At 39.5% G+C, this 72,089-nt stretch overlaps 2 protein-coding genes across 2 annotated transcripts; both read left to right on the top strand.

The window, feature by feature from the left end:
- The first annotated feature begins 13,760 nt into the window (after positions 1 to 13,760).
- LOC134496953 (vomeronasal type-2 receptor 26-like) lies at positions 13,761 to 24,691 on the top strand. Its single transcript, XM_063302667.1, has 6 exons — positions 13,761 to 13,960; positions 15,227 to 15,404; positions 17,747 to 18,604; positions 19,279 to 19,509; positions 23,279 to 23,405; positions 23,796 to 24,691. The coding sequence occupies exons 1-6, from the start codon at positions 13,761 to 13,763 to the stop codon at positions 24,689 to 24,691; spliced, it is 2,490 nt and encodes an 829-aa protein (XP_063158737.1).
- Positions 24,692 to 33,003: 8,312 nt separating this feature from the next.
- On the top strand, positions 33,004 to 41,969 carry LOC134496954 (vomeronasal type-2 receptor 26-like). Its single transcript, XM_063302668.1, has 6 exons — positions 33,004 to 33,224; positions 34,361 to 34,538; positions 36,237 to 37,097; positions 37,613 to 37,840; positions 39,056 to 39,182; positions 41,050 to 41,969. Exons 1-6 carry the CDS (start codon positions 33,004 to 33,006, stop codon positions 41,967 to 41,969), a joined length of 2,535 nt encoding a protein of 844 aa, XP_063158738.1.
- Positions 41,970 to 72,089: the final 30,120 nt, after the last annotated feature.

A 72,089-nucleotide genomic window follows, 5' to 3' on the forward strand; every position in this document is an offset into this window, starting at 1 on the left:
GTTTAATGAATATCCCCAGCACCACAGCTGAGATGACAGAAAAGGAGATTGCGATCATTAACAAATAAATCCCCAAAGGTTCTTGATAAGTCAAATAAGTTATGCTTTTTTGAAGGCAACTATCTCAATCCTTGTTTGGATATTGATCTTCTGGACATGGGAAACAGTCATCTAAGTCTAGGAAAGCATAAAACAAAGCAAAACTAAATGGTCATAGAAACACTAATTATGTTAAGCATCAAGGTAAATTAATATATTGTGATTTATATTTATTTTAATGATTGGTGAAATTTATATAGCTGCCTATCTCACAAGAAAATGACTCTGGGAAGCATACAACACTCAATCAAAAAAATACATATAAAGCAATCATTAAAACTATAAATACTATTTAAAAAACCCACAGAAAACAGGAGAGGATGATGTGAACCATAGTAAGGGAGCAATTGCAAATTCTCTTTGGTCCTCAGGGTCCCCCAGGCCTCATCACGTAGCCAGGTTTTGCAGGACTTTCAGAATGTTAAAAGCAATGGGGTTAACCTCTCTTCCAGGAGAAGAAGATTCCACAAGGCAGGTGCCACAGAAGAGAAGGCCCACCTCCTGTGACTCATCTTAAAGTAATTCCCTGACAGGCAGGAGCATCAGCATGCTTTCTCTGCCTGACCTGATGGGATGGGCAGATGTAATCAGGGACAGGAAGTCCATCAAATAACCCAGCTCCAGGCCATGGATGACTTTAACATTAAAAGCAGCACCTTCAATTGGACCCAGAAACAAACTAATGCAGTTTGCTGAGCAGAAGTGTAATGTGTACCCTTGTAGGGGCACACATAACTACCTGTGCTGCTGTACTTTGCACCATCTGAACCTTCTGGATATTGTTCAAGGCAGTCCCACATAGAGTGCATTGCAGAAGTCCAACTAGGAGGTGACTTGGGCATGAGTGTCAGTGAGCAGAGCATATACTGTATAAAAATGCAAATTATTCTATTATTTTGTTAATTATGTTTAAGGTTTTCTTAAAAATGGAAGAAAAAATCATGGTTCTGTCATTTTCAAGTTTCCACATTATTTTACAAAAAAATATATTTTTTTTTAAGTATTTGCTGGTTCTCCAATAGCTTATGAAATAATTTGTAGTTAAGATATGGATGTTGACAATTTCTTTCCATTAATATCCATGGTAGCCTTCTTTTTCACCCTACCCATGACTTGGCAACATCTCAGAACTTGTTTTGGAACGACTTCAAATGTAAGTTGGTTTTCATTCTGCATTTCACTTTTGTTTGTTTGTATTATTATCATGATTGTAAAATAAGTACTGAAAGTTGCAATCATAAACCTTCATCACACTTTGGAGATATCCTTTCCTTCTAGAAAACAATCAGGATTGATTATTTTTTGAAGAAAATGTAATTGATAATGAGCTTTGTTGTTGTTTATTCGTTTAGTCGCTTCCGACTCTTCGTGACTTCATGGACCAGCCCACGGCAGAGCTTCCTGTTGGTCGTCAACAGTTGCTACTTGGTCGTTATCCAGATTCTTCAGGAGGCAGACAAGATGACTTGGTATCCCCATACCGCTAAGAACTTGCCACAATTTGTTATGGTCCACACAGTCAAAGGCTTTAGAATAGTCAATAAAACAGAAATAGATGTTTTTCTGAAACTCCCTGGCTCTTTCCATTATCCAGCGGATATTGGCAATTTGGTCTCTAGTTCCTCTGCCTTTTCTAAACCCAGCTTGTACATCTGGTAATTCTCGCTCCATGAACTGCTGAAGTCTACCTTGCAGGATCTTGAGCATTACCTTACTGGCATGTGAAATGAGTGCCACTGTTCGATAGTTTGAACATTCTTTAGTGTTTCCCTTTTTTGGTATGGGGATATAAGTTGATTTTTTCCAATCTGATGGCCATTCTTGTGTTTTCCAAATTTGCTGGCATATAGCATGCATTACCTGAATATGATACTTCTACTCTCTCCCTCTCCACCAAACAAGGGGAACTGGGCAGAGTAGGAGACAAAAACCAGCAGAAACCCATGGCAAAACTTTCCTTTAACTCTGCAAAGAAAACAAGATAGATAGTACTATGTGGGATGGGAAGGGATGGGATGGATATATTATACAGTATAATTCTGTATTATAGATAGACTTATCAGGGGTTTAGTATCATTCCAAGTTACTAAGTATATCAACAAAGGATGCTTTCTTGCAGAATAGTTTCTTTTTCTTTCAGGAAAACAAAACAAAACAAATATGATAAGACTACTGATCCATAACAAAATTTACACTGTATAGAATGAACCTATTGGTTTTATCCTCAAGTATCTTGAACAATGGACTATGAAAAATTAGTTCAGGTTTGTCATTCCTGAACTATTTAACCTGATGCAAAGCTCACAATCCCCATAATATTTGTTCAATAATCAATGTACTCTATATTTTCATTTGCTTACATATTTGGTCAGTGATCTTCCCTTCTGGACACAGTGCACAGTCATAGCAGCAAGACAATTTCCCTTCACGTTTTAACTTTCTATAGCCTAAACGCCATGGGTCATTGCACATGGAAAGAGGTAATGTCTGTTAATACATAACATAAGAATTATCTCTTAGTACAATCTCATTAGGATATGAGAGGAATTAATCCAATTTCCTCCCCCCCCCCCCAAGGATATGTCCAAAAGATAAATTAATTCACAAAACATGAAAAATGAGGCACACCTGGTTGAAGAATCTGGGCCAAATGTTATCCTTTGCAGAAATCATTGAGAAGGTTGTCTGGGGAACCCATAGGGTCAATCTTTCCAATTGGATTCTCAGAAAGGACTTGTTTGGGAATGTGATCCAATTGAGAATATCAAATCCAGTTAGTAATTCCCACTTTGGTCCAAAAGAGATCTCTTCCCCAGCACTGTTGTTAAAGGAGACCTGCTGCAAAAAAATGGTGGAATATTGAAATATTTCTGTCTGTTCATCCATTCCATCATTTTTGACCTTCCATACATTTCACAAGAATCAGTATTCAGGTTCTGTCCAGGACTGTGATGAACATTTGAATGAGCATTAGAAAAGGATAGTAAGGATTGTTATGGTTGTTATTATTATTATATTTTATCCTGCCAAATACTCCCTGATGACACTGAAAATTATATGCAAAGAATATATGATCTCTGAGACATGATTGAGAATGCTTCAGCTATATTAAGGAAGCAATCTCTCTCTCTGATATATCCTCTGGGACTGAGCACATGTTATGATGAGCTTCCTGAATTTTGCATTAGCCAACGTTACCTGCCATGGTGACTGAAGGAAGAGCTTCCATCTGTTCTCATCAAATATCTGACCCTCTTTGGGTTAGGAGGAGCGCATGGCCCTCAGAGCATGTGCCACAGCATAGACTGCATTGCAGATGCTGTAACTCTGTCCACTTGTGGTGGTCTCAAACACAGAATTAGGAAGAGACTCCAGCTTCTCTTCTCCAGTGCAGATCCCTTCAGCATTGCCATCTATCATCTCATTAGAGAATGAACATTCAAAAGCATCTTTCCAGAAATCCCTGATAAAGCCATCTTCTTTTTCAAAGTTTGGATTTCTCCTCTGCATAAATGATTGGAATCCTGTCAGCTGCTTAGAGTGAATTGCAAAGGAAAGAGCACCATGGAGAAAATCAATGGGCAACTCCCTTTGGATCAGAATGGAGGTGAATTCCATCCGGGTAGTCATGATCCAAACTTTGGCTTTTCTCTCTTTTGGAATATCATCAGAATCTAAAACATAGATCATTACTCTCAAAGGCACCATGCTTGTAATTTCAGCATTCAAGATCACTGCAGTGACTGTACTCCCCATGATCACGTTATAGAATTTATCTGCCTTTTCCATCATTTCAGCAGCTTCATTACCATACATCATTTTGAGGAGATATTCTTTAAATTCAAAGCAGATGCCTCTTTCAGAAAACTTGGAAAGCCTATTTTGTATGAATCTCCCTTTATCTTCCTCATCAAAGTAAACTATCCCAACCCAGGTCCATCCAAAATACAACAGTAACTGTAATATACCATTAAATTGGTGGATCTCATCTGGGAACATCCATTTGAAGAAAATTGTTTCCAATAATATGTGTTGATTGACACACATCTTGAATTTATGAAAGTAGTCCCTAAGAACTAATATAAACAGATTTCTTCAACATTAGTAGGACCTAAACAATATTGGAGACATAATTAATTTTAAAAAATAAGCAGAAAGAGGACCAAGTACTGAGGACCCAATGAAAAAAGTAGGAGTACTATTCCATCCTAAGGTAAATAATGGATATTTCCTTTCCTATATCAAGAGATTTCATAACACAGAATAAAATGAAATATCAAAATAATTTTATCATTGCTGTCTGAAGCAACTTCTGAATAAAGAAGTATTTAATATCTGCTACCTTGAGCTACTTCTATGTCTCACCTGTGGAAACTTGTAGTTGTAGAGTATGGTTCCCATGTTGAGACAGGTCTTAGTATGGGGTCCTCCAATGACATCTATTGCATTGTTCTGGATATCACACTTGAAGTTAGGGACAAATCTGTCTCTGGTAGATAGAAATTCCATTACTAAAAGATAGGTGGAACTTTCCTCAAAATGGTCAGTAACAATATGGAAGCCAAGGGTAACATTTTGCAGGACCTGGGAATACTCATTTATCTCCTTTACAGCAAATGCCAGAGCCAAAGTGTGTTAGTAATTATGAGTGAGGAACCTTCAGTAGGATTATAAATTAGGACAATATTTTATATGATATGATATGATATGATATGATATGATATTTATTAAATTTGTCCCTACCCACCTCCTCCCATCAGAGGAACTCTATAGATTCTTTGCTATAGAATCCAACGGCTACCACTATTTAATGTTATATATATTTATGCACAGAAAAAGGAAGTGGTGCTAAATTCAGCATTTCTCTGGATACCTGGAAGTTTGTCCTTATAAAACAATAGCCAAGCACTGTATGGGGGTGGAAACCCTGATTGAGAGATATCACCAACTTTTGGGTTATGTCATGATCACTGTTGCGATGCTTGTGACATCGCAACGGCTCGCATGACAATACATGAAAATGGGTCCCTGGCGGATTAAGGCAAAAGGCAACCTTGAAACAAAAAGGAAGCAACAGGTGCTGGAAACTAAGTAACAACCAAAGACAAAGATACAAAGTTGCCAAAAGATAATTGACAAGACAACAGGAGAGGCGTGCCCGAGCTGTCAAAAGGGATTAAGAGCCTGATGGCCCGGCAATGAATCATTACCGTTCAAGAAGGCGATCGAGGTGACGCCCGGGGCACAGGGGGGCTGAACGACCTCTCACCTGACAAGGACAAAACCGGTGGGACTCGTGGGACACACCTGGAATAAGGTGGGGTGGAGCGCTGACCGGCGCGGGCTATTTAAATCCCATTCCGGTGCACTCCCCTCACTCTCAGCTTTTTAAAGGCATGCACTCTGTTTTCTCAATGAAGCCAGAACCTAAGCCTACACTAGCATCTGTATCTTTTCTGGTTACCAGGCAGAGCCTGACAGGTTAGGACAGCAGCTGTAGCCCAGTCTCTTCTCTCTTTGGGATTTCTAAATGCATTGAGATTGCTTTCTTGGGATTGCTTTCAGATCCAATAATATTCCAATTCAGTGTGGATGGAAGGGGGAGCAGTTGCATGCAATATCAATGTTATGAGCAGAACATTAAGTATTTCTCTGTATTTTGTTATGGTTGGTAAGTCAGTTTCAATATGCCATCATTGACTTGTGTCATGAGTGCCGTTGAGCTGAAGACATCAGCGCAATGGCACACATGACAATAACGAGGAAGCAGGGGAAGGGGCTCAAGATAAGCAGCCATCAGCTCACAAAGAAGAAGGAAGAAGATACAAAGGCTAAGCGGATCGCGAGGCACACCCAAGCTGTTAGCACTAGTGCAACGGAGATCGCCCAGCTGACAGCAATCACCGGATGAATAAGGAAACCGATGATGGGCGATCCCGGAGCACCAGCGGGGCCTCACAACCCCTCACCTACCGGCAAGACAGCATGTTGGACAAAGGGGGGATGACGTAACCCTGAGTGAGGGGGCGCTGACCGGCGCGGGGTATTTAAACCCCGCACCGGCGCGCTCCTGTCACTCTCAGCTTTTTTCTACAACTGGCACTACGCGATGAATAAAACAGAGCCTGCTTCAACTGAACCAGTGTCTGTGCTTTACTCGGCGGTAGGCAGTGCATGACAACTTGTAAGACTGTAGTCTGAAATAATTTCTCAAGGGTACTTGAGGTTTTCTTAATTTCCTGGGTGAGAAGAAGAAAAGGAAGCTCAGGATGAATCAGAACACCCATAATCTATTTTGATGGTATTTACATGTCCTAGATTGGTCATGTTATTCACCTCATGGAAAAAATGGTGGGGATGGAAGGCAGAGCCCATGAAATTTCCATTAAATTGTGTGGATAACCTATACATGCAAGCACAAAAAGTGAAAGAAACTAAACAACTTTGGAGAATAGCATGTAGGAGTGGGGGTGATAGTGGCAGTGATTAAAATCCTATACTTACAGGTACTGATCAAGCACTTCATGAGAAGGAAGGCTTTGAAAAGTGATCTCATTTGCAAGAAAGAAGAGTTGAAAAATAATGGAAGCAATGATGAGGTGTCCAGACTGATAATATTTGCGAACCATTGGAAGAGGACCACTGGCATTGCAGTTAAGAGCTGGAGAAATTCACATCACTGTATCTTTGTCTGCCTCTATGTAGAAGATAGTAATGTAATCTGGTATCTTAGTTTTGTCAGTGGCTACTGGGATTCCGTTGCAACATGGAGGAGAAGAACTTTGATGATGTTTAATTACTGGGGACATAGTTACTTAAGTGAATAATTTATTTGGAAAATATCAAAAGAAAACATGTTTATCACATTCAGATAGACACTGCTGGAGTTCTGTGAACACTAAGACATGGAGTTAAAATTGTGGAGGATGCTATATGCACAAATGAAGAAAATCATTCAATATTTCTGTTATGAAGATGCTTCAGGTTTGGGCAGATAGATAGAGTGAGAGATAGAGAGATAGAGAGCAGAATTAGATAGTGAACAAATATAGAATGGAAATGCAGCTATTGAGATTCTTCTACTCCCTTCCTTGTTCACAAGAAATTCTAATATCAGTAATATCTAATATCTAATCCCATCTAATATCCTGCATCCTATCTACATACCAATCTGTCACATTTGCCTACCTATCTAGCAGGATACCCTGAGAATAAGGGAACTGTTTATAAGAGAAGAACACTTCCAGGACATTGAAACAGATTTTGTAAAACCAAAAATTGTCCCTGAGTTGACTTTCTCAAGGCTCCAACTTTGTGATTTGCCTCTGCTTTATATGCAGCTTCCAAAAGGATAGGACAGCAAGATACATTGTCTATGTGATGATATCACTGAGCAACTGTCATGAATTATTACTGTTGACATCACAACATTACTGAAAGAGGAAAAAATGTGTAATTTTTAGCATTTGTATGACAAATGATGTCAGGACACACGGAATGCCCATTTGATATCAGAATGACCTACACTGGATACCTAAGTTGGCTTCTATCCAAGAATCAGTTTGTTTAGGACCAAAGGACTGACCACAGCCTGTTCCAGCATGACCTTTACCCCAACTGGCCCTACAGGTCTCCCAATGGTGCACTCATCAGAGCTGAAATCGAGTCCATCCATCACTGAGCTCATCTTTTTTTCTTCCCTTCCATCTTTCCCAGCAGTAGGGAAATCTCAAGGGAGTTGAGTCTTCCAATAAGGTGTCTAAAATATTTTAATTTGGGCTTGATCATTTATGTCGTGAGTGAGAAGTCTGGATCTACTTGTTTGTGGGTTTTGGGCTATGTGTGCTATTTTTAGAGGTCTTCCGAAACACCAGATACGTCAATATACTCTCTATTCTGCTTTTTTGGGGGGCTGAGGAAATATTACACTTTGGACCACTGTGGAATAGTTGGTCATAAATCGAGCATCTTCTGAGGCCCAAATGCTTTCTGTGGGAATCCAGTCTGAAAATTTGCTGCAAAAAAATCTGGCATGGAGTTTGCTAACTGAGAATAGCAGGTTAAATGGCCCATCATTGGCAGGGTCACTGTTTTCATAGTTTAGAAAATAATGATTGAATTTAGCCAGTCTTTTAGGATCTTCAAGGAGTTATTTATATGGACAATACTGGGATAGATTTTTAAAATTCTGGCATAAGAGCTGAGTGCCTTTCCATTTCTTAATTAACCAATTTAGTTTTGAACTTTTGAAGAGGAAACTGGGGGCCAGTCAGGAAAGGAGTCACCTAGTGACAAGGAACATAGATTGTCACTTGGGGGAACATAAAAATGTGTCCAGTTCAGACTATTAGGCAGCTAGACAGGGTTAATATCAAAACAACTCTTTATTAAGACAACTATTTACAAATATAAGTTCTTGTGATTAATGAGGTAGCCTGATTCTGATCAAGACCATCCAGGCAACAATGGAAGACTAGGTAAGGGTGCAGGATCACAGTGTGGCAGAACCGCAGGGCAGGAATTGCTGACCGGAACTGTGGAACTGGATGAATCTAGGGTGTGTGGCAAGACTGGAACTGGAGACTCTGCAATATGAAAACCCACCCGAACTGGAACAACACGTGGAGGCTAGGTGAGACCGAACTGGATTCACTGGGCAAGGCTTGGCTCTGGAGGCAAGGCTGGATGGAACTGGATATTCCAGGCAAGGCTGGGTACTGGGAGCAAGACCACACTGGGCTGGAGACTCAAAATACGGCTGAGAACTAGAAACAGGACTGGACTGGACTGGACGGGAGATCCTGGGCTAGGCTGGAAGCTTGGTGCACAACGAGCTGAGGGAGCACCCTTTGGTGGATATGCGGTAACCCAGGTAAGTTGGTCCTTATGGAACTCACACTTGGATAGTTTTGCATACAGTTGGGCATCCCTCAATTTTTGGAGGACTTGTCTGACTAATTTAATGTGGTCCTTCTCTGTTTCTGAATGTATTAGGATGTCATCTAAGTAGACCAGTATCCCTTTATATAAATGTTCATGAAGAACTTTGTTGATATATTGCATGAAGACTCCAGAGGCCCCCACTAACCTGAAGGGGGAGACTTTGTATTGGTAGGACCCCAGAGGACAGTTGAAAGTGCTTTTCTACACATGACCCTCTTTTATGCGAATTCTGAAGTATGCTTCCCTGAGATCAAGTTTAGTCAAGATTTTGCCCTTGGCTAGGTGTGACAGCATGTCTTTCATTAAGGGCAGAGGGTATTGATTTGTGATTGGGATTGTGTTGATCCCATCATAATCTGTGCAGAGCCTTGGGGTCCCATGCTTTTTTGCTCTAAAGAGCACTGTGGCTGCCAACGGGAAGTTAGCTGGCTCTAGGAATCCCCCAGCTAGATTCTTGTCAATGAACTCCCTCAGCACCTTTTTCTCACTCTCTGACATAGCCTACATCTTTGATTTGGGTAGTTTGGTGTTGGTGTCTATTTCAATGGAACAATCAGTTTTCCTGGGGGGGGGGGGTAGCTGATCTGATTCTTTTTCATCAAAGACATCAGCAAAATCTGCATACTGGCTAGGTATGGCTGGATCATCAGTCTTTACTTTTACTGGGATCTGTTTGATCATTATGCTGGCCATTTGGGTTGACATCTTCCTAGTTGGTCAGGTAATAGCTCCCCCCCCCCGACTTTTGAAAATCAGGGTCCCCGTCTCCTGCTCAACCTGTGATTTTCTGCTTCTTAACCATGGAAGTCCCAATATGATCAAGTAGTTGGCTATGGGAGCTACAATGAACTGCAAAGTCTGTTTGTGAGTCAGGACCCACATTGCCACTGTTTCTGTCTGGAATTCTACTGGAACCCCATGTGCAATAGACCCGTCCATTTGGGTAAAGACTATGGGCTGTTTGACTCTTTTTAGTCTGAGGTCAAGCAGATTGATCAATGCGGGGTGGATTAAACATTTTTTGTACCCTGAGTCTATCATTGCTGTCAGGTTGATTTTGTGTCACATCCTCAAGCTTTCCAATTCTACGCTGGCAAGTAAGGTGTGACAATCATCACTCACCAACGGGTGTCCCTCCTCCTCCTCCTTGGAGACCGGGGTTTTGCACCCGGAAATTTCCACCTGCTCGTGGGCACAATTCAGAACAGGTGAATCCCATTTCCTGCCGGTTGTTGGTCTTCCCCCTCTGATTCCTCACTGACGTCCACCAGCAGTTTGGCTGCTTTCTCCCAGCAAGTGACTGCTGTTGCTGCAGCTCCCTTGCATTTGGTGGTGGTGGGGGGTCTTGGTGGGTTTTCCTCCTGGCTTGGCTGTCTCTGCTCCTCCACATGGACACTCTGCTGCCTGATAGGAGTCTTTTCTGCACTTGAAGCAACCGCTTCTCTTCCAGGTTTGGTCTCTCACCTCCTCTGTATCTCAGAACAGCTTCCATTGAGCAAATGGGAACTGGCCAGGAGCTCCTGTGTTTCTCCCCATTGCCTGTGCTCTCAGCTGTCTGCGGAATTGGTATTGGGCATTTTCGACTTGTGAGGCTAATTTCAATGGTGAGGCTAATCCATTGCCTCAGAGTGGAAGGATCTCCTCTGCAAAACTCCTATCTCTGGATTTCTGGCTGGAGTCCAACTTTGAAATAATCTATTTTGGTGGTTTTGGACCAGTCTAAGACTTTTCCGGCCAGGGCTTTGAATTCCACAGAATACTCCACTACGCTCTTCCCCACTAGTCTAAGATCCTGTATTACCGTTTTCACCTGCATCTTGTCCAAGGGGTCCTCAAATCTCTCTCAGGGCTCTCATGTATTCCTTCAAGCTATTAAGCTCAGGTGCCATGGCATCAAACCAGTCAGCTGCTGCCCCCCAGAGTCTCACCCCCACCTGGCTCACCTTCTTGTATTCAGTTGGGAAGCAATTTCCATACTCTTGCATGTAAATAGACACATTTGTCATGAAGAAGGCTAGTTGCTGAGGGTCACTGTTGAATTTGACTTGTATCTTCTTGGGGGTTCCCTTCAGTGCTGCTTCCTCTGCCGGAGCCACCATCGATCCATCTCGGCTCACCTTGTGGCCTCTGCTCCTCCACCTTTGGACCTTGGAGCAGGACCTCTTGACAGGTGTCACAGGTCAGTGGCCTCCGTGCCAGTTGGGCGAAGCCCTCCTGTAGGCTGGGGTCAAACCCTCATCTGGGTGGTATGCCAGGGAATCAATAGCTTTCAACATGTGCTGCATCATCACCTCCATGGCAGACATCCTCACTTCCAACCCTCTAACTTCTTGCGGGGTGCCCCCACCTTGGTCATGGTTCCTTGGGACCCTGGGCTTAGTATCCTCACTTGCGCCTCCACCAGCTGGGGAGCCCTTTTGCCCAGTACGAGTACGTCTCCTTTGTACTCAAAGTCGATGGTCCCATTTCTGGGTTGATCACTCTCACATCTGGGGTTTGGGGGTCTGCCACAAAGCCAATGGTTAGGAGTGTGCTCTCCATTGTGTTCAACCTTGCTTCAGCTTCCCTGTCACTCTCGCTGCTTTCAGAGCCCTCTGCTGACTCAATCTGCTCCTCCCCAACCTTGGCATACAGCATAGTCTGGTCAGTTCCTGTTGAAGGCAAGGGCTCCTTTGCATTGGGTTTCAGGTTTTTAGGCATTCTCAGTAACTCTTAGCTGGACTTCAATAGCCAGGAAGAGTTGCTGATGTACAAAGATTTGCAGCTTAATATAAGCACTGGCACATTCAAGCATTCATTCAATGACAGTCAGGAGACCAGGCTCTTTCTACTGTTTTAATGAAGTGAAATGACCAGCACAAGAAGAAAGCTGTAAAGGCCCAATTCCCACTCAAACTAACATTTAAAACTACATTCTCTAGATTGCCCTCTACCCCTCTTACCCCTAAAGCATGCCACCCCCCTTTCCATGCTAGATGGTTCTTCTGATAATCCCTGTTTGCATGGCCTTGGGGTGGCCAAGGCAATAAGCCCCTTTCCATAACAATTCTGTTCACACTCCGATCTGGCACTCCATCCCATCTGGTGACACAAAGTCTGTTCACACCAGGGAGAGAAAGATGGAAGAGGGGGTTCTTTGAACCTTTGATCAGAGAGTCTGACTTGACTGGGCTGGACTGAAGACTCTGGATTAGACTGAGAGCTTGGAACATGACTGGACTGGACTGGAGATCCTGGGCAAGGCTGGACGCTGGGAACAAGGTTGGGAACATTCCTGGAACTCACAGAATGGTGGCAGTGAAGTCCGAAGCTGGATGCGAGGCTGAGGTTGCTGGATTTGGCAGAAAGAAGATCCTCTGTGGCAGCAAGTGCAGGGTACAGGTCCTCAATGATAGGACACACAGTCGCTGATTCCCCTCTGGCTACAGACAAGGTTTCCGGTGCAGGTAAGGACTCTTCCTCTAGGGCTGCAAGCTCAAAGGATCGGTTGTCTCCAGCAGATTGCTCTTCGTGTGTCTGCCTTTTATGCTGATCCCCTGCATGCCTATTCCCTTCTGCAGCCAATCGGGCTGCATTCTCCTTTGCACACTTTTCTGCACACCTTTCATGTGCACTGATTGGAAGATTCAGTTCCTCCTCCGAAGACTGGCCAATCAGCATCTATAATTTCTCCAGCAACGCAGAGTCATGTCTTTGTTTTGCCTTCCCAGTTTCTGCCTGGTAAGTTTCTGTTTCCCCTTCGGACTCGGGAGGAGTTTCATTTTCTGAGTCAGAAGCCAGCTGAAACCTCACAAAATGGCACTAAAATATCTGGCCCAGGTTTGTAAGAGCACTGAGTAGCTACTGCTGGATTTATTTGCACTGGCTGGGGGACAGGTATGTCAATGTAGCCCGATTAAAAACTTGTCTCTGATGATATTTCCTTTTTATTTGCTTATTCACTAGGCACTACACACTTCTCCAATCCCAAAGGACTCTGAACAGCTTACCAAACCTGGTCCCATTAAGGATGGTTAAAAGCAAATGTCAGGATAGAATTAAATGACAAATGCAATAACCCAAGTGCTGAAAGAGCTCTAAAAAACAACAAATAAAGGGGGTGGGGGGGTGGGAGCGTATAGCATGATGGGTCCACTTCTCTTTGGCTCTTTGAAAAGTCATGTTTGAATGTACTTCCTAGAATCCAGCAGGGTGGGCGGTAGTGTAAGTTGGGTAGTTTTCTTGTTGCAGAGAATTCCATCTTTACAGCTACAGAATGAGCAAAATGTTTCTTGTTTGGCATTTGTTCATTAGAATTTTCTTTTCTTTTTTTTCTTTTTTTCCCTCTAGCTTCTACATTGTTTTTAGATATGAGCCCTTTTTTTCCTAGCCCATCAATATCGTCATTCTATTTTCTACTCAATGTCTCTAAGGCGTTTTGCTGAACATCCATCAATTTCCCCTATAATTACCCAAGGAGTCTTAGTAATGTAGCTTCTTCTCAAATCCTTGAGGAATTCCAAGGGACAATTTAGAAGAACAGCTCCAGATTGAAAGGTGCTATTAATTGTGGGACCAGAGAGCCAGAGATGCAACAGTCTGCTTTTTGAGAAAAAATATACATATATGGGCTGTTCTAATTACTGAGAGTTTTTTCATGTTTCATTGTTGCGGATGGAACTTGTTCCTATGTGGTGATATACATTTTCTTGAAGAAGATGTTATTTTTCATGGCAATTATGGCAGTGTTACTGCCAGGGATTACATGCCTTATTCCTGCTCCTACAGCATGTGCTGTGGGGAAGCCTCACTTTATTAAGCACAAGTATTTTCTCTCAGGGGATTTCATAATGGCCGGCATCCTATCTCAGCTCTACATGATATCTGATCCAATGAGTTTCACAAGGCATCCATCTGAAGAACTGGTTGACGAGCTCATGTAAAGACTTTCTCTTCTTAACTGTAGCATATCTCAAGCCAGATATCTTTCTCTAATGTGGTGCCTGGACCGAGTTAATTACTGTCATTACTTGTAGCACAAGCTATTTCTCCTCTTTCTTGCCGGTTAGTTCCTTAATTATTAAGTAATATTGATTGATCCCTACTGATATTTCTTACCTGGAAAATAAATAATAACCCCCCCCACACACACACACACACAGTTATGACAGATCTCACCCCAGTGTTTTATTCAATTTCCATATTGGGCTTTTCTCATTTACTTAGTGTGGAATGAATTATCAGTGCTGTACTATCGAATCACCCTTTGTAGCTAATTAAATGTCAACTTTTAGAGGTTTAATTGTTTCTCTGAATATTAAGGAACAATGGTGCTGTGTAGCACTTTGAATTTGTTTCCAGACAGCTGCTTCAGCAGGCAGGGAGCAGAAATGTAGGGCCTCTCTGCCCTAATGAAACAGCTCCCTCTTTTCCCAGGATTAAGGAGCCCTCTGGAGGTCTTTCATGATCCCAGAAAAACAGTGACACACAATGTTTGCCCTCAAGCATGCTTCAAAACTCATCCCCCCCCCAAAAAAAAAACACCCAAGGGGAAGAGGAAAGAGCTAAAGGTACAAGACTAGAAATAGGCCTACTGTAAGAATTACAAAAGACCATAATATCGTTATTATTAATGCTCCTTCAAGCAATTCATCTGTTTCCTGCTGGACACTGTTTATAATGAATGAAAGGAATTGTAACAGCCAGCCTCGATCCACTGAAAAAATATATATATTTTTTTATGTTTTGCCCAAGAGCATTTTCCCTTTCATCAAAAATCATGTTTTAGGACACTCTGAAATATCTTTGCAGAATATTTCAATTATTATACAAGTATCTCATTAGATTTCATCCTCTTCTATTAGAACATTCTACATTTGCTGGTCAGGTAATTTAAAAATGACTCAAATGATTCAGGGCATTTGGAGAAATGGAAAAAGTTTCTGGGTGCTAATGCATTTTCATGATTCCCTGCACAGTACTATAAGGTCTATTTTTCTGTATACTGTTTAGCTGAATTATCACTAAAGTATATGAAATGTCATATTCTTTAAGAGAAGAAATGTGATCTGGAATGTATCTCTCATTGCAGATTTTTCCTGCAGAACTACCAACATATCCTGGCCTTGGTTTTTGCTGTAAAGGAGATCAAGGAGAACAACCTCATATTATCCAACACGACTCTGGGTATTCACATCTCTAACAGTTATTTCATGGCCAGATGGACCTACTTTGCTTCAATGGAGCTTCTCTCAACACGGGGCAGGTTCATCCCCAATTATAAGTGTGATGCCAAGGACCGGGCAGTATCTGTTATTGCAGGACCTACCTCTCACATCTGTCCCTTCATGGCAAACATTTTGAACGTCTACAAGATGCCCCAGGTAAGATTTGCTTTTGGAATAAGTGTAATGGGCTGTGAAAATCACCTTGAGGAAAAGAAGGACGAGCCGCAGCCTAGACAATGGTCTGATAAATGAAACCAAACCAGAAATGTAATTTGAGAAAGCATCTCAGAATTGGCCCTCCCTAGTTCTCTGGAATGGAAAGGCAGGGGAGGGGGGAATCACTTTCTGACTTATAAGATTGATGTCAACCCTTGCAGGTAGTCCTGGCCAGGAAACCAAAATCATGAACACTACTACAACTGTTATTGTAAGGTTACAGTAAGAGAATCTCGCAGGTCTGAAAGCACTTTCCCCCTCCCTTGTTACATGTACAAAGTTATGTCTACAAAATAACAACAAATAACCAATAAGTAATTCTTCTTTTATATTCCATTTTGTGATTTGGAAATAAAGTGTCAATCCAAAAAGGGATGAGCAAAGTATGTGGTGGCCGGATGACATGGATATTTTTTGGTACTGAACCAGGTTTATTCCTCATTCTGGATCCAAACCTATTAATATACTATGATTCCTTGAGTTATTGAAAAATACACTGTATAATAATGTCAATACATTTTCATCAATACATCTTCTCAACCGTGTATTTATATTCAAATCAATTCCCAATTATTATTTGGGAATAGTTATCTTGACATTTGTACTGCAGAATGACCTTCCTTCCTTCCTTCCTTCCTTCCTTCCTTCCTTCCTTCCTTCCTTCCTTCCTTCCTTCCTTCCTTCCTTCCTTCCTTCCTCTCCATGAACATTCCATAGTAGTTCAAATAATAATAAAAAAATGTAGTACAAATGGAAGAAAACCGCATAGAAAGTTAAATAAAATGCTCAATGGATGAGTTATCATTAATTCCCTTACACCATATCCAAACACAGCTGTTTTAGAGGACTGTGAAAAGCTTGAAGGGAACTTGGGAAAAGAGGAGAACTGAAAGATTAATAGAGTAACTGGCTGACTCACCACACTATATTATTTATTTATTTATTTAATTAATTAAATTTCTCTGCTGCCCATCTCATACACAATGACTCTGGGCAGCCTACAAATACTAAAAATAGTGAGTCACCAAAACAATTCAATATAAATACATAAAAAAAATACAAGTACAAAGTCTAACATAAAAAATATAGCATATAAAATATGCAATTCAGGATGGGAAGCTCTTAATCTTGTTTTTACTCCCTTGCAAAAGTCCAGGAGAGTGGGGCCTGTCTTACCCCCGGGGGTAGTTTATTCCAAAGGGTGGGTGCCTTGGCAGAGAAGGCCCTCTTCCTGGACCCTGCCAATTGGGTCGTTTCTTACATTATTACATATTCTTGCTAATATTTGCTACTAATTGGTAAACACAATCAGAGTATTGAGATATTTCAAGAATTTCTTCTCCTTCTCCATCTCCTGAAATCAGAATAATCAATGAATTAATAAATCCTAAGTGAACATGGGCAATTCCATCAGATGGAATGTGATATCAGGATTTCCATGGCACATTCCATGGAATGTAGCAGCATTGTGGGGCATTTTATCCCTGAATTTAGTGACTTAAGTCTCTTTAAAGCATAAGGCACCATTTTTACCTCTCCCAAATTCTGATCATGGGAAAAGTGATCCAAAGATTTGGCACCAGTTGTATTTCAGGTCACAAAACATTTGTTACCAGTTAGCTGCATATTTTCTACTCAGGTTTGAAAGTGGGGAAGAAAACTGTTTGATTTGTACGATACTTGCTCCTGAAATTCAGATAAGATAATACAGAATGTAAGAGGCAGATGCATTACCAAAATGTGAAATAATTTAAATGAAAAGGAAGAAATTCATTCATGTGCCCTTCTAGTACTTGTGGGATTGCAATGCATATCCATATTTGCATGCAAATTGGTATGCATACAGATTATGAGATGAGAACTAAGCAAAACTGGAAGAGGTGTAGGGTCATATTGAACACCAAACAAGGTTCTTGCATTGCTCATCCTATCTCATCTGCATCCCACCATGACTTCATTGTTTCAGTTATTCTGCTGTTTCCTGTCAGGAGAAGACTAGCTAAATGCTTGGACGGGTTTGCTTCAGGACCAAGAAGCTTTCGCCCTTAAAATTTGGGGTCCATTTTTAGTATAACATTTCCTGAATTAATGCATTTCTGAGGCCTCCAGCTTTGTACTTATACTACAATTACAGCTATTGAGTGAAAATTCTGCACATCAATTCTTTTTGAGTATGATTAGGTTAATGATTGCAAGGAAGACCATACATTAAGAACAGAATTTTCAAACATAATGAATATTTCATTTTGGAAAACCACGTTCCCTCTGTTTTCCACATTTAGCTCGTATATGGATCTTCTCCAATGACAGATGACAAGATACAGGCAGCTTTCTATCATCGTTTTTTCCCAAATGGTGACCAACAGATCATGGGTATTCTCCAGTTGCTTTTGTACTTAAGGTGGACTTGGATTGGGCTAATTTTCCAACGTAATGAGAGTGGAGAGAGGTTCATACAAAATGCTGTTACTTTGTTTTCCCAGAAAGGTATCTGCTTTGACTTCATTCAAGAGATGGCCAAGGAAACATTTGCTAATGATCTTGCAGGTGCATATAAAGAGTTTAGTAAAATGTATGTGATTATCATGAAGAGCACTGCGAATGTTATTATCCTATATTGTGAAAACCAGGCCACTGTCATTTTTAGAATGGTGCCCTATTTAATAGAATATGAAGAGATGCCAATAAAGAGAAAAGATAAAGTCTGGATAATGCCAGCCCAGATGGAGTTTGCATCAGTTCCCTTTCAAAGAATGCTGGTTATGGACTCCTTCCATGGTGTTATAAATTTTGCAGTTTCTTCCAAGGAGATCTCTGGATTCAATAAATTCCTTCAGATGAGAAACCCAACTTCAGAAGAAGAAGACCATTTAATGAGAGTGTTTTGGGAAAAGGGTTTTGAATGTTCTTTTCCTCAAGATAAGTTAGATGAAGATAATGGACAGCTGTGCACTGGAGAAGAGAATCTTGAGAATCTTCCTAAGTCTGTCTTTGACACCACCATGACTGGGCAGAGCTACAGCATCTATAATGCAGTCTATGCTGTGGCACATGCTTTGACAGCCATGTTTTCATCCAAATCGAAATACAGAGCAAGGGCAAACAGTGGGAGACTGATGATTCTCAATCAAGAAACATGGCAGCTAATAATAGAATGAATGAACACTTCCCTTTGCTCTTATCTATAATGCAATGGGCTGTGGCACTTTGGGTATGACACTGAGAACACTGGAGTGATGATTTTGTTTCTCTTGCCACTCCATTTTCCTCACAGTTTCAGGACTGAGTGAAACTTTTGTAATTGGGAATATCTGGCTCTTTGTACGCTGCCCAGAGTCGCTGGTTTGTGAGGTGGGTAGCAATATAAATTTGAAAAATGAATAAATAAATATTGCTACAATATTATAGAAGAAATGATTAAGATGCAGCAGCAGCTGCGTGGTTGGCAGAGGTTCAAAATATCTGTGGAAGGGAAGAAACAGAGATGAGGAGTGGAGGAACACTAATTCTATTATTGTGCCCAGTCATATTAAATGGATGACCCATAACCTAATACCACTGCAAATTCCTCCTCCTCCTCCTCCTCCTCCTCCTCCTCCTCCTCCTCCTCCTCCTCCTCCTCCTCCTCTTCTTCTTCTCCTTCTCCTTCTCCTTCTCCTTCTCCTTCTCCTTCTCCTTCTCCTCCTCCTCCTCCTCCCCTCTCTCTCTCCTCTCTCTCTCTCTCTCTCTCTCTCTCTCTCTCTCTCTCTCTCTCTCTCTCTCTCTTTCTCTCTCTTTCTCTCTTTCGTATTAATTGTCTTCCTTTGTTTCTGTTCAGCTCCATCACTATTTGAGAACCATCTCATTTAATAACACTGCAGGAGAGAAAGTTTCCTTTAATGAAAATGGGGACTTAGAGACTGGATTTGATATTTTCAACTGGGTCACACTCCCAAACCAGACCTTTGTTAAAGTCAAAGTTGGAAGGATAGTCCCAGTAGCTTCACCAGATAAGCTTCTCACCATTTCTGCACAGGACATCATCTGGCCCACCATGTTTAACCAGGTATTTCCTACTCATATTTCAAACTGCACATTAATCCTTTCTTGTTTTCAGAATTATAGATTTGAATAGATCCTGTCCTTCAAGTTGTCAGGTTTAAAACTGTGAAGATGAAGAAATAATGACGAGAGGTTTTGAAATACAAAGACTTAAACCTCTGAAAAAAATATTTTAAGGGTTAAAATAATTTCCTTAGATCTCCTCATTAAATCTTTAAGTTTTTTAGCAGAACTTAATCCAATGCTTAGAGCCTATTTCTGCTGGCATTTCGAGGTTCCCTAGTTTAAACACACACACACACACACACACAAACACACTTAAAAGGGCATTAAAGTAATTAAAGCTCTATATAATTCACAAGGCTTTAACAGTGAGTGCTGAAATTTTAATGCCTACTATATATGCTGGGAGATTTCCATACTAAAAAGAGGGTATGTTTGGGAAATCCAGGATTTATTTCCCAAAAATGACACTGATTTTATTCAAGCTGGATTTCCAGATTGTATGCAATTGGAAGTTACCTTTCAATTTTAAAGGGGGGATAACTTTACAGAACATTAGTGTTGTGAAAAATGCAGTATGAACCAAGCTGGCATCTCTTTTCTTGAGGACTTACTCTAGTTGATGGCTGTTAGGTGCCTCTGATCATATTCTACTTCCTTAAGTACCTGAACATCGACTAGCTGTTTTTTCTACAGTCCAGGAATTGATGGATTACCAATTAAGATATTTCAACAATCAGATGCAGCAGTGGAAGCACTTACTTTTCTATGTCAAGAAGTCTGGAAGACAACAACCTGGCCAACTAACTGGAAGAGATCTGTATTCAAACAGAATGTGGAAATTATCAAATAATTTCATTAATTTCACATGCTAGCAAATTTTTGCTGAAACTAATTCAACAACGTTTGCAGCCTTACATCGACAGAGAACTACCAGAAGTCCAAGCTGGATTTCGAAGATGATGCGGTATGAGAGATATTGCTGACGTCAGATGGATCTTGGCTGAATGTAAAGAATACCAGAAAGATGTTTACCTGTTTCATTGATTATGCAAAGGTGTTTGACAGTGTGGACCATAACAAGTTATGGTTAATATTACGAAGAATGGGAATTCCAGAGCACTTAATTGTACTCATGTGGAACCTGTACCTGGATTAAGAGGCAGTAGTTAGAACAGAAAACGGTGATAACGAGTGGTTCAAAATTGGAAAAGGTGTGTGGCAAGGATGTATACTTTCACTGTACTTATTCAATGTGTATGCTGAACAAATAATTCCAGAAGCAGGAATGTATGTAAAAGAATGAGGTATGAGAATAGGTGGAAGACTCATTTAACAACCTGCAATATGTAGATGATACAACTTTGCTTGCCGCAAGTGAAGAAGACTTGAAGTACTTGCTGATGAAGATCAAAGATTGTGGTCAGCAATACAGACTATACCTGAATGTGAAGAAGATGAAGATGCTCACAAGTGGACCAATAAACAACATCACAAGAAATAGACAAGAAATTGAAGTCATCAATGATTTCATTTTACTCGGATCAACACTCAATGCCAAGGGAAGTAGTAATCATGAAATCAAATGATGCTGGGAAAATCTGCCATCAAAGACTAAAGTTTTCAGAAGTAAAGATGTCAGTTTAAAAACAAAGGTGTGTGTGATTCACGCCATGCTCTTCTCAATTGCCACATATGCCTGTGAAAGTTGGACATTAAAAAAGGAAGATAGAAGAAGAATTGATGCATTCAAATTGTGGTGTTGGCGAAGATTATTGAAAATACCATGGACTGCCAGAAGAACAAACCAATCAGATTTAGAAGAAATACAGCCAGAATGTTCCCTAGAGGTGAAGATAACTCGGCTTAGGCTATCATACTTTGGGCAAATCGTCAGGAAAGACCGATCACTTGAAAAGGACATAATGTTTGGTAAAGTTGAGGGCCAGCGGAAAAAAGGAAGACCTTCAATATGATGGATTGATACAATTACAGCAACAATGGATGCAAACATTGGAACAGTCAGGCTTATGGCGCAAACCAAACAGCATTTCATTCTGTTATACAGAGGGTCTCCATGAGTCGTAAACGACTCGACGGCAACTAACAAAAACAACAACCAGGTGCCTCTGAAATGGGTTCTCCGCCTAGGAACTATATGAATAAATGTTCACCATCTTGACATTATAACTCATCACTGTTTCACAGATATTCAAGCCATTGTTTTTATCCCATCCTTTCAGCTACTCCATTGTCTTCCTATTCTCCTTCAACCTTGTTGAACATTGTATTTATCCCCCTAATCTTCCCTTTCCTGCATGTCCAGATTTTCAGAGTTTCCATCTGCTAATCATTATACAGTAGTTGGGGAGCAGTCAGCCCCGGTTTGGTCGAGGAGTGATGGTTTAGTTCTTCTTACAATGGATGGTGTTCTAGGTAATAATCTGGAAATTTATAATTTGCAGCTTTTTTTTTTCTTGCTCATCTTCAGTGTCTACATTTCCACAGCTGGCAGGACCATCACTTTTACTGACTGGCTTATCATAATTGTCACTGAAATATCCCCACCTTTCAACTTCTTTTTAAAGTTGTCATTGGTTTCTTTCCTAGAGTTAATCTCTTCTATATGTCTTCTGCATACTGTCCATCTTTATCTGTTCTTGAGTCCTTGGAGAAAAACTTCTCAGCAACCTTTCCTTTGTTGCTGTCTGTTGTATGTGCAAACAAGCATGCAGGTAGATGTTACCTTCTTTCTCTTAAATTTTTAACCCAGAATTTTCATTTTCATTTTTACGTTCATACTGAGGGCTGAACCACCCTTTTTCCTTGCTCCACCAACAGGATGGGCCAACTAACATTCTGGGTACAGAGAAATTAATAAGATTTTCTCAGCCTGTCCCTAGGGTTCTGGGAAGGCTCTTTCTAGTCACATTTTCTTTCCCTGCATCAAAAGCAATGTTTCCTCCCATCTGCTTTATCTCATATAAATACTGGTTTGCTCTGGCAAGTCTCCCCCCACATCATCCTCAGGCTCTGCTTTCTTTCTTCACTGGTCTTTCATACCAGGATTCTGGGCTGCCTGATTGTATTTTTTATTATATGGTGGGTTGTGTTCAGCAGTGGAATGGAGAAATAATGGTTTAAAAAAAATGAATTAGCAGAGGAATAGTGAATGCTGGATACAGAGATAAATACTGTGGGTGGGTGGGTGGATGGATGTTCTGCCAAGTTCCCCTTCATGCCCCAAATGACAGGAAGAATGAAAAAACTGCTGCTCTTAGTTTGCTTGTTCTTCCACCCGTCCTTGAAAGACATTGGTGCTTACTTTCCTGGCATGGATGAGAAGGAAAAAAGAAACGGGGTGATCCCATGTCAGGGACCATGTTAACCTTGGTCCACACAAAATGCCTGACCATTGCTGTGGCCAAAGTAGAGAAAGGAAATGAAACTCAGGGGATAAAATATAATTCATCTCTATTTCCAGCTAATTTATGCATGGGAAGCAAGTTGTTCTGGACCTCTACTTTCACATAGCCAAATGATGGTACCTTTGTGACTCCAATTCTTTCTGTTCCTAGCTTCAGTTTTGATTCTAGTTCTCATTCCCTACAAAACTTCAATGCATTAAATAGAATTGCCTTAAAACATAAGGATATTTTGGGACACCTACATCCTACACTCATTATTTAAAAGTGAAATCCCCATTGAGATAGAATTTTTTGAAAGAAAACATAGGACTTTTAATAAATCCCAGTTTCACTTCTTTATAGGTTCTACCTCTTTCTCTCTGCAATGACAATTGCTATTCAGGCTACAGTAAGATGAAAATAGAAGGGAAGCCTTTTTGCTGTTATGATTGCCTTCCGTGCGCAAAAGGGAAAATTTCAAACCAGATGGGTAAGAGTTGTCTTGTGCAAAACTATTCAGGCTTCTTAACTGTGATTCAAGATACTAATATTGAAGAATAAATAGATAAATATGAGATACTATGTGATAGACATTTTCCACCCCCACCTAAACCTAAACCATTTTTTGCTTTTATTTTATTTTTTTCAGGAAATTGCTGAATGATAAAAGATTATGACACAAATCATTATTAGATATTGTAAAAAGGAGAGTCCTTACCACAAAGCAATATATAAATCTCAGAAGATTTGGCATACTTACGCATGCTGCTAAATATAAACAGGCATTACTTAATTAGGAATAAATGAATCCCGTTAATTAACTCTCAGTCCCACTACCTTCATATTTCTAGAAACTGACCATGATGTTTTCTTTTTCCAGATGCAGTTGATTGCTTCCAATGTTCAGAATATGAATATCCAAACAAAGCTCAAAACCTTTGCATTTTAAAACAAACAACGTTTCTGTCTTACAGTGAGCCACTGGGAATCACTCTGGCCACTGTGAGTCTCTCCTTTTCTTTCATCACAGCTCTGGTGCTGGGAATCTTCATTGAACAGCAGGACACCCCTATAGTCAAAGCCAACAACAGGAACCTCACCTACACTCTTCTCATTGTTCTCCTGCTCTCTTTCCTTTGCACTTTGCTCTTCATTGGCCAACCTGACCGGGTGACATGTCCTTTGAGACAAACTGCTTTTGGCATCATCTTCTCTGTAGTCCTTTCTTGCATTTTGGGGAAAACAACCATTGTGGTTCTTGCTTTCATGGCCACCAAGCCAGGTTCCAATATGAGAAAATGGGTGGGGAAAAGGCTGGCCAACACTATTGTCCTATCTTGCTTCCTGGTGCAAGTCATAATTTGTGCTGTGTGGTTGGCAATTTCTCCCCCATTCCCAGACTCAGATCTTTACTCCATGGCTGAAGAAATTGTCCTACAATGTAATGAAGGCTCAACCACTATGTTTTATACTGTCCTTGGTTTTATGGGGTTCTTGACTGCTATCATCTTCATGGTGGCCTTCCTAGCTAGGAAGTTGCCTGACAGCTTTAATGAAGCCAAATTTATCACCTTCAGCATGTTGGTCTTTTGTAGTGTCTGGATATCATTTGTTCCTACCTATCTGAGTACAAAGGGCAAATACATGGTAGCGGTGGAGATCTTCTCTATTTTGGCTTCTGCAGCTGGATTACTGGGCTGCATCTTTTTCCCCAAATGCTATATCATTATTATGAGACCTGATTTGAATAAGAAGGAACAGTTAATAAAGAAATAATCCTGAAGAGGCAGTTCAGTTTGCTCATTGATTCAGTGGATTACAGCCTTCCCCCTGCTGCATCCAAAAATGCAGGGGTCACTACATGATGGCGTTTGTTGATCCTGGAATCAGTACCAAAAATCTGAACATGTCGTCATCATCATCATCATCATCATCATCATCTCAATACAAACTACAAACTTCTATCAAATATCTCTGACACATACGCAAGAGGAAAATTCATATGGAAGACGTCTATGACCAGGAAAGACCTACAACGTTCTATCAAATGCCATGAATTCTGGTTCCTCTGAGGACAATTGCTACTAAGAGGAACAGGTTCTTATGTAGAATCTGCTCACATTTTGAAAATATCAGAAGTTTCATTGAAGTTACAGAAATTAGAGGGCATGACTTTGTAAATAAGATATGAGAACCTTGTCATTAGTCTTCTACTGGGGAGTTGAAGACAAACTCCATTATTGATGAAGGGTATTTCAGACTTACCATTATTCTGAGGACTGATTTAAATAAAAAGGGATGGTTAATTTAAAAAAATAAACATTTCTGTGCTTTATGAATATTATTCAGTGCCAGATAGGCCTTCAACTGATAAGCTTTTAAACATTTAAAGTATTACATTTCATCAATAAGGAAAAAAAAAAACTATTATTATGCTTTCATATCGTATAAACTCATCTTACTCTACATTTAGTTTTCATGGTATATATAAGAGGGTGTTGTCAGTGAGGGAAAACTGTGAGAGAAAGTAACATATCTGTAAAAAAATTACAAGAGAAATGCTTATACAGAATTAGGAATGTGAATTTCTAAATATTATGCTTATAGGTAAGGGAAAAACAGTCAGATGATGTAGTGCTTAAGGCACCAGGCTAGAATCTAGGAGACCATGAATTCCAGTCCTGCCTTGGACATGAAGTCAGCTGGGTGACCTTGGGCCAGTCCCTCTCTCTTGACCCTAGGAAGGAAGAGGCAATGGCAAACCACTTCTGTAGTCTTGCTAAGAAAACTGCAAGGGAAAGGAAAAGGGAAAGGGAAAGGGGAAGGGGAAGGGGAAGGGAAAGGGAAAGGGAAAGGGAAAGGGAAAGGGAAAGGGAAAGGGAAAGGGAAAGGAATAGCAGAACTGCTACTAGGGCCACTTTAGAAGGTTATCCATGATAGTAAAATACTAGGGCCAATCTGGATGCCTGTAAAGGTAAAGGTAAAGGTTTCCCTTGACGTAAAGTCCAGTCGTGTCCGACTCTAGGGGGCGGTGCTCATCTCCGTTTCAAAGCCTTGGAGCCGGCGTTGTCCATAGGACACTTCCGGGTCATGTGGCCAGCATGACTCACAGAACGCTGTTACCTTCCCGCCGAAGCGGTACCAATTAATCTACTCACATTTGCATGTTTTCGAACTTCTTGGTGTGCAGGAGCTGGGACGAGCAACGGGAGCTCACCCCGCCGCGCGGTTTCGAACCGCCGACCTTCCGATCGACAGCTCAGCGGTTTAACCCGCAGCGCCACCGCGTCCCTGTTAATCTGGATGCCTAAGATTATATATTTATGGAATTGCATCTCTGGGCTCAACTTCATTTCATCACCTCTGAGATCTTGGGGGCTGGGACTTCTTTTTCCCCAATAAATCACATTTTGTGCATTTTGGGTTTCTGCTTGCAAAATGTCCCCATTCACCAAGTATTGTTAATATGTTTTCTACTACAGATTAAGGTTACTATGGTAACTAATCATTTTGGCAGGGTGAAGAGGTTGAATTTAATTGTCCCCTTTTCTCATGTTAATGGTTGCATTGCCTAAGGGAGGAACTTGCCTGAACTTGTTTTAGTTTCAGTTTCCCTTCTTGTGTAGGCCTGCAGAGAATATGCAGCTGAGAGAAATCTCTCTTCTCAGCAAACAGCCTTTAAATATGGTTTGCTTTCTGTAAATTAAATTATTTTTATAGAAATGCCTAGTGTTTGACTTTTCTGATCTCAACTGGGCCAAATGCTTTCTAGCGCTCTGTCAACAGGTTATGGGCCCAGTAAGCAGCACAGTAAACCCATTAAGCCCAGTAAAACTCAGAGAGAATAGAGAGATCAGCTCCACACCTCATGCACAATTTAAAGGCAGGTAGCAAAGACCTGTGAAGATTTTCTTTGGAGTTGCCTGGAGATTTTCCAGCAACTGCCAGTCTACAGGACAAAGTTGCCAGCTGAGGTGACTTGCAAAAGAAGGAAGAAGCCATGGTTACCTCCCAGCCCTCAGCGATGCCTCTGGAGCACCTATCAGAGATCAACTATTTGAATTGGGCCCTGAAGATGGAGATGTGTCTTCGCAGAGAGAATCTTTGATTGCCAATTACGCTTACTCACTGAATGGGAGAAGAGAGAGGAAAGATCCCCCCACATCTCTTCTGGAAAGCTGCAGTACCAGAAAACAAGGGAAAGGAAGGGAACAGAAGCTGAGGCCACAGCACTAGCCAGCCAGCGATGCTTCACTTGTGGTTCAGCTGGACATTTGCAGAAAGACTGTGCCTTGAGACCCAAGAGTAGGAAGACAGAGAAGAAGAACACAAGGGCAACATAGAAGAAGGCTCTTCAGACAAGCCAAATTGCATAGGTTGCTGAGAAGGGTAATTCTGACATATGGGTGTTAGATTCTGGGGCCAATTGTCATTTATGTAATTGTAAAAGCTCTTTTGTGTCACTGTCTAAAACTGAAAGACAAAGTGTATCTTTGGCTGAGGGGTCTGTGACCAAAATTATGGGACAAGGTGACTTGTATTTATCCTGCTTAGGAGAAACTGTAAAAGGTGTGTTGTATGTGCCAAATTTACAATCAAACCTTTTATCTGTGGCACAATTGGCTGCAACAGGGTATATCATAACATTTAAGAAAAATGGTTGTGAGATACGTAAAAATGGAAAATTGCGTGCTGCTGGTATATTAAAAGACTCCTTGTACATTGTGCAAAATGCAAGGAATCCAAGCTGCAAGGCTGCAGTTGGCAACACGCCGTAGCATGACTAATGTGTACACCTGATGCACAGGAGATTTGGTCATGCTAATTTCAAGCATATAGCACAAATGCCACAGCTGTGTGCTGACCTGAAGATAAAACCCTGTGACAAATACTTAGATTGTGTAGTTTGCAAAGAATGCAAAACACTAAAAGCTCCTGTGAGTAAGCACAGTGACAGAGTTACAACTAGACCTTTGGAAATTGTACATTCTGACATTATTGGTCCTTTTGCTCCAGTCTTGGACAAGCAAGGTATGCAATGACCATCATTGATGATATCTCAAGATACACATTTACCTACATCTTAAAACACAAAGATGAGGCATTTGATAAATTTAAAGGTTTCGTGACATGGGCAAATGGAAAATCCCCTGGGCCTGTATCTGCACTCCAATGTGATAGAGGAGGAGTGTGCCTTTCTCACAAATTCAAAAGGTTCCTAGTGGAAAAGGGGAAAGAAAAAATTCTTTCTAACCCTTACACCCCTCAGCAAAATGGTGTTGCTGAAAGAAAGGGCAGAACATTGCAAGATGCAATGGATTGCATGCTTAAAGATTCCCATTTATCTTTTAAGGATTTGGGAGAGGCCATATCTACTGCCTCTTATGTACAAAACAGATTGTCTAACTCTGTGATTCAGGACACTCCATTCCATTTGTTTTATGGTGTGAAACCAAAGGTAAACCATCTTAGAGTGTTTGGTAGCACTGCTTGGGTTCACATTCCAAAACAACAGAGAAGGAAAGGAAGCCCCACAATAAAGAAAGCCATTTTTGTTGGCTATGAACAAAGCCAGAGGAGCTACAGGTTCATAGTGGGAGAGAAATTGATAATTAGCAAAAGCACTTCTTTTGCTGAACAAAACTGAGGGAGATTAAACTCGACTCTCCAGTTGATCTGACCACCACAAGAGAACAGCAAGGACTTGCTGATGGTGATCTTCTGCCTGATGGGGACATTCAACCAGAAAAGCAAACTGAAGATCTGTCTGATGAGACAGATGCTTCTCAGGAAAGATAGGAGTCAAAATTTAAGCCCTGTATTACCTTGCAGATCTCAGAGAAGTAGTAAAGGCGTTCCTCCATCACGTTTTCAGGCTGAAACAGTAAAGGCTTTCCACATGTTCACAGAACCTGAGTCTTTAGAACAAGTGAATGCTTTACCACCTGAGATTGCACAAAATTGGCATTCTGCCATGCAACAGGAGCTAGCATCCTTGATAGGAAATAAAACATGGAAACTGGTAAATCTACCTCCCAATGAACGCTGTCTAGGTTGTAGGTGGGTTTTCAAACTGAAAAAGGGGAGAATCTGGTCTGTGAACTGCAGAAGTCAATCTATGGGTTAAAACAAGCTGCTAGATCCTGGAACCAAAAATTAGATGAAAAACTGCAGAATTTTGGTTTTGAAAAAGGAAAAGCAGATCCATGTGTATATATGAAGAAAGACAAACAAGGCTGTATGTATCTGTGCATTTATGTTGATGGTTTGCTGCTGTTCACACCAACAGAAAAACAAAGGCTTGATTTTGAAGCCTGCATGAAAAGCCATTTCCCATTAAAAAGCCTTGGTACTGTAACAAATTACCTAAGTTTGAAAATACACAGGGAGAAGGATGGCAGCTTTCTGATAAAACAATGTAGTAAAATTCAAAAGCTCCTAGAGGATTTTAATATGCAAGACTGCAAACCAGTCTCTACTCCGATGATAACAGATTTTTAGAAAGTTATAGGAGAAACTCAATTAACTGAGGCAGAGAAATATAGATCTGCAACTGGAAGTTTACTGTACATTGCAAATCACTCTTGCCCAGATATCTCAAATTCTGTGGCCATTTTAAGTAGACAGGTAGAGAAGCCTACATCTACTGGAAAAGCAGCATTGACCAGATTAATGAGGTATTTGCAAAAAAACAAAGAATTATTGCCTGAAGCTAAATGCCTCTGGAACAGAGAAATTGCAGGCTTTTGCTGATTCTGACTGGGGAGCAGATGTCAGTGACAGGAAATCCACTTCTGGGATTTTAAATCAATTTGCTGGGTCTAGCTTAGGCTGGCATTCTAGAAAGCAAACACTTGTTGCTCTTTCCACTGCAGAAGCAGAGTTTTATTCTCTAACACAAACCTGTAATGAGGTTATATGGTTTAAACATTTGTTGAAAGACATAGGCATGGAAGTGAACCAGCCTTTAACTGTTTATGAGGATAATCATTGCATTTCTATGGCAACATCTGAAGCCTGCAAAAATAGTACAAAACATATTGATATTAGATATCAATATATCAAAGATATGATAAGCAAAGGAGAAATAACGTTGAAATATTGTGAATCAAAAGACACGATTGCTGATATTTTAACCAAACCTCTTGCTGTACCAAGACACAAAGAGTTAACAAAGCAAATTGGTTTGCATCTTATTCTGTAGTATAAAAGGGGTGGTGTTAATATGTTTTCTACTACAGATTAAGGTTACTGTGGTAACTAATCATTTTGGCCGGTCGAAGAGGTTGACTTTAATTGTCCCCTTTTCACATGTTAATGGTTGCATTGCCTAAGGGAGGAACTTGCCTGAACTTGTTTTAGTTTCAGTTTCCCTTCTGTGTAGGCTTGCAGAGAATATGCAGCTGAGAGAAATCTCTCCTTTCAGCAAAAAGCCTTTAAATATGTTTTGCTTTCTGTAAATAAAATTATTTTCATAGCGATGCCTAGTGTTTGACTTTTCTGATCTCTCCTGGGCCAAATGCTTTCTAGCACTCTGCCAACAAATATGACCCTTTGTTATAGTGCTTCAGAAGGCCAGGTCTTAGCAGGGCACTAATGCATAAAGTAGCCAGGTTCTCTATAGTATAGACATAGTTCTGCATGATTTGGGACTTTTCAAATGTGGTACTTAGAGAGTTAGTAGCTCCCAGCTGCATGAGTTCAACTTCTGAAATCTCTAATCTATGGTTAAGGGAAGGAGAGGAGAATGAAAGGGAAAAAAATGTGTTTTCCATTCCCATACACATTTCCCTTTCCTTTGCAAATCTTCTATTGATGCCCAAGCATATGTGAACTGATGCTATCTTAATTACTGAGTCTCTTGATGAATGTGCTCTGACTTATTTCCCTTTTGAACTGGTCAGTTAGGCCTATTTCCTTCCAACCCGCATTCTGAGTTAACTGCTGAAACTCAGCAGCACATCACCATTCTTTTGTAGGAAGCAGGTTTCATAGTTGGCCATCACTTGCCTAAATCATCAAAGTTTCTCTCAGGCATGCCATAAAATTGCCATGATTGTCTAAGCCTCCACTGCTCTCACCAAAATGAGGTGCTACCTTGAGAGCTCACTGAAAAATTAGGCTAATTATAAATCCTACATAGGTTCAATCAGCGGAGGACTCATCTAGACTCAGGGTGATATCTAGTTCACGCTGAGCACAGTAGGTAATATACTTGTTTGGGTATTCCTAACATATTTGTCTGGGTGTTAGGCCTGGACTAATATGGGACCAGTGGTTGTGGTGAATTCTGTCTCTCCTACTGGGATAGCTGGGTCATTCCCTGGGCTAAATGATCCATTTTATTTTCACTTGGTTCCGATACTGGAGCAAAACTGATTCATGATTAACGAGGTTGCTAGATGTTTTGTAGCTGTTGTGTTAAACCTTGCCTGCTGGATGACAAGTGACATGCTAAAGCAATGTGAATCAAAATAGGTTACCAAAATCTCAGGCTTCATATTTAGGCTTGTCAATGAATCACCAATGTCCAGACAATTCACTCACAGCTTAACTTCTCTGTTTAGACTGGAAAAAGACTTCCATAAATGACTTGACTGGATTAGATTCTTTTTGCTAAAAGGAATGAAATCTCTCATACAACATTTGAGTGCCCACAACAGTACATTCTGAAGAGTTGAAACTCAAACCTTCTTCTGCCTGTTCTTCTAAATCAACAGATACTTTGCAGGTGACTTAGGCAATTAAAATGGTCTAGGTCATTCATGCAATGGCCATCTCTAACCTGGGAACTGCTGTTTCATCATAGCATAGAGTTGGAGACTCCATGACCTCTAGAAGAAATTGGTTGTCTCCAAGTATGTATCTCATTGATAGATGTCAAGGTTCAGTCAGAATTAGAAGTTCACAAAGATTACAAAAAAGCCCCACAATCTTTTTCTCCCTGACTTACATCCATTCAGGCATGGGCTTGGGGAGGACAGTACAGGTAGTCCTCATTTACTGACTGTAATTGGGACTTGGAACTCCATCATTAAGTGATGTGGTTGTAAGGTCTTTAAGTCATGAGATTTATGACAGACTTATGACAGCAGTTCTGGCACTCCCCGTTGCCATAGTTAGGTGAATCCCATATGGTCACAGCATCCTGTGGTCATGTGATCACCATTTGTAACCTCCTGCTGGCTTTCCCATTGACATTCTTCTTGGAAGGCAGCAGTAAAGGTTGCAAATGATGATCTTGTGACTGCGGGACGCTGCAATGTCATAATTGTGAGCCAGTTGCCAAACATCAAAATCATGATCATGTGACTGCGGGGATGCTGCAACAGCCTCAACTATAAGGACCTGTCATAAGTACCCCTCGCTCAGCATCATAACTCTGAATGGTTGCTGAATGAGTGGACATTAAACGAGGACTACCTATAAACAATTAAATGGTTATTGCTATTGCAGGATATTAAAATATCAAGAGATAAATGGATACGATTGCAGCTCAGTGCTCTCATCGGACTGGCTAAGTTGTGGAACACTTGTCTTGATTGTGAATTATTAATTATATGCAGTAAATGAATGAAGAGAAACAAGCCATCCTTTTTACTCTGTATTTTAAGACGTTCTTCCTGATTACAAAATCTCTCTTTTGAAATTTCCTCACTTTCTAAACTGGGATCAATTGGGGATTAATCTTCATCAGTAATTACAAGCTTTTCTGGAGAAACTGATTACAGACAATTACAGATTCTCTTGCTATTTCAGGAAAAAAAAAGTTATTTTTCTGTTCAGTGTCTCTGAAAAGTGTCATGGCTGTATCTTCCATAATTACTGAAATACGCCTTATTAATTAAATACTTTCTGAAATCTCTAAGGAGCTTCAGGATCATAACATGACAATGAAATACAACTGAAGGGAGCAAATAATGTTCCTTGTTCCGTCCATGGGAGGAATGAAAAAGAGCTGTGACAATCTCGTTCTTCAAACTGCACTTTCTAAGTCCAATCAAGCAAGTAAAAGAACATATACGGAGGCTATTGCACTTCAATGAGACCTTTAGTTTTCAGAAGGAAATCCATATTTCTTGTAAAATATGTTATTGTTCATGTCACTGATGATATTGCTACTGCCAGATGTGGTATGCCATAATCCTGCTACTGCTACCTGTGTGGTGGGCAAGCCTAATCTTCTTAAGTATCATTACTATCATACAGGAGATCTCATCATTGCTGGCATTATTTTGCAGTTCTACATGATTTCTGATCCAGTGGATTTTACAAGGCATCCATCTGAAGAACTGGTTGATGAGCTCATGTATAGACTTACTGAAACACATAATAAAAGATATAATATCTTCCTTCTCTACGATGACCTTTATTTAAATAGGGAGTGTCCAAGAGAGAAAATCCTATCTTCCAACTGCATTATTATTAGTATCCTCATCCTCATCCATACCAATAATTCTCAGTATTTCTTGTTGATTGATCCAAGTTTCTTGTATGCATTTAGGTGCCTACAAATGCTTCCTGTCTCTGAGGAAAAATGAAATAAAACAAAACCTATAATTTCCAATATCTAAGTAAAATGTGGAGTCATTACTTTTAGTTCTAGAAACTATGAATGTCTGTAGTTCCCTCTTATACTTATTTACTGCAGGATGAATCACTAGCAATGTATTCCCAATCACTGTTTGCAATTAACCAAACATCAGTATTTAGGATTTTAATTATTATCATGGATATTAGGGGAAAAAATGGGTCTGAGTGCATTTTGGATTCAATTCCTGAAATATGTCTTAGATTGTGCAGAGGGTAAGGTGTCTCATTTTTTAGCCACATTTTTTCCAAGGACTGCATATCTGCCTTCTGCTGTTGTTGCACGATCCTGGGAAACAGCACAGTTGCTTTAAAGGGTTGAAAAGATTTATTACATTTATGCTCCTGCATGCTCCATTGCTTAGCCTTTTACAGAACAAAAGTGAAGGCAGAAGATTTAGAAAGCAGGACTAGAAGTAGGTCTAATAAGCACAAGCAAAATTTAATACCATTCATGAATATTCCATTTGGCAATTCACCCATTCTCTAGTGAAAGCTGTTTATAAAGCATTAATGGGTTTAGAATAGTGTGAATCCATTCAAAGAGTAAGTTTAATCCTCGGCATGATAACATTGTTCTTTGTCATAAAATATACATATATTGGATGCTTTAGGACATTTTGAAATACATTTGAAAAGAAAAAAATCACTGCCAGATGCTATAAAAAAATCACATTGGTTTTCATGCTAGAACTTTATACATCTTCTTGATATAATTTACAACCATAATTCTCATTGCAGATTTTTTCTTCAGAATTATCAACATGTCCTAGCTTTGATTTTTTCTGTAGAGGAGATTAATGCAAACCCTCAGATCTTTTCCAACATGACTCTGGGCATTCGCATCACTAATAGCAATTTCATGGCAAAATGGACCTATTTTGCTTCGCTGGAGCTACTGTCCACCCAGGGCAGATTCATTCCTAATTATAAGTGTGATATCCAAGAGAAGACAGTATCTGTTGTTGCAGGACCTAATGCAAACATCTGTCCATTTATGCCAAATATTCTGAATGTATACAAGATGCCACAAGTAAGAACTACTTATAAATACATACCTTTTTTTCACAATGTCTAAAATCTGTGCTTGGTTAGATTTCTATTACGTTCCTAAGATCTTTTAAATAAAGTTTTGTGATTTGCATACAAAGTGACCATCTGAACAGAAAGAAAAGGGCAAAACTGCCTAAACAGTAGGGATTTGTTGTGTGGTACATGCCTAATTCTGAAACTTGATCAATATTATATATTGCCACTGCTTGACTTCCTTGTCCCTGAGAAAGTCTGATCTGTGGTAATGCACACCGTATCTGTTCTGATATTCAGTTTAACCTAAACAAGACCTGTTTAGTAGACTCTGTACTTAGCAAACTTCTCTTTCCACTCCATAGAAGAGATTTTGTCTTGCCATCTACAATATTTTTGCCTTAAAAAAAACAAACAAAACAGAAAGAAAAACAAATGTCATCTCGGTGTGATGGTGCCTGGATGTGGCTAGCTAGGGGCTTGGTTGGTTTGATCATTTTTGCAGAGTCATATGAAGGTGTAGAGAGTGAAAGAAGGAGGTCAGAGGAGTTTCAGAGAGATAGCATGTTGGTTCTATTGTAGTGTTTTCTGAAGAAGAGACCACCCAGAGAACAATGGGGTGGGCAGTGTTGGTAAAAAGAAAGAGATAAAGATGCAAATTGCAAACTTTATGAACTTTTCTGGTTTGGGTGCTAGCTGGGCAGAGACAAGCAAAGTGAACAAGGTGGTATCTTGCAATCAACATGGGATTCATTTGACTTTGAGGAACCTGAGGACATGTATACAGTGTTCAGCAGTATAAGCTTCACCAGCTGTGGGATAGATCCATGACCCTCCTGGTTCCTTCAGATGGCCCACTAGGAGTTGTGGGGTTGGAAAATGGGTACTCTTTTCATTTGGGCCTAGAAGCATACTGGCAATCAATGCAGTGATCACAATGCATGTGTTATGCCACAATGACAGGTTTACTTGACTAGTAAGTAGCAGCCACAGTCATAGCACCTATAGTTTCCAAGCTGTCTTCCAAGGCAGCCCTATATGGAGCACATTGCCGGAGTCTGATTACAAGTGTGAGTTAATGTCACCAGATTATCACAGGGAGCTTCATATTTCCCACTCCTGTTCTAAAGGGTGGGGCAAGGAGACTCTGCTTCCTAGTAGACTTGCCACTGTCTCTCATATGGAAGGTAATATATCATGCATCATATATAAGACAGCTAGTTTGGTCTACTGATTAAAGTGCTGGGCTAGAAACCAGGAGTCTGTGACTGCTAGTCCCACCTTAGGCATGAAAGCCGGCTGGGTGACCTTGGGCCAGACACTCTCTCTCAGCCCAACTGACCTCACAGGGCTCTTGTGGGGAAAATAGGAGGAGGAAGGAGTATTGGGTTTGTTTGCTGCCTTGATTTATTAATAAAGGTGGGATATTTTTTTTTTAAAGAAAATATATTGCATGGAAGGTAAGAAGAAGATATGTTAGCAAAATGTGAAATAAAATAAATTAAACTTCAGGGATTACTGAATCAATAGATTGCCAATTCTCTGGCTTTCAAATGTTATTACATTTATACTTACTAAAGGAAAATTCTCCAGATCAGTTCTTTCTAGACTGGACTATATTGCTCTTGAAGTTTGTGCTGAATATCCTTCTTATAGTCTAAAAGTAGAACCGACAACCCAACTATTTTAATTCATTTTTTCTTAGCTCATATATGGATCTGCTCCAATGATAGACAAGAGGGAACACACCGTTTTCTTTCATCGTTTTTTCCCAAATGAGGAGCTTCAGACTAAGGGGATTCTCCAGCTGCTGTTGCATTTAAGGTGGACATGGATAGGGCTGATTTCCCAACGTGATGAGAGTGGAGAGAGGTTTGTACGGAATGCCCTCGCATTGTTTTCCCAGAAAGGTATCTGCTTTGATTTCATGGAAGAGGTGGCCAAAGAAAGTTTTTCTAGTGACATGGACGGTGTATTTAAATATTACATTGAAATGTACAAGGTTGTCATGAAAAGCATTGCCAATGTTGTGATCCTCTATTGTGAAAATCACGTCGTTACCATTTTCCGAGTATTTCCCTATCTTTCGGAGTATGAGGATATACCAGTAAGGAGAAAAGATAAAGTTTGGATCATGCCAGCCCAAATGGAGTTCACTTCAGTCCCCTTTCAAAAAATACGTCCTTTGGACTTTATTCACGGTGCGATATCTTTTGCAGTTTCTTCCAAGGAGGTGACTGGGTTCAAAACATTCTTACAGACGAGAAGCCCTACTTCAGAAGAGGAAGACCATTTAATACGATTGTTCTGGGGACAGGCATTTGCATGTTCTTTCCCTAAAGACATGTTGGATGAGGACACTGGAGGGCTGTGCACCGGAGAAGAGAAGTTGGGGACTCTTCCTAATTCTGTGTTTGAGACCAGCATGACCGGGCAGAGTTACAGCATCTATAATGCAGTCTATGCTGTGGCACATGCTCTGAAAGCCATGTTTTCCTCCAGTTCCAAACACAGAGCAAGGGCAGACAGTGGGAGACTGATGATTCTCAATCAAGAAACATGGCAGGTAATTGTAGAAGAAATGACAAGGGCACATTGTTCAAGCCTCTCTGCTATTTTCCTGGTGCAGAACCAGTACTTTTCAGGTTCAGTATCCTCATAGTTTAGAAACTACATGAATTACATGAATCTTTGCACTGGTTCATGTTTCTTTGCAACAGTGTGTAGGAACTGCATAAGTAAGATCTGGCTCAAAAAATGCATTTGACCAAAACCACAGTTTCATAATGGGGTTTGAAGTTTTGTCAAGCCAGTTCAGTTTGATGAAAGTGTGTTTGTTGATATTTTGATTCTCCTGCACAGTAGTACCCACAACATCTAAAAGCTAGTAGTGTACATTTGCTGTAGGAATATTTATTTTGCCAGATCAATTGTTTTTATTTATGTATTTACTTGTGGAATTTATAGAGCTGCCCATCCCACACATGTGACTCTGGGCACAGAGTACACAATTAAAACACAAAGCTAAAGAATCAATATAATTCAAACACAAACATTTGTGTTTGATTTGCTTCCATTTAGCTCCATCATTTCCTGAGAACAGTCTTATTTAACAACAGTATTGGGGAAAAAGTTTTCTTTAATGAAAATGGGGAATTAGAAACTGGATTGGATATAATCAACTGGATCACATTCCCAAACCAGACTTTCCTTAAAGTCAAAGTTGGAAAGATAGACCCCTTGGCTTCTCCAGAAGAGCCTTTCACAATTGCCGAAGAAAACATCATCTGGCCAACCATGTTCAACCAGGTATTTCCTACTGGCAGTTCAGGTTATCTAGAATCCTCCTCCCGGCCTTTTTCAGAATCACTTCTATCATTTGAGTGACTCATTAGTATTAAAACTGAGGCAGTAGAAATATGACAAAAAATGAACAGTGCTGAGATTGGAATATATAGCTCTTCCAGTATACAACTTGTACTCCCTTACCATACATTGATGGACATTCCTGAATGTATACAATTACCAGCTGTCATTTTCAGGTTGCCTACAGAGGAAACCATCTTTGAGTAAGGAAAGCTGGAAATTATTTAATAATACACAAGCTATATGTTGAGATACTGTACTGGTTAAAATATCTTATACCTTGCCATTGTTCCAAGTTTTTGTTTTTTTTTCCTTCATAAAGTAAGGGTAGTGAATCTCTACCTTTTAATTTTATTACCTTCTGACTGCACATTGTCCAAGACATATCTTGCAATCCCTTCTATTCTCTTTAGTTTTCTACATTTAACCTTTAACTTTAATTAATACCTCATCTGTTCCATAATAACTACAAGGCTGACTGGATTGCATTTCTCTATAATCTATTTCACGTTCTATAATTTGATTCTAGGTAGTAAAGAAGAGTCAGTTTGGCATGGTGGTTAAGGCACTGGGCTAGAAATTAGGAGACCATGAGTTCTATTGTGTTAGGCATGAAGCCAGCTGGGGGACCTTGGGCCAGTCACTTTTTCTCAACCCTAGGAAGGAGGAAATTGCAAACCATTTCTGAAAAACCTTGCGCAGAAAACTTGGAATTTGGAATCCCACGAATTACAGCACAAATTCTCTGCAGTACTCCTTTTCAGGACCTAAATGATAGAAAGGACTAGAGCCAATGGAAATTCCAAGATTGAGTTCCCCCCATAAAGCATGGAATAAATTACCTATCAGTTTGACCAAGATGGAATACGAGGGGAGTCCAGCTTTAACGATTAGGCTTTCAGGAAACCTAAGGCTTTGTCAATATATCTTAGGAAATAGTAACATACATGATTCCAGGAGGACATATAGATAATGTCACTTTGGTATGGTGGCATTTATTAAATGTGCATGTCTAATAATATGTTGAGGTTGAATCCTATGCACCGCATTTCTCAAAAAGTCATGCAGCTTTATCAGGATAACACATACACAGTGAAACACTAGTTTATAAATTATAAATTTTGATTATTGCTCCATCCTGGTTTCATTTCTGGACAGGCACTACCACTTTCTGTATGCAATGACAATTGTTATTCAGGCCACAGCAAGATCAAAATAGAAGGGAAGCCATTTTGCTGCTATGACTGTCTTCCATGTGGAAAAGGGAAAATTTCAAATAAAATAGGTAAGGTGTGTCTTGTACATAACTGCTAAGCCTTATGAACTATCACCCACAGTACTGTTTACCTATCTGCATTTAATCTGTGCTGCACTTTTCTTGAATGTAATCTGTAATGGTTGCCTATTCTGACAGACTCAGTCTCACAAGCAGATGCTTAAGGATAACTGATTTATTGAAAGAATAGTGTGCAAATACAAAGAAAGCTGAGAATGAGCAAAAGCGCGCCAAATACAAACTAAAAACCCTCGCTTCAAACCCGGTCCCGCCCTCACTCCCGCTTAGCAGCCACCCCCTCCCAGATGTTAGCAACCGTCACTCACATCGGCCTGAGAAAGTAACCTTGAACACAGTCAATAACCCAAACATACATTCCACAGTTACAGCAAGGAGATTACAGCCTGGCACGGTTGGAAATCTCCACACGGATCAGGAAAGTGACATGCGAAACATTACGATGTATTCAGAACATTGAAACGATGAACATGACATAATCAGTTATTCAGAATTCAGAGTACTCTACCTCTGCCTGTGTACTAGATTTTTCCCAGGGTTTTTCATAACATCCAAATCTGAACTTCTGGTCCATATTGTCCCTGAATTAAGCCTGACTTTGAATTCCCATGAATGCAGAACCAGATAAAGAAAAAAATCCATCCCATGAAAAGGATTCTTACTAAGTGAGAGAAGAATCTTCCTAAGATTGAGGGAAATCCTTTTGGGGGGACAGAGGGGAAGGAATGGAACACTTGTGTTTTATCATCAATCACCTATGAAGGAAGAAGAATGAATCTGATGCCCTGTTAGGTATAAAGGATTAGGAAGATGAGTTTGTCCTTGCTGGAGAGCAGCAGGCATGTAAAAACCCCACTTAGAAGGTTAGTGGGAGTTACAACTGAGGCTGTTTGCTGTACATTCTCAGACTGCAGCCTTGAAAATGGCATGGCATTTGTTATGTAAGAACAACCCCCCAAATTAAACATTTTGAATTGTGTGGAATCTGATTGATTGATTGAAAACTGGGTGAAGCTTATTAAGGAAGTTTTTAGTGTTTTAGGTCAAAGAAAGGTCTGGGAAAGCTAGAGGTTTTCTGCAGATTTCAGAGCCATAGGACTACACTTCTAATACATACATACATCATACATACATACATACATACATACATACATACATACGGTTAATTTAGTGCATTAAACCACCCAAGGCTTCTCTTATGAACAAAGCAAACATATGCATTTCAAAACACTTCAGAACAAGAAATATGGACCATGAATATTGATCCTTCTGCTGCTCTGATAGCAATTTACAATCATCAAGGATCTGCAACCTTGGACATAAATGGCATTCTTGCTAAAATGTTTGTCACTTGAACATGGAAAATCCAAACTGAGAAAGCGTATGAGTTAATGGAAGTATCCCCAAGGAATTAGGTTGTCTCTTCCTGAAGGGAGAGAAGTCACCTACTAGGAATTCAGAATGTAAGTGGTAGATTTTGACTCATTTTCCATAAAACAAGTCAGTCCTTAAGTAAGTTGTCCAACTACAAGAGCTCACAACGAAGTATCACACCATTTCTCTGGAAAAGAGACCAGGAAAGTCTGAACTGGGAAGCATAACACAATTAAACTTTTCTCTTCCACTTTCCTCTGCTATCCTCCAACATGACACTGAGACTGGCACAAATGACGGTGGTCTCTTTTTGATCAAATAATATACAGTAGATATTTCTGCCTATGGATGGTCTCATTCTTAATTTCTAATAGTGCAATACAAATAAGATGGGCATAGCTTACTTAGAAATAAATGAAGTTGCATTAATAATTCAGTCCATCTAATTCATAGCTTTTATGGGCCCTGATGTTTTCTTTTGCAGATGCAGATGACTGTTTCCAGTGTTCAGAGGATCAGTACCCGAATGAAGCTCACAATCTTTGCATTGAAAAACATATAACTTTCTTGTCTTATGAAGAGCCACTGGGAATCACTTTGGCCACTGTAGCTCTCCTCTTTTTTGTAATCTCAGCTTTGGTGCTGGGGATCTTCATCAAACAGTGGGACACCCCCATCGTCAAAGCCAACAACCGGAACCTCACCTACATTCTCCTCATCGCTCTCCTCCTTTCCTTCCTTTGCAGTTTGCTCTTCATTGGGCAACCTGACCAAGCGAAATGTCTCATGCGACAACCTGCTTTTGGCATCATCTTCTCTATAGCCCTTTCTTGTATATTGGGGAAAACAGCCATTGTGGTTCTTGCTTTCATGGCCACCAAACCAGGATCCCAAATAAAGAAATGGGTAGGGAAAAGGTTGGCCAACACAATTGTTCTGTCTTGCTCCCTGGTGCAAGGCATAATTTGTGTTGTGTGGCTGGCATTTTTCCCCCCATTCCCAGATTCAGACATGTACTCCATGGCTGAAGAAATTGTCCTAGAATGTAATGAAGGTTCAGCCACCATGTTTTATACTGTCCTTGGCTTTATGGGGTTCTTGACTGCTACCAGCTTCATGGTGGCCTTCCTGGCTAGGAATTTACCAGACAGCTTCAACGAAGCCAAATTTATCACCTTCAGCATGTTGGTCTTTTGCAGCGTCTGGGTATCATTTGTTCCCACCTATCTGAGCATCAAGGGGAAGTACATGGTGGCAGTGGAAATATTCTCCATTTTGGCTTCTGCAGCTGGATTGCTGGGCTGCATCTTTTTCCCCAAATGCTACATTCTTCTTCTGAGGCCTGATTTAAATAGAAAGGAGCAACTTACTAAAAAACAAAACAAAACTGAATTATGCTTTTGAATCATATAATCTCTCCTTACTGTAGTGTTTTCTTTTTTTGCTAGACTTCTCAATTTGGGAAAACTGAGCATAATCTTTTTTTTCAAAAATACACAAAATAAATGTTTACCTAACTTTGGAATGTGCCTGAGGAATAATTATTGTTTATATATAAGATGATGTAATGATATAAAAATGGAAGGTTACATACATGTCAGCTAACGGAGGATGTCCTGTGGCAATTTGCACAGCATTTTGCTAGCCCAATTGCTCAGATTTGCTTAGTCTTGAGTCTTCATGGATCTTGGGTTTGACAACTATTATCTAGTCTCCAACTATCTTGGCGGGAGGAGGTTGTTGAGTATGTAGTAGGGATTCACTTCGGAGCAGTCTAGAAGAAGCATATTATCTGGGTCCTTTTCAGTCAGAATTCATGCATCTGTATGGGGAGGTAACAGCATTGGACATGCTATTGGATGAGCATTGTCAGGATGGACAGAAGTAATCCTCCCACCTAGTCCTTCTGGATCATTCAGTAACATTTAACATAGCCAATATAAGAGGTGTTTCAGAGACATCTAGAAGGATGGGGTTTTACGGCTCTGTTCTGCAGTGGTTCCTCACCTTCCTTAGTGGGTGGATTCAGTTAATGGTTAGAGGGGGAGGGGGAGGGGTCAGTGCAGTAGTCTCTCACTTGTGGGGTAGCACAAGTTCAGATCTCTCCCCCCTGCTATTTAACAACTACATAAAGCCTCTGGGAGAGTTATCCATTTGTTTGGGGTAAAGTATTATCAATATGCTGATGATGCCCCACTAAATATCACCAACCCAGGCTGTTCTAGTGATCCTATGGAAAACATATTCTAGAGATATCAGCCAAACCCAGCTACCCAAGAATCCAGCTTCCGCTGGGATCAAACTCAGGTTGTGGGAAGAGTTTCAGCTGCAATATCGCCATCTACCTATCTGTGCCACACCAGGCTTTTCATTAATGTACACCTCACTTATGTTGTGGGGAAAAAAAAAAACTAATCCTATTCCTATTTCTTATTTTTGTTGCAGGATCATAAAATATTAGCAGTGGATAATTTAAAGGCTGGATGATGTGGTAGCTCATGTCAGTCACCAAAAGTGTTAATAAAGTTGTAGCACACATCTCATAATGGATATTGCTGAATAATAACTAGAAATAAATTGTTTATATTTTAATTATTTATAAATAATATACAATCTAAATATTATAGTATAAATAATAATACAATTTAAAATAATTTTAAATAAAGGAAAACAAGCACTCTTAACTCTCTAGTAAAAGGAAGGTTATAAAATGTGGGTTTTTTCTGGTTACACAAGTGTTCTTGTTGAGGTTTTCTCACTCAGCTCAGTTGAGATCTTGTCCCCAGTGATATTCCATGTTTACAAGTATAGAACTACACAACTGAATTTTGTTTCCATTCTGTTTTTGACTAGGTTTAAGTTTTTCTTGCTATTTCATACATTTGATCAATGTATTTTCTATTTGTTTTTCTGACCATGTGACATAGTGTCTTGTTTATTTTCCCTATAGCTGCCAAGAGTGCATATTACTTAAACATTTTCTCAAATCCCTGAGTAGTTCTATGGAACATAACAAAACAATTAACTAACATTAAAGGAAGCTCCATTGCTGTATTCATGGTTGGGAGTAGAGAGATGACACCATAGCAATCTGATTCTTCACTCCAAAGCTTCTGATCATGCAAGACAATGAGAATATATGCAGGCTATTCTAAGCAATGAGTTCCTTTGCTTAGTTTGTGCACAAGGAAGTGGTGTTTAGTTTGTGCACAAGGAATTGGTACCTGGTGTATCTCTTCTTTTAAAACATGTTACTGTTCATGGCGATGATGACAGTACTACTGCCAGACATTGTTTGCCATATTCCTGCTATAACCGCAACATGTTCTGTGGGCAAGCTTCATCTTATGAAGCATAAATATTATCATTCAGGAGATCTCATCATTGCTGGCATTTTACCACAGTCCTACATGATGTCTGAAACAATGAAGTTTAAAAGGCATCCATCTGAAGAACTGATTTATGACTTCATGTACAGACATATTGCTCTTAAATGTAGCATATCTATATTTATATTTAACAAGAGGTGTTAAAAGCTAAATGTTAATTTATAAGAGAATGGAGTACCGAACTGAAAGGAAGCCTAGCTCCCAATCACCACCTTGTTACTGTATTATTATTGCATCATTATTGTTGTTGCTATTGTTATTATCATAATCATTATTACTGTATTAGCATCAGTAACATGATTTATTTCTTCTCAGTCAATCCAGTTATTTTCATTATCCGGTTGTTTCTAGTTTTGCATGCATGCAGGTCCCTACTGGCATTGCTCCCTCAACATTCCCCAAGAAGGATCAGACCAAAGTTTAGCACAGTGACTTTCTTTTAATGAATTCTAACTTTGGAAGTCTATGGATTTCGGTATTTCCTTTTTTGCCCATTTTATTTCTTGTGGATCATCAGTGATGCATGTTATTTTATCACTGTTTGCAAGTAACTGAAGATCAATATTTAAAGTTTTGATGATTGCATAGTAGGAAAGTAGCACTTCCCTGTGCCTGTTTAAAGCCATCAGATCTTGTATATCTTGTATATCTGCCCTCTGCAGCTGTGATTGGCAAACAATGTGGCTGCTTGAAGTAGGTATAGACAAACGCTACATCTGTATTCTTACATACTCCAAAGGTGAACCTCATGAAAGAAGGTGAGTGAGGAGCTAGCAAAACAGTAACAGAAGTAGGTCTGCTAACTGCCCAGAGAATGCTTATATTGTTGATGACTATTGCTTTCATCAACTCATCTATTCTTTAGTGAAAGGTATTTGTAATAGCTGAACTGGATTCTAATGGTGAGCTCCATTTGTAGAGAATTTTTCATCCTCTTCATCAGACCAAATTCAATTGTCATAGAATTAATGAGAAGTCCTGAGATACCTTTGGAAACATTTCAATGCCAGTTGCTGCAGAAGTTCTGTATCAGTTTTCACACTTGGGCATCTTGGCGCTCATGTAGTTTAGAAATTACTGATGTGATTGGGTTGATGTTCGAAAAGTAAACAGGTCAAATCTGAGTGTGAATCTGTTTCTCTGCTTTCCTCTGCTGGCACTGTACAATCTGTTTTTGGCCATTGTCTTTAGCTGACTTATAAAATGGGTGAAAAGTCCTATTCCTTAACAAAAGCAGTATGACTTAGAATATACCTCTTACTGCAGGTTTTTCCTACAGAATTACCAGCATGTCCTAGCTCTGATTTTTGCTGTAAAGGAGATCAATGAACATTCCCTCATCTTACCTAACATAACTTTGGGGATTCACGTTGCTGATAGCTATTTCATGGCAAGAGGGACCAACTTTGCTTCAGTTGAGCTTCTCTCCACACGGGGCAGGTTCATCCCCAATTATAAGTGTGATGCCAAGGACTGGGCAGTATCTGTTATTGCAGGACCTACCTCTCACATCTGTTCCTTCATGGCAAACGTTCTGAATGTCTACAAGATGCCCCAGGTAAGTTCTGCTTAAGAAAGAGGAAGGAAGGAAGGAAGGAAGGAAGGAAGGAAGGAAGGAAGGAAGGAAGGAAGGAAGGGAGGAAAGAAGGAAGGAAGGAAGGAAGGAAGGAAGGAAGGAAGGAAGGAAGGAAGGAAGGAAGGTCTTTTCTCTCATAAGTTTTGTGACTTGGAAATTGTAGCAATTTCAAAACATGAACAAAGAGGCAAACTTGTAGGCTTGCCACAAGATGGGGATATTTTTAGTTTATTTATTTTGTGCATGTATTTAATCTATGCCTAAATTTGTATCCAATTCCATATTACACATTTCAATTTCTTGGCTCATTTATGAATTCACTGATATAAAAATTGGGATCATCTTCACTCGTTTTCAGCACATTTGAATATTAATAATATTAAGGATTTAGGAACCTGACTTAACCATTCAGGAAATCATAATTTAGGAGCAATTACTTGCTGTTTCCTTCATTGAAAATTGTTGGTGCAAATATTCTACATTTATCCAAGTAAAAAGACACTAAATTATGCAGTAAAAAGAGAAGACAAATGCATAATCACTGAAATAATATATGGTAGAGGAGTATTTACTTCCCCTTTTACAACCTTTTACTTGACTGTGAAAAATCATGGAGAGGTTAAGGAAAGCTAGGAAAATTAAAACATGAATTATTATAATTTAATTATTATTATTGACGACGATGATGATGATGATCCTATGTATCCCTTAAATGCCTGTACTTCAACTGTACTAAAGAAGTTGACTTTTAACCAAAGCTATTTAACTGAATTGACTTTTTTTTTTGGGGGGGGGGTCTAGCAAGAAAAGTAATCTGCTCACACCGGGGAGAGAAAGATGGAAGAGGGGGTTCTTTGAACCTTTGATCAGAGAGTCTGACTTGACTGGGCTGGACTGAAGACTCTGGATTACACTGAGAGCTTGGAACATGACTGGACTGGGCTGCAGATCCTGGACAAGGTTAAGAACCTGAAGCAGAACAAGACAGGTCTCACGTTACTGAACAATGCTGGTCAATTGAAGCATGGCCAGACTGGACTGGAGATCCTGGGCAAGGCTGGACGCTGGGAACAAGGTTGGGAACATTCCTGGAACTCACAGAATGGTGGCAGCAAAGTCCAAATCTGGATGAGAGGCTGAGGTTGCTGGATTTGGCAGAAAGAAGATCCTCTGTGGTAGCAAGTGCAGGGTACAGGTCCTCAATGATAGGACACACAGTCGCTGATTCCCCTCTGGCTACAGACAAGGTTTCTGGTGCAGGTAAGGACTCTTCCTCTAGGGCTGCAAGCTCAAAGGATTGGTTGTCTCCAGCAGATTGCTCTTTGTGTGTCTGCCTTTTATGCTGATCCCCTGCATGCCTATTCCCTTCTGCAGCCAATCGGGCTGCATTCTCCTTTGCACACTTTTCTGCACACCTTTCATGCGCACTGATTGGAAGATTCAGTTCCTCCTCCGAAGACTGGCCAATCAGCATCTATAATTTCTCCAGCAACGCAGAGTCATGTCTTGGTTTTGCCTTCCCAGTTTCTGCCTGGTAAGTTTCTGTTTCCCCTTCGGACTTGGGAGGAGTTTCATTTTCTGAGTCAGAAGCCAGCTGAAACCTCACAAAATGGCACTAAAATCTCTGGCCCAGGTTTGTAAGAGCATTGAGTAGCTACTGCTGGATTTATTTGCACTGGCTGGGGGACAGGAACCTAGCCCCCAAACCAATGATTATGTAGGGCAAGGCTCTTTTCTTGTTGTTGTTTTCATGTGTTGGGATTTGTCACACACCATTGTATTCTAAGCACAAATAACTTGTTCTTTCACTAGCATGCTATCAAAGGCACCATGCTTGTAATTTCAGCATTCAAGATCACTGCAATGACTGTACTCCCCATGATCGCTTTATACAATTTATCTGCCTTTTCTATCATTTCAGCAGCTTCATTAGCATACATCATTTGGGGCATACATTCTATAAAGTCAAAGCAAATTCCTCTCTCTGAACACGACAAAAGACTCTTTTGAACGAACCCCTCTCTATCTTCCTCATACACAGAAATCAACCCAGCCAAAATGCAACAGTAAATGTAACATTCCTTTAAGCTGGTGGATCTCATCTGGGAACACCCATTTGACAAACAGTTTTGCTGATTCATTATTCATCAGTGGAGCTGATGCATATGTGATCTAAATGGGGGAAAGAAAGAAGAACAGAGGCAAAAGGGATACTTTTTTAAAAAAAATAATGCAATATGTATTTACTTAACCCAATGTCTGGGTTTGAGTGGGATATGGAAAGAGGATTCTTTAAAAGTACAGTTTCACAGCATGGCATTTGCAAGTTCAGTACTACTTATAAAACAAAAAAAGGGACAGCACTTTGATGATATTCTTCATATCTCATGAATTTCTCATCTTCTGGCCTCTAACATTTCATGGTTCTGGGATCTTTCTCTTAAGAATTATAATGAAGATCTGATACCTGAAGTTAATAAATAGCAAGTGAACTTCCCTCTTGCTCCATATTTGTGTCTCACCAGGGGAAATTTGTAGTTGCACAGAGTGGTTGCTATGTTGAGACAGGTCTTAGAACGGGGTCCTCCAATGATAGCTACCATACTGGTCTGGTCATTACATTTGTAGTTGGGGATAAATTTATCTTTTGTAGATAGAAATTCCATTGCTAAAAGGTAAGTTGAACTTTCCTTGGTATAATCAGTAGTGATGTGGAAACCAAGACTAACATTGGGTAAAATGCCAGAATGTTGATTGATCTCCTTTACAGCAAATGCCAGAGCCAAAGTATGTTGGCAATTATGAATGACAAACCTTCAGTGAAAGTTTATGTCCATATATTTCTGCTTCAGAAGTGGACAGTTGCTACATTATAATACATACCCACAAACACACATACATACATGTGAATGATGAAAGGTCCCCTGTGCAAGCACTGAGTAATGTCTGCCCCTTTGGAGGGATGCCACTTTCATGACATTTCTTGGCAGACTATATTGGGGTGGTTTGCCATTGCCTTTCCCAGTCATCACCTTCCCCAGCAAGCTGGGTACTCATTTTACCAACCTCGGAAGGATGGAAGGTTGAGTCGACCTGAGCCAGCTACCTGAGAACGCAGCTTCTGCTGGGATTGAACTCAGTTCATGGGGAGAGTTTTGGTTGCAATACTGCCACCCACCACTCTGCAACACATGAGGCTCCTATTACACACATACATACATATATTCATACCCACCCAAATTAATGCTTATTGTTTGCTCTGGACACCTGGACTTTGGTCTTTATCAAATAATAGCCATAGATTATATGGATTGGGACATTCTGACCTAGTTGGTGCTAGTTGACACTGAGCTAAGGTAGGATTTGATTTCAGTTTTATCTGTATTTTGTCTGTAGTCAGTTCCATTTTCCCACCCTAGACTTGTAATAGACTGAAATAGTTTCTCAGATGCACTTGAGGGTTTCCTGCTTCATTTCTAGGTGAGATGAAAGATAACAAAGCTCTGGATTAACCAGAGGGTTTATGCAAGGCCTACATTAGTTAAACATTTTACTTCCAAACTGGAAATGGCAAAGTTTTATCCTACAAGGTGAAATGGAAACAAATAAATAAATACCACCCCCACACCCCCACCGCATTCTTGAACACTGGAGGTATTTTTATACTTATCATTTCTTTTCTGGATGTATTTATTTGTTTATTTGATTTTTATCCTGCCTTTATCATTTTTATAAATAACTCAAGGCAGTGAACATACTTAATACCCCCTCCCCCATTTATTTTAATAAGGGAAATTACACACTTGGTGTTTCTCATGTGTGTATAAAGTAAGATCTGGGAGATACCAGCTGAGCTATGATAATCTTCAGCATGTTGACTTCTGAAACTTTTGAATGGATTCAGAATACCAAATTGGCCATTATCTCCCCATTTGACCATAATTATGAAATAACTGTGTTTAATGCTATCTCACTTGGTCCATGAACATTCCCTTGGGACTGGCAGATCATCCAACTGTTTGCTCATACTTCATGACTCACTGCAAGCTGAAGCTAGAATCAAGCAGAGCTATACTACTGTCATTATTGGTAGTAGATATTGCACAAGACTGGCTTTAGATCAGCTGCCTGTTGCCACTGGAATGAAAGGTATTCAAATGCCAATAACAGAACAGACATGCTGGAAGAAGGCAGGAACACTCTCAGACAAAGAGGTGTTATTTGTGGCACTGATTATAGCTAAAGGGGCTCTGCCTCATGCCTCAAGTAAGGTTTCTATTGCTAAGTGTCTGGTTGGTGAACCTCTTTCTATTCTCCACAAGTATTACCAGCCAGGGGATTTCATCATTGCTGGCATTTTGTCTCAGATCTACATTTTTTCGAGTCCAATCAGCTTTCAGAAGCAGCCTTCTGAGGAGAGTTTTGATGACCTTGTGTAAGTAATTTAGGTTTAACACATAAATTTCAGATAAAGTTCTCAAATTACTCAAGCTAGTTCTCACTTATAGGTGCAAGTTCTAGGTGAAAAAACAACAGAATGCAAGGAGAAATCTTTTCAGTCTTTAAGGCAATGCAAATATATGCTTTTGTCCATCCCTTCTGACTCATATATCTTATTTTTCATGGGGAGTGGGGCCATTTCACTCAAAGCAGAAAGTAATCTTAGCTGCTTTTCATTTACTTAACAAGCTCAATGACTGATGAATGCATGCTAGGTAGAGGTGCAAAAAAGAAATAGGAGGAGCAAGGGAGAATGTTTTCAACAGTTTTACAAGAACTCTAGTCCCCATAATGGTAATAGTAACTCTACATCTCACTAAATCCAGTGGAGTTAACTGAAGCGTGAGGAAATATGGAGGATGTAGATTATAAGAAAGGAGCCTGGTTGGTGTAGCAGTTAAAGCACCAGGCTAAACACCAGGAGGCTGTGTTCCAGTAGGCACGAAGCCAGCTGGCTGACTCTGGGCCAGTCCCTCTCTCTCAGCCCGAGGAAGGAGGCAATGGCAAACCACTTCCGAAATACCTGGCCAAGAAAACTGTTAAGACTTGTCCAAGCAGTTGCCAGGAGTCAACAGTGACTCAAAGGAACCAAAAATGAAACAGAGATTATGAGAGAGATTATTGGACCATGAAAGGTAAGAGAGTAATTCCTAATGGAATGTGTCTAATGGAAATACAAGAATATCATTATGCAATAAATTAAAGGCAGGACCAGTCTGACTCCTCTAGTTATGTTGTTCAAAGCTGGCAAAGTGAAAGAAATTAATTATCTTTAACTCATAATGTTTTCCTGTTTAAAAGGTACCAGTATAATATCTCTGAAGACAATATGTTACAAATTGGTATGTGAAAGTGAGCATGTATGTGACAGTGACTTTGTTACCTAATAATTTTCAAATCTCATTCTTTATGGGAAAATATTTTCATAATTGTTCCATGCAGTTGACTTGAAGTGCCTTGTTTTCCATGGATCGATTTTTCATAGCGCTATGTCTAGATAGAATGTGCATTAGAAAATGGGATCTAACCTGAAACAATTCCTTTTCATATAGGATGTTCACTCAGAATTACCAGCACATCCTGGCCTTGGCATTTGCTGTGAAGGAAATCAGTGAGAATAACCAACTCTTACCCAATGTCACTTTGGGCTTCCACATTTTAAATAGCCAGTTTTTTGCAAGATGGACCTATCTTGCCTCTTTGGAACTTCTATCCACAAAGGACAAATTCATCCCTAACTACAAATGTGACACTCAGAATAACGTTTTGGGAGTCATTGGGGGAGCTAATTCCGAAGTCTCTCTCCACATGACAAACATCCTGAGCACCTACAAAGTTCCACAGGTAAGTTGTAAGCATAGAATGACAGTGAGAAAGAACAAGATTCTCAAGTTTAAGTATGGTTTTGTTCATGGATGTTAGAAATGGAAGTCTCTTTATGAAGCTGTGCGGCATTTTTTCTGAAGAACTGGCATTGGGGTGGTTTAACCTCTATTTGTACGTGAAGGGTGCAGAATGATGAGTTTATTAATAATACTACGTTATTGGTTAGCCATTAGGCCATGATGCCTTTATAATGAGCTCATTCTCTCTCCAGCTTTAGTGTAAACTGCCCAGAGTCCCTCTGTGGGAGATGGGCAGTGACAAAATTTGATAAATAAATATGTCAATCCATCCTCTTATCCCAGGAGTACATTTGCTTAACAGACTTCCTTGAGGGACTTTGGAAATCTTAATATTTCTTGACATAGTAGTATTAAAAATGTTTCTGCAGAAGGCATATTTACTTTTACTCCCATCTATGTAAGAAATATATAAAAGTTCAGCAAAAAAAAAAAAAAATCTGAACAGGGAAGGAAAGCTAAACAGTTCCAGGAGCCTACCTTTCAGCTAGTGTACCATCAAACGTATTGTCCTGTTCCTTCCTTCAGAACTCATCTAAAGTTCTAATGAACTGCCATTTTACCATATCTGAGCTGCATAATCCGGCCAACCAGGTAACAAAAACACAGATAAACAAACAAAGGACATCATTATCTTTTTCTACCATAAAATGGTTGCCTGGATCTTGGCAGCACAGATATTGTAGAGCCAAGTCTAGGAACATGTTGGCTACTGAGAGGGGGTCAACACCATCAGAAATGTTCATGTTACATGCAGGATGATCAGAAGGAATCAAGACTGGTATGAAATCTGCTGAATTAAAAGAGGAATGTTGAATCTCAGCTTCCCCACCTATATCTCAGAAGACAGTATAGATTGCATATGGAGTGTATGATCTCTGTTCCATTTTGGGCTCAGTCGAGTACAATGCATGCATCCAAGGGTGGGTTTTTTAAAAATGTGCACAGTGAATCAGCAAGAATTTTTTTATGGCAAACTTATATAGCAAAACAGCCAGTACCTTTCAAATGAGTGAACCATAAGATTGATTGTCATGATGTCTCTTCTTCATCCACATATTCTTTCTTAAGATCCTGTATGGCTCATCTCCAATAATAAATGATAAAACCAAAGAAGATTTCTTCCACCAGATGTTTCCAGATGGGAACCATCAGTATATGGGGATTCTTGAGTTGCTGCTGCATTTCAAGTGGATCTGGATTGGTGTGGTTTCTTTTGATGATGACAATGGAGAGATATTTAAACAGGATATACTTCCCATATTTTCTCAACGGGGTATCTGTGTGGAGTTCTTAGAAACAATGCCCAAAATGTCTTTTTCAGGTGACATTGCTGAAACAGCAATGGATTGGTTTGGAACTTCACATATTGTCACAGGAAGTACAGCCAATACTGTTATTATACAAGGAGAAATACATACTATTAGTGTCTTAAGATCAATTTTCCACTTTGCCCAATTTCATGATATAACAGTTGAGAGCCGAGTGTGGATTATGACAGCCCAGATGGATTTTGCATCTCCTGGTTTTCTAAGAGATTGGGACATACATTGCCTCCATGGGGCTCTATCATTCGCTATTCACACAAACTATCCTAGAGGATTCCAGACCTTTCTGAAGGAAAGAAACCCTATCTCAGAAAACAGAGATGGCTTTATCAGAGTCTTCTGGAAAGATGCATTTAATTGTGACTTCTCAAATTCCACTCTGGATGAGAGAGATGAGTTGATTTGCACAGGGGAGGAAAAGCTGGAGACTCTACCTGGGACCCTGTTTGACATAGGCATGTCCGGCCACAGTTACAGCATCTACAATGCAGTTTACATTATGGCATACGCTCTGCATGCAATAACTTCATCCAAGTCAAAAGGGAGAGCAAAGATGGGATGGTTAAGACAAAATCGACTGAATGAAGAGCCATGGCAGGTATTTTGGAGGTCAATTTAGAAGAGTTTTCTTTTTTTTTTCTTTTTTAAAAAAAAAAACTTTATTGATTTTCAAAGTATAAGTGAAATATGAAATGTAGAGTACAAAAACAATGGAATACAGAACTAAAGAAAAAAGAAAAAAAATCTATAAAAGTGCAGAAAATATATATAAGATATAGAAGGAAAGTGACTTCTCCAACACAGATATAAATCCGTATTATACAAGTGCAATCTCTTACCATTAATTAAACTTTTAGTAACATCGTTTCTATACAATCAAGCCATTCAATCATCAAAACCCAAATCAAAACCTCATCTTTTTCAGATACAAGCAAACAATCCAAAAGTGGTTTCTAAATAGAAATAAATCCAGTCACAGTATTTTTCTCTTATCACTGCTGTCAATTTAGCCATTTGTGTCAGTTCCATTAACTTACCCATCCATTCTTCCATTGTGGGAATTTGTGGATCTCTCCATCTTTGAGCATATACAAGCCTTGCTGCTGTTATCATACTCTATACAGAAACCAAGTTCCCTTCTCAAGCTGCTTGTCCTCAAACCCCAAAGAAACAGTTCTGGTTTCAGCTGTATATCCATTTTAAGAATGTTTGGATCATCACACATATGTGGTCCCAGAATTTCTAAGCCTTCTCACAGGTCCACCAAAGGTGATAAAATTTCTTTCACCATGAGAATATTTCCAACAAACATTTGATACCCCATTAAACATTTTGTATAGCTTATCAGATGTTAAATACCAAGGATACATCATTTTGTAGAAATTCTTGTTCAAATTATGATTCAAGGTAAATTTCAAACCTTCATTCCAAATGTTCTCCCACTGTTCAAGCATAATAGTATACCCAAAATTCTTAGCCCACTTAATCATACAATCTTTGACATATTCATCTTTTAAATTCAATTGTAACAACATGTTCAGCATTTGTACAAAGTTCCATTTCAAATTGTGTTTAAAATATATATATATATATAACAAAATTATAAAACTTTTTGTCCAAGTCTGACAATTGTGCAAATGCAAACCAATGACAAGTGTAGCCTTCTGGTTTCAATCATTCCTTTGTGTTAAGTTGAGGTTCACCTTCCACAAAATTTGACAAGTCTCTGTATCTCAACCAACTTGATTTCCCCACAATTTATCTTCTGAAGAAAGTTTCTTGAGGTGGCAACCACATAGGTACGTAAGCTAAAGGTAAAGGTAAAGGTTTCCCTTGACATTAAGTCCAGTCGTGTCCAACTCTAGGGGATGGTGCTCATCTCCGTTTCAAAGCTGAAGTGCCGACGTTTGTCCGTAGACACTTCTGTGGTCATGTGGCCGGCATGACTAAACGGAATGCCGTTACTGCCCACCGAAGCAGTACCTATGAATCGACTCACATTTGCATGTTTTCGAACTGCTAGGTTGGCAGGTGCTGGGACTAGCAATGGGAGCTCACCCCGTCATGCGGATTCGAACCACTGATCTTCCGATCAGCAAGCTCAGCAGCTCAGCGGTTTAACCTGCAGAGCCACCGTGTCCCTTAGGTGCATTAGGAGACAATCTTAATTTATTTTTATTCCAAACCCTTAATATGGCATGCCTAACAAAATTATTTTTTAAAAAAATCTTTATTAACTTTAACTTTATCCTACCACAAATAGCCATGCCACCCAAATCTTAAATTGTGTCCTTCCAATTCCAATAACTTCTTATTTTTGAAGTCATCCAATCCTTCATCCAGAGCAAACAACAAGCATCATAATACAGTTTTAAATTGGGTAAACCTAACCCCCTTCATTCTTTTGCATCTTATAGTAGTTTAAATTTAATTCTTGTTTTCTTCTCTTGCTAGATGAACTTAGAAATATCCTTCTGCCATTGTTTAGATGGTAAATCTGTTGTCAAGATCAGTATAGTATGGAAAAGAACAAAATCCTAGGCAAAACATTCATCTTTATCACAGATATCCACCCCATGAGAGATGATTGTAACTTTTTCCATTTTAGCAGGGTTTTTTTTTTAATCATCCAAATTTTAACATAATTATTCTGGAATATCATGCAATTTATATTTCCTAGTGTCACCCCCAAATATCTAACCTTCTTTTCAATTTTAAAACCAGTCTTACCCATCAATGATTCTTGATTATGTGTACTCATATGCTTAGTCAATGTCTTCATTTTGTTGTTGTTGTTGTTGTTGTTTATTTACTTTAAAGCCAGCTAATAACCCAAACTCCTTCAATTTCTTCATCAGGTATTCAGCAACGTCCAAAGGAACTTTTAGTATCAAAACTAGATCATCAGCAAAGGTCTTCAATTTAAAGACCTCCTTCTTTATTTTTGAACCCTTTATTTGATCATCTTGTCTAATATCGCTGTTCAAAATCTCCCAAAACTAAGATAAAAAGCAATGGTGAGAAAGGGCATTCTTGTCTTGTTCCTTGCTGTATATTGCATGGTTCAGTTAAGTCACCATTCACAATAATGTTCACCTTTTGCCATGTGTAAATTGACTTAATTACTTGAATTTTTTTTTTCTCCAAAGTCCATCTTTTCTATATCTTTAAACATAAAAGTCCAGTTCAAATAAATGTTGTAAATATCTTATAATATCCAAAACTATTCTCACATTGTCTCTTAACTGTCTTTTGGGTAAAAAAAAAAAAAAAACACACATTGGTCTTGATGGATAAAATCCTGTAAGTTTTTTTTTTTTTTTTTAATTATATCAGCCAATATTGAAGTAAATATTTCATAATCATTATTCAACAATGAGATTGGTCTGTAATTCTTAGTTAAGGTAATATCTTGCCCTTCTTTTGGTAAAAGTGCAATATTGGCTTCTTTCCAAGAGTCTGGCATTGAAGAGCCCTGCAAAATGGAATTCATCCATCTTTGAAAAGTTTGAAGGAGATGATCTTGAAAACATCTACAATATAATGCTGGCAAAACTTCTGAACCTGATGCATTCCCTAGTTTATTTATTTATTTATTTTTTATAGCTTCCACTATTGCAAAAGGAGTTATAGGATTCTTCTTCTTCTTTTTTTTTTTTTTCCTGTGACTGCAAAAGTTTTGGTATTTTTTTGTTTTTCCAGATATTTGTCTGTTTTTTCCAAAGAAACTTCTTGCCTTTTATACAAGTTAAGGGGAAAAAAAAAACCACTATGAAATTATTTCTTGATTCTTTCATTCTCCATTAACATAATATTTCCTTCTTGGATCTTAAATATCATTTTTCTTCGTTTGTTTTTTTTTTAATCAGTCTCCATCTAAATGCCATAGGTATTCTCCTTATTGTCAAACTCACTGGATTATGATCAAAAAGCCTTTGGTAAAATATCTACTTTGCAAATTTTATTAGCCAAATAACTTGAAATCCATACCATGTCAACTCTTGAAAAAAGATTTGTGTCTTTCAGAATAAAAAGTAGACTCTCTCGCCAATCCATTTTTATGTCACCAGGAATCCACCAATGCCAAATTGTCCATCAAGTCAAAAAAAGACTTTGGAAGTTTTCCTTGCTTAAGTTTGATATCTTTCTCAGATGTCCTGTCAATTAATGGAGAAATCATTCCATTCCAATCACCCTTAGTCATCAACTTTGGTATGAATAAGATGACAGTTCATTCAAAAGATGTCTAAAAATTTTACTTTTATCTTTGTTTGACACATATACTCCCAGAAAAATAGATTTAAATCCCTAGGGTTCCACTTCAACTGCTATATAACTACCATGTCCATGAGCAAACAACAAGTGTGGTTTCAGTTGTGGTTTAACATATATTACAAGTCCAGTTAAGTTCTTCAAACCTTCTGAGATAAATTCCTCTCCCAAATTTTATTTATCAAATATTGAGTGTCCTTTCACCTTCTTGTAGACATAGCACATCATCATTTAATTTTCTCAAATAATGAAAAATCTTTATTTTTTTTCTTTTCCGAGGGGCATTAGCCCATTTATATTCTAAGTAAGGTAATTAAAAAACATTGTTAAGCAAACAATCCATCAACATCCTTAGATGTAGCACCCATCTCTACATCCTGAACAGCAGACTCCAGTTGTTTAACTTCAGATGCAGCTGTTTCATCTGCATCTTGCTCAGATTTGGTTCCATGTCTGGTGAGGGCATCTTTGGCTTTAGGTATTGAATTCAATCTAAATCTTTATTGCTGGTAAGTAAAACTTACTCCTTCTAACTTTTCCCTATGAAAAACAATCTTGTTCTTTTTCAAAACATCTGTCAGGAAAGCATATTCTTTTCAATTTTTGCTATATTAAAGGCAATTACTCTCCCAAATCTGTCACCCTGACTTCTCTGATGGTGTCACCACACTACCTGAACAGCTCACTTCAACATTGCCTCTTTCTCCTTCTCCATGTATTCCTCCCCCCCTCCTCCTCCTCCTTCTCCTTCTTTGAATTGGAATGAGTACCATCAGGGTAAACCCCTATCTAGAATGTTTAATGCTTATCCTCTGCAGCAATGTTTTTTTTTTTTTCCTCTCGACCATTACCCACAGTTTTCAACTGTGATGGGACTATTCTTAATGGTATCTCATGGCATCTTGTTTCTCCACCTTCTCCCCAACTTAGCTCCACAAGTTTATGAGAAGTGCTTTCTTTAAAAACAATGCTGGAGAAAACATTTCCTTCGATGACAATGGGCATATAGTTGCTGGATTTGATATTTTCAGCTGGATCACATACTCAAATAACACATTTATAAAAGTCAAAGTTGGATGGGTAGACCCAAACTATTTCTCTTCCAAATCACTCAACATTCATGAGGACTCCATTGTATGGCCCACAAGATTTAACCAGGTATATATTTTGTACAGATATGGGGGATAGCTCAATCCACATTTTGAATGTTCAGAAGTGGTTCCTTATTCATCTACTGAAGCAGTGTAGACTTATTCAGGTATTATACTTGTGTTTTGAATTGGGATGTGTTCTGTTTGGTGTGCAATTAGATGACAGTATAATGGAAGTATTTTACAGCAATCTCCACAATATGTTCAGAAGGAAGCTAGTTACTATTTTTTTTAATCCCTTTATGTGTGTCTTCTTTGCAAGGACCAATGCCCTCATTGAATGCCAAATTAATGCTTAATCCATTTGTCTTCATCATTCAGGAGAGACCCCATTCCCTGTGTAATGACAATTGTCATTCAGGTTCTAGTAAGATCAGGATAGAAGGGAAACCATTTTGCTGCTATGGGTGCCGTTCATGTCCAGAAGGGAAGATTGCAAATCGGAAAGGTAAGCTGTATTCAATTTATAACATTAAATATTCCATGGAAACCTGTGTGGAAGATAATTCAGTAGAAAGTGTTCTAGTTAGAAGTAGTATCGGAGAAAAAATGGTGCTGATGGGTATGAGCACAATAAAGCAAAACATTCCACTCTCTCCCTAATTCCTTTCAAGGGACTTGAGTAAATACATACTATGTAAGCTCTGTCATTAAAAAAAAAAAAAAATAGAGGGCCAAGGAATGTTAATAAAAGTAGGAAAAAATACATGAAGACCAGCATAGGCTCTGGGAACTAAGAACAGTTTAACAGCAACTTGCTAGGGGAAAAAAAAAAAAAAAAAAAACTAACTTCATGAAATACCGTCTCTTTGTTTTCTCAAAACCACCACTGCACTGCAGTCTTGCCTCATTATCTACTAGTTACGCCCTCACTAAATCACCCTATGGCTGCTGATAAATTTCTGGTTACCTCACATTTGGATTATTGCAATGTGCTCTACATGGGGCTGTCCTTGAAAACCACCCAGGAGCTACCGCTGGTTCAAAATGCAGTGCCGAGAACAGTAATGGGCCCCTCTCAGTGAGCCCATGTGTCACTACTGCCATGTGAGCTGCATTGGCTGTTAGTTGGCTTCTGAGTGCAATTCAAGATGTTGGTTATTACCTATACAGTCCTCTATGGCATAGGGCCTGGATACCCTAGAGACTGCTTATCTCCAGTTGTTCCCCCACACCCACCCCGGTATGTTCCAGCAGAGTGGGAGATCTCCAGGTCCCCTCCATTAAATATTGCTGTCTTGTAGGACCGAGGAAGCCTGTCTCCTCTCTTGCAACCCCCACCCCCCAGTGATAAGGATGGCACCCTCTCCTAGGGCTCTGGAAAGCCCAGAGACCTGGCCTTGCTGCCAGGCCTGGGGTTGATGTTTGTCATAGTTTAATGGTCCCTGTTTTATTTTGTGGATTTTGTTATCAGACTATTTTATTCTGGGCTGCCTGTGGATTTAATATTTCTAGTTTTTATATATATATATTAGTTTTGTATGCTGCCCATAGTCCACTGGAGTTGGGCAGCCAATAAATTTAAATAAAGAAATAGATTTGCTATTGTATCCAATCACATGTGAATTCCAGTTTGCATAACTCTATATATAGGCTTTGTCCTCTGCCTCTAAATCAATACAATAAGTAAACAATCTGTGCTTCAATTAAATTGGTGGCTGGTCTCCAATTTTAAATATATTCTTGTGAAAATTAGTGGAAGGGATTTCTCCTATAGTATCTCCCCCTCCAGAATGTGTTCTCTTTTGAAAGACACAGTTAATATGTCTGATATATATATTCACAAAAGGGTGGGACATCAATTTCCAACAATTGGTATGCATGGTTGGCTTCTAAAAATTTGCTTTCGTCCTTCATGAAATCAGATGAAGAAACTTCGACAGCTTCACACACTGCCTTGATTTCATCTGATGAACTTTACATTGAATCAATGTTTACAAAATTATATTGGTCAAATTGTGCATCAGTTCGAATATTCAATACAGTAATCAAAGAGGGATAGAAATAAACATTATTTTGACTGGAGTCCAGTTCTATGCAGGTTCATTGATTGTATTACAGAAGTAGCTTATTGGTGTCTTCAGTCTAGCCAATAGCTCTTTAACTGCCAGGCAGCCTCCCATCAAAGCATTAACCAGGGCCCACTGTGCTAAACTTCTTACTTCAGTCAGTATTAGCCATGTCTTGATTAATGCAGAATCTTCTACAGTGTAATAATAGCATTTTCTTTTGCAGACATGGATTATTGTTTGCCATGCCCAAATGGACAGTATCCAAACAACAACCATGACTCGTGCCTTCCAAAACATATAGTTTTCCTGTCTTATGAAGACCCCTTAGGGACCAGTTTGGCCACTACGGCAATTGTCTTTGCTTGCATTGCCACTGTGGTACTTGGGATCTTCATCACATACCAGGACACTCCCATAGTCAAGGCCAATAACCGGAACATCACCTACCTTCTCCTCGTCTCCCTTGTGCTCTCATTCCTTGGCAGTTTATTATTCATTGGACAACCAGAAAAGGTGACCTGCCTTTTCCGACAACCTGCTTTTGGGATCATCTTCTCAGTAGCCATTTCTTGTGTATTGGCCAAAACCATCATTGTGATTTTAGCTTTCATGGCTTCAGTTCCAGGATCCAAGATGAGGAGATGGCTGGGCAAACAATTAGATAATTGCATTGTTCTTTCCTGCTCCCTCATTCAAGTCACTCTTTGCACTGTATGGCTTGTAACCTCACCCCCATACCCAGATGCTGATATGAACTTAGTGGCAGATGAAATCATCCTGGGATGTAACGAAGGTTCCACTCTCATGTTTTACTGTGCTTTGCTGTACCTGTTTTTCCTTGCCATTGTAGGTTTCAGTGTGGCTTTCCAAGCCCGGCATTTGCCGGACAGCTTTAACGAGACCAAGTTTATCTCCTTCAGCCTGTTGTGTTTTTGCAGTGTCTGGTTGTCCTTTTTTCCCACATACCTGAGTACCAAGGGGAAATACATGGTGGCTGTGGAGATCTTTTCCATACTATCTTCCAGTGCAGGGTTACTGGGCTGCATCTTCTTTCCCAAATGCTTTGTTATTCTAATGAGGCCTGATCTGAACAATAAGAAACAGTTAATGAGAGGCAAGAAAGTGGAAACATAGTATCATAATACTATGATATTGTTTCAGTAAAATATATATTCATTGAATCAGAAACTACAGACAATTCAGAATTCAGTACCACCTGTAGCAGTGGGCCTGCCATGTTATGGCCACTTGTCATCACTATTCCATGAGTTACCCTGGTTTCCATTTGGCTTCCAGGTGGAATTCAATGTGCTTGTTACCACCTTTAAAGCCTTCAAAGATGAAGGACCACCTAATTGATATTGTTATTTAAGCTAAATTAATTACATTGTATCTTTTCCTATAGAAAACAAGGTATGTGTGATTATTTCATGAGATTTTTCAATGTGACAGATTTAGCATGATAAGTTTAACATGTCCTGATCTGTAAAATTTTGAGATGCTGCTTTTTGCACTGTACAGATTTTATTAGTAGGGTTTGGGTTTTTTTTTTTAATTTAAATTGTGTTCATCAGACTATTCCCTTTCAGAGTATACACAGGAACAACACCTGCAATAAGAGAACAAGAAGCAGTAAGGAAAGGAAATTAAAGGCCAGAGATAAAATAAAAGAAAGAAGATACAATGTAATCTACATTGCACAAGCACCACTTACTGTATCTCCAAAACTTCTACTTCTAAGAAACCATCCCTGCTTTCACTACAGCTGTATACCATCCTTCATGTTATTATTATTTTTTAATTGTTTAAACTTCTGATCTCTCTTATCAAAAGTTCTCGTCAACTTAATCAAAGAAAGACTTTCTGGGTCTTCCACTACCCTTAATCCCAGTCATGCTTTCATCGTATATTTGTTTTGATAGGTGATCCCCATTCATTTTCTCTACAAGCAAAACTTCTCAAAACATCTACTATTTCATTTGTAGTGGTCACTCCCTTTTGCATTCAATCCACATTCATTTAACATCCATTGATTTTTGACACCATCTGTTCATGTTTCAACATGAGCCATCCACATTATGTTCAATGGACTTTTGTGTCTCCTGACATATGCAACTTCCATACAACAAAGTAGTCAGAAACACACTCTTGTACATAGCCAGTTTCATTTCTTTTGACATGTGGAATCAAATGCAGGATCCAAAGCAAAATAATTGAGGCTGAAGTGCAGTATTTATTAAACAGGGTGCACTGGAGGGAATCCCAACAAAGGATAGTGGATGTCTCCCCTAAAAACAAAAGGAATGCACTGATATGTATACATTACAGGTAAGCAATAGATCTCAAGTTACTTTCTGTCCTTGTAATCTACTCTGAAGAAAGCCATTGTCTTAGTGAGAAGAAGGGAGGGAACAAACATCTTGAATACAGAGATTCATGGGTTGCTAAGGTAATCTACTGATAAGAGTTAGCAAAAGCTGTAAAAGCTGATGTGAGACAGTTTTTAATTTTTGTGCCGCATTCCTTTATGTTTCAATTTGGTTTAAACGGGATCATTCATCTGAAAACTTACTTTCCTCACAGACATATTTCCATTCTTCACAGCAGATCAGATACTACTCATATTTTCTGCCAGCATTTGAACATTTTATATCTTCTTTCTGCACGTTCCATCATAAGCAAATTCAGTTAAGGTATACAAATTCATCTATTGTACTGTTCTCGTTTTGTGGACATTTATATATAGCTGGCAAATGTTATAGTCATTTGTTTAGATTTATATGGCTGCCCATTCAACACATGGCTCTGGGCAGTTAACAATCAATTAAAAACAACCAAAAAAATTAATCAACAACAATTTGAAAACAACATCTTGTGTTCAGGATGACACAAAGCATAAAACCAGAGCACCAAGATAGGCTCACCCAACAGCCTGGCAAAGAACCAGGTCATCAGTGCCTTGCAAATGATGGGCAGGGTGGTAGCCATCCTAATTTTGGGAGGTATGCCAAAGGCCAGGCACTGGAACACACAAACCATGCTTCCTGGGTACTATAAAATTACATTGTGTAAAACAGGGGATCCAGAGCATGCCCACCCTGTGAGGTTTTGTGGGATGAGCAGATATTATTGGAAACTGGTGGGCCTGTATTTTCCCTCTCAGTCACAATTACCTCAGACTTTGTGCATTCATTTTCAAATTAATGTTCCTTATTACATCATGTAATCTGTATAATACAAATCATTCAAGAGCATGACATTGTTTCATCTTTATCTTCTATGTTTTATTGATTTGATTGTAAGTTCTTTGAGTGTTGTAAGCCACCCAGAGTCATTGGAGTCAGGCGGCATACAAGTTTTATTATGTTTATGATGATGATGATGATGATGATGACTGGTTGCACAGTCAGCCAGATGTTTTTAGACTGGATTTGGCATTTTGATCAACCTATCAAGTCCTTCCCAAGGACCAGGGATAGGCGAATGTTGTTGTTTGATGGTGTTAAAGGTATTGCCACAGGATGTAAGCTGTTCCAAGTAAAGTTACCTTTTGCACTTGACTAATGGTGATTTTGTCAATGCCGATGGTCTTCAAGCGATGCTCCAGATGTTTTGGGATAACACCTGAGGCCCCAAAGGTACTATCAGTAGTACCTTTGCTCTCTTTTGCCACAGTTGTTCTACTTTTATATTTATATTTATATTTATTTATATTACATTTCAATTCTCTTCTATCCTGCTGTCTCCAGACACTGCAATGTCCACTTTCCAGACTTTTTTGCCTTTCTTTTCAACAATTGTTAAGTTGGGGTGTTGTGTGCCAGGTGCTTGTCTCTTTGAATTCTAAAGTCCCAGAGCAGTTTAGCTTCTTCATCTTCTATTACTTTGTGTCTTTTGTGGTCCCACCAATTCTTGCTTGCAGACAAATGGTATTTCTTGCAGGTATTCCAATGCACCGTTGCTGCTACTTTGTCATGCCATTATTTGTTAGCGGTCTGTGTGATTTTCGTGCAGCGGCTAACTAGGTGGTCCACCGCTTCTTCATCTTCTTTGCAGAGGCGGCAGTTACTGTCTGTTGCTGTCCTCCCAGTTCTGGCTTTGTATGCATTTGATCTTCAGTCCTGGTCCTGGGCAGCAGAATTAGCCCCTCTGTCCCTTTCTTCAACTTTCCTGCTCTTAGCCATTACCAGGTCTCGTTATTTGCTTTGCCTGCAAGTTTATTTATGCCCTGGCCATGCAATACTTTGCCTAGCCAGGTCTCTTCTATTCTTTATTTGGCCTTTCTTGTAGGCCAGCTTGGTCTCTTTGGTATTCAGTAAGCCTTCGTGGTATCCTGGCTTCAGTGCATCTTCTTCACTGCCCTTCAAATATTCTTCCAATACCCTTTTTTCTTCTTCAACTGTCTGGTATACTTGCAACATTCCATGCCCACCTATGTTCCTTGGTAAGTAGAATCTGTCAAAACTGCTGCATGGATGAAGGGCATGATTCATTGTCATTATTTTTCTGGTCTTCTTATCCAGGCTTCTTGTTCAACTTTAGTCCAGTCCACTATTCCAGCTGTAAATCATGACTGGAATTGCCCAGGTGTTAATCACCTTGATGGTATTTCTTCCACTGAGTTTCGACTTTAAGATCTCCTTCACTCTTCTGGTATATTCACTACTAACCTTCTTCTTGACTTCAGCGTGCTTGATGTTGTCAGCCTGAAGGATGCCCAGTGTCATGTTCGCCATTTCAATGTCAATGGACATTTTGTTCAATGGACAAAAAGTAAATAAGTGGTTTCCAGTCCTTAATGAATGACAATAATGACCTTTCTCTAATCAAAGACCAACAAAGGATCATTACCTTGTCATGGTGCTGGAGCTCGAGCACCTCAATGATGCCATGAGCTAAAACGTGAAGGGCCACCCAAGACGGGAATGTCATGACAGAGAGGTCGGATTAAATGCGATCCTTGGGGAAGGTAATGGCAACTCACCCCAGTATTCTTGCCCTGAAAACTAAATGGATCAGTACAACCAGAGATATGTCAGTATACCATTGGAAGATGAGACTCCCAGGTCGGAGGATTGTCAAAATGCTACTGGGGAAGAACAGAGGATGAGTTCAACTAGCCCCAAACGTGATGAGGTGGCTAGCTCAAAGCCGAAAGGACGGCTAGCAGCCGATGGTGATGGTGGTGAATGGCGAATCCGATGTTCTAAGGATCAACACACCATTGGAACCTGGAATGTAAGATGTATGAGCCAGGGCAAATTGGATGTGGTTATTGGTGAGATGTCAAGATTAAAAATGGACATTTTGGGCATAAGCAAACTGAAATGGGCTGGAATGGGCCACTTCACATCAAATGACCACCAGATCTACTACGGTGGAGAAGAGGACCACAGAAGAAATGAAGTAGCCTTCATAATTAATAGTAATGTGGCTAAAGCAGTGCTTGGATACAATCCAAAAAATGATAGAATGATCTCAATTCAAATTCATGGCAAGCCATCTAACATCATAGTGATCCAAATATATGCCCCAACCACAGATGCTGAAGAAGCTGAAGTAGAGCAGTTCTGTGAGGATCTGCTGCACCTACTGGACTACACACCTAAAAGAGATGTTATTTTCATCACAGGAGATGGTAATGCTAAGGTGAGCAGTCAGATGACACCTGGAATTACAGGTAAGCATGGCCTGGGAGAACAAAATGAAGCAGGACATAGGCTGATAGAATTTTGCCAAGACAACTCACTCTGCATAACAAACACTCTCGTCCAACAACCTAAGAGACAGCTTTATACATGGACTTCACCAGATGGACAACACCGAAATCAGATTAACTACATCCTTTGCAGCCAAAGGTGGCGGACATCCGTACAGTCGGTAAAAACAAGGCCTGGAGCTGACTGTAGTTCCGATCATGAACTTCTTATTGCACAATTGAGGATCAGACTCAAGAGATTAGGGAAGACCCACAGATCAGCTAGATATGAGCTCACTAATATTCCTAAGGAATATGCAGTGGATGTGAAGAATAGATTTAAGGCACTGGACTTAGTAGATAGGGTCCCGGAAGAACTCTGGACAGAAGTTCGCAACGTTGTTCAGGAGGTGGAAACAAAATACATCCCAAAGCAAGAGAAAACCAAGAAGACAAAATGGCTGTCTGGTGAGACACTAGAAGTAGCCCAAGAAAAAAGGAAAGCAAAAGGCAACAGTGATAGGGGGAGATATGCCCAATTAAATGCAAAATTCCAGAGGTTAGCCAGAAGAGATAAGGAATTATTTTTAAACAAGCAATGCATGGAAGTGGAAGAAATCAAAAGAATAGGAAGGACAAGAGACCTCTTCCAGAAAATTAGAAACATTGCAGGTAAATTCCAGGCAAAAATGGGTATGATCAAAAACAAAGATGGCAAGGACCTAACAGAAGAAGAAGAGATCAAGAAAAGGTGGCGAGAATATACGGAAGATCTGTATAGGAAGGATAACAATATTGGGGATAGCTTTGATGGTGTGGTCAGTGAACTAGAGCCAGACATCCTGAAGAGTGAGGTTGAATGAGCCTTAAGAAGCATTGCTAATAACAAGGCAGCAGGAGAAGACGGCATCCCAGCTGAATTGTTCAAAATCTAGTGAGATGCTGCTGTCAAGGTAATGCATGCTATATGCCAGCAAATTTGGAAAACAAAACAATGGCCATCAGAATGGAAAAAAATCAACTTATATCCCCATACCAAAAAAGGGAAACACTAAAGAATGTTCAAACTATCGAACAGTGGCACTCATTTCACATGCCAGTAAGGTAATGCTCAAGATCCTGCAAGATAGACTTCAGCAATTCATGGAGCGACAATTGCCAGAGGTACAAGCTGGGTTTAGAAAAGGCAGAGGAACTAGGGACCAAATTGCCAATATCCGATGGATAATGGAAAAAGCCAGGGAGCTTCAGAAAAACATCTATTTCTGTTTTATCGACTATTCTAAAGCCTTTGACTGTGTGGACCATAACAAATTGTGGCAAATTCTTATTGGTATGGGGATACCAAGTCATCTTGTCTGCCTCCTGAGGAATCTGTATAATGACCAAGTAGCAACAGTAAGAACAGACCACGGAACAACGGACTGGTTTAAGATTGGGAAAGGAGTACGGCAGGGCTGTATACTCTCACCCTACCTATTCAACTTGTATGCAGAACACATCATGCGACATGCTGGGCTTGAGGAATCCAAGGCTGGATTTAAAATCTCTGGAAGAAACATTAACAATCTCAGATATGCAGATGATACCACTTTGATGGCTGAAAGTGAAGAGGAACTGAGGAGCCTTATGATGAAGGTGAAAGAGGAAAGTGCAAGAGCTGGCTTGCAGCTAAACCTCAAAAAAAACCAAGATTATGGCAACCAGCTTGATTGATAACTGGCAAATAGAGGGAGAAAATGTAGAAGCTGTGAAAGACTTTGTATTTCTAGGTGTGAAGATTACTGCCGATGCTGACTGCAGTCAGGAAATCAGAAGACACTTAATCCTTGGGAGAAGAGCAATGACAAATCTCGATAAAATAATTAAGAGCAGCTCTGGCCTTAGATAAATCATAAAATAATGTTAATAATAATAATAATAATAATAATAATAATAATAATAATAAATGGTAGATCACTAATTACACTGATCAATGAGTGAGAACGTTTGATAAAAGTTAGATGTTTTCCCTTCAAAAGGCATCGTTACCCACCCTCTCTCTTTTAACCATTAACCTTATCTCATAAATGGTGGCCAAACCATATGTAAAATGCAAAAGAACACTCTTTTCAGAAATCATGAAACACACTCACACACACACACACACATGGCTTCTGATATTGATTTCAGCAGTTATACATACAATTCTAATCAAACCTCTCTCTTTAAGATTATATCACAATTTCCTTCATTTTATAATCTTTTCTTTCTAATCATCAAAACCATAAGTCAGAAATTAATTTTCTTTTTTGTCCTCTTATGGACTAAAGTCCATAAGGGGTTTCCAGTCCTTGATGAATGTCAATATTGACCTTTCTCTAACCAAAGAAGTCAGTTTGGCCATCTCAGCAAATTCTGTCAATTTCACCAATCATTCCTTCATGATGGGTAATGTTAAATCTTTCCATTTTTGTTCATATAATAATCTCGCTGCAGCAATCGTATATTGAAATAATCTTCCACGACTTGTTTCTAAGTCTGATTCCATCAGTCCTTCACTATCATAAATACAAATGCTGCAAATAACTTGGACTTTCATTCCTGCATTTTTTCTCTTTTCCATCCCTGCTCTTTTGAGACTCGCAGTCACCCATTACAAATCCCATTATTGCTTGTTGTCAACCAGAGATAGTTTATTCTGAGACATTCAGGCAAAATACCGCTTATTGTTCAGGTTCCCTATGGCCTGGGATTCTAAGTTGGTGATTATCTCAAATGTAATAATTAGTATAACCATGATTGTCCAACTCAAGTGGATGGAGGACTGTTAATACACTATTCCCATCTGCAATTAATGTTAGCCTGTGCTTGACCACACATGATCTTTAAATTAAAGTCTGAGCATCCTCTACACACACACACACACACACAAAGACAGACATAAACTCAGAAACCATAAGAAAAGCTAAGGAGAAGAAAGATGATGTGAGTTCCAGAATGAATTGTTTCCTTCTCTGTAGTGTGTCCACAGCATTCCTGTCAATGCTTTTGCCACAGGTAATGTGTCACATTTCTCATAGTAAATGCAGCACAGTTGAACCTTTGCCTATTCTTCACAAGCAATACCAGTCAGGGGACATCAACATTGCTGGCATCATTTCTCACATCTTCCTGTTTTATACAATGATGGACTTCAAGACACCTCCTTCTAGCGACCTCTTTGAGGATATTATGTAAGTATTCAGTCATGCCTAGAGACATACAGTACATGTAAAATAGACCTGAAGGTGACTGAGAATATGAGCATTGTTTGAATTGTGTTACATATGTAGTATGCTCACATGTGAGTGGATGTCTAGCATAGAGTGTGCCATTTGGTCTTGAGGCATCTGTAGAGAATAAAATAATTGCTGGTTGTGTGTGTTATATATTCATATGTAGAATGGCTTTGATATGCCCAGCTAACTGTTAGTCCCCAACCCCTCACCTGAATGTCACCAGTGTTATATTTGGCCAGTAAAAACCAGTGATTTTATTTTCCTTAATTCAATACTTCATTCAATTCTATTTTTGTACAGTCAGGTTTATGCAAATGGTACTTCCTCTGTTACAACACCAAAGCTGTATGAAGGGAGCTTGGAGCCAACAGTCTCCTAGTCTTGCCATGTAAATCTTTCCAGAGAAATGATGGAATTTAACAAAAGCTGAAAGTCAAAGAACTCCATTATTGGTTTCATTAGCAACAACCATAAAAACATGCCCCACAAATAGATGCTTGCTGTATTCTTCCTTGTCAATAGTGAAGGCATCACTGAGATATTAAACCCTTACTAATACTGTCCTAGAACAAAAATTATGGGATACCAAATAGGCATGAAGAATCCTGGTTAATCTGACTGCTGCAGATCTTTCTGAAAATGTGTTTTTATTAGTTTAGTTGCTGACTAGTTTAAATAAGTGGCATGATTCATGCCTATTGCTTCTTACATATATAGACTGGAACAATTTCTTATATTATACTTGAAAGAAGGCCAAAATAAATATCATATGCTGAGTTAAATGTATAATAGCAGATCATGTATCTCTCTCGTCAGGGTCATAACTCAGATTTACCAACACATCCTGGCTTTAGTATTTGCTGTCAAGGAGATCAACACTAATCCCCAGATTCTACCAAATGTAACACTGGGCTTCCAAATCTATAACAGTCATTTCACTTCAAAATGGATGTATCATGCCTCAATGGAACTCCTTTCCTCTAAAGGCAGATTAATTCCAAACTACAACTGTGACATCCAGAAATATCCAGTAGCAATAATTGGAGGACCTGAAACTGAAGTATGTCTTCATGTGGCCACCATTCTGCACATCTACAAGTTTCCTCAGGTAGCCATTTATGTGGAATATGGATACAATTTGGTTAAATATCCCATATTTTAGATAGTACTTGGTCATTGGGAAAAAGTAAACACTGACTGAAATCAAGAGGAATATTATTATTATTATTGTGAAATCTATAACGGCTGCTCCTTCCTCAATTGCATGAGTAATAATATGCAGTTGGGGAGCCTAATGCACATTAACTGGACCTAGAATACTCCTAGTATACCAAAAGTTACTGTCTGCATTCACAGAACAGTCTTAATATTTAAATTAGGCCCTTCTCTGACTTCCCACAATAGACAGAACCAAATGTTTGGGTTGATTCAGTATAGGAAGCCACAAAGAATTCTAGGCAAGATTAAGACAAACAAAGATTCCTAAATTGTGCAAAACTAACCTTAAAATTCTGCTGGAGGAACACAACTGCCAAATGTAAAACTGGTAATAGGAAAAGTATTTAAACTTTTGCTTGTGCACTACAGATAGAAAAGTATATTGAAAGACTTTTTAAAAAATCAAAGTATTTTTTTCCCCTTCCTAATTCCTCTGTACTTTCTATAGTTGATGTATGGCTCTGCTCCAACAACAAATGAGGAGAAAAAGGCTGGTTTCTACCACCAAATGTTTCCGAATATGGACCATCAGTATAAGGGAATTCTCCAGCTACTGAAGCATTTTCAGTGGACATGGATTGGGGTCTTATCTGTGAGCAATGACAATGGGGAGAAGTTTGTACAAGATGTGGTACCCATGTTTCTCCAGAGTGGGGTCTGCTTTGATTTCATTGAAAGGTTCCCAATTGCTTCTTATTCCACTGATATTCTCAGTATGGTGAAAGAAGGGATGGACATATACAGTGTTGTCATAAACAGCACTGTCAATTCAGTGTTAATTCAAGGTGAAATTCATATAATGATATTTTTGAGAATGCTTCCCACTGTGTCAACATTTGAAGAGATACCATTACAAGGAAAAGGCAAAATCTGGATTATGACAGCCCAGATGGACTTCACATCTCTTCCCTTTCAGAGAGGGGAAGACCTAGATTTTCTCCATGGTGCTCTGTCCTTTGCAGTTCATTCAAGAGAGGTCCCAGGGTTTCGGGAATTTCTTCAGTCGAGAAAACCAGACTTCAGCCCAGAAGATGGCTTTATTGGGGTTTTCTGGAAGGAGGCATTTGGATGTGTGTTCTCAGGCTCCATGGTTGATGGGAAACCCAATCCAGTCATGGACAGTCAACCCATCTGCACTGGGGAGGAGAAGCTAGAGACCCTCCCTGCATCTGTTTTTGAAATGGACATGACTGGCCACAGCTATAGCATCTACAATGCAGTCCATATTGTGGCACAGGCATTGCACATTGCTCATTCAATGACCTTCAAACATAGAGCAAGAACAGGCAAAGTAAGACTGATTGAACTTCTCAGACTTCACCCATGGAAGGTAATGCATCACAGACACAAAGAAGTGTAAAGTGTGTAAATTTGTCTTTACCTCCTCTAATGGCTAAATAAAGTAGCTGCCCAGAGTCGTTGTATGCAAGAGAGGCGGCAGAGAAATTTGAGAGACAAACAAATAAATAAATAAATATTTAGTTCAATATCATTTTGCTTTTGGGCTTGGCATATTTCTCCTCCAGTTAAATAAGATGTTTAAAAAGAGATAAGTTCAAGAAAACAGCAGAATGCCTTTCCAGATGCTCAAGACACAAGGATTCACCATTCTAACTGAGTACCTAAACCTATATGGTTTCCTTCTCTCCATTTATGTCAATATATCTGACACATAGGAAGCACTATTCCAGTACTGTGGTGCTGTAAAGAGCCTGAT

This window comes from Candoia aspera, chromosome 4, assembly GCF_035149785.1.
Source record: "Candoia aspera isolate rCanAsp1 chromosome 4, rCanAsp1.hap2, whole genome shotgun sequence".
NCBI lineage: Eukaryota > Metazoa > Chordata > Lepidosauria > Squamata > Boidae > Candoia > Candoia aspera.

Excerpts from the sequence above, each read along its gene's own strand:
- LOC134496953 (XM_063302667.1), top strand. The coding sequence starts at position 13,761 with ATGGCAGTGTTACTGCCAGGGATTACATGCCTTATTCCTGCTCCTACA. Across the intron at positions 13,961-15,226 it reads GAACTGGTTGACGAGCTCAT|TTATTTCATGGCCAGATGGA; the intron begins GTAAAGACTTTC and ends CATCTCTAACAG. Across the intron at positions 23,406-23,795 it reads GAAAATTTCAAACCAGATGG|ATGCAGTTGATTGCTTCCAA; the intron begins GTAAGAGTTGTC and ends TTCTTTTTCCAG.
- LOC134496954 (XM_063302668.1), top strand. The coding sequence starts at position 33,004 with ATGTTATTGTTCATGTCACTGATGATATTGCTACTGCCAGATGTGGTA. Across the intron at positions 34,539-36,236 it reads ATGTATACAAGATGCCACAA|CTCATATATGGATCTGCTCC; the intron begins GTAAGAACTACT and ends ATTTTTTCTTAG. Across the intron at positions 37,841-39,055 it reads GGCCAACCATGTTCAACCAG|GCACTACCACTTTCTGTATG; the intron begins GTATTTCCTACT and ends ATTTCTGGACAG.